The following is a 71349-nucleotide window of genomic DNA, read 5'->3' as shown; positions in this document are numbered from 1 at the left end:
GAAAGGAACTAAGCTAATTCAACCATGATCATCTGACGTTGCTATTCTCATGGTTTTGTTACAGTATCAGAGAGAAATTGTGTTGGAGATGATCATAGATGCCATCAATGATACAAAAGTTGGCAGCTAGAAGGAAGGTAGTGTCATCAAACACATAATACTCTTGCACACAAAGGTATCCACGATTAGATCCAATTGGGTTAGAAGGAACTAAATTCCTGATTTATTGGCCCAATGCGGCAGCCGCAAATTAAGTGATAAATTGGAGATATCAGTCTTGAAAATCATGGCCACTTTGATACTGTAAGTTGCTTTTAGTCAGTGAATGAACTAACAATTTTTCTAGGAATAAGAAGAAATATATACGCCTTGGGTGCATTACTAGAATGGAAGAGTTTCTCACAGAAAATGCTCTCATCTCAAATTCTGAATGTGAATACCACAATCTATTTCCCTTCCTACCCAAACAAATCAGTACCTACTTTGGTCCGTAGACAGTAAACAAGTCTAGCTACCGCAACCAAATGTGAAAACCAAGAGCTCATCAGCAGGCCCATAATAGTTATACTATTCTCCTTTCAATGTATTGCTACACAACTCATAAACTGTTTTGAATCCAGAGAGTTACCATGGTGACCAACAAATTGCAATAAAAAGTGAGGACAATGTCCAAGCTGACAAATCATTTGATGAACACTCCGTTTCGTCTCACGAATCCTGATTAACATATTAATCCCAACCTTTATGTAGTCAGTCTATCATACATTCCAAAGACAGAAGCACATAATTATACATTCAATAGCCAACCATAGTAATCCACTCCTCTTAACACACCAATACAACAGTGGGCAAATATTACTGTCGGTACATAGCAAATGACGATCTGTCCATGTATACCAATATAAGTACACAATAAGAACACCAAGCAGAGGTCATACTCATAGATTGGAGGAGCCCGCATTCTCGAGCGAAACATTGTTAAGCCGCTCGAGAGTCAGAATGAGTGCCTGAGTGCCCAAATTCCCCTCCCCGTGAGCCTTGAGCGACAAGTAAAGCTGCTGGGCGAGCGCCAAGCCCGGCAATGCGAGCCCCATCCTCTCACATTCCTTCAAGCATATCCCCAAATCCTTCACAAAGTGGTTCACATAGAACCCGGCCTCGAAATCCCTCTGCAGTATCCTGTTCCCATACAAATCCAGCGACTTGGAGCCCGCGGCCCCGGTCGATATCGCGCTTATGAACAACCCGACATCGAGCCCTGCCTTATGGGCATAAACCATGCCCTCCACCAGCCCCACCATCGTCGAAGCGATCGTGATTTGATTCCCCAATTTCGCGAATTGCCCCTTCCCGGGGCCTCCCATGTAATTGACCTTCCCCATCACGGCGAACAGGGGCTCCAGCCTGCGGACCGTCGCGGGGTCGCCGCCCGCGAAGATCGCGAGGGCGGCGTTGCGGGCGCCGCGGTCGCCGCCCGAGACGGGGGCGTCGACGGCGTGGCAGCCTTCGCGGAGGCGGCTGCGGAGATCTCCTCGGCGAGGGAGGGGTCGGAGGTGGTCATGTCCACGAGGACGCCGCCGGGGCGGAGGGAGGCGAGGGCGCCGGAGGAGGGATCGAGGAGGACGGAGCGGACGTCGGGGGGGTAGCCGACGATGGAGAAGACGACGTCGGAGAGGGCGGCGAGGGAGCGCGGGGAGTCGGCGAGGCGGGCGCCCATGTCGACGAGGGGCTGGGCCTTGGCGACGGTGCGGTTGAAGACGGTGAGGGCGTAGCCGGCGCGCATGAGGTGGCCGCACATGGAGCGGCCCATGACGCCGGTGCCGATCCAGCCCACGCGGGTGCCGGAGGGAGTGATGGGGTCGGCTGCGGCGGCGGCGGACGACATGGCGCGGCGGCGGAGGAGGAGGAGGGCGGCGGAAGAGGGAGGACAGGGTGAGGGGAGGAGCTTAGTGAGTGGCAGTGACGAAGAAGGCATTGGCATCCACCGTTTCGAGGGTTAGAGGAGGAGAATTTAGCCAAAAAGGAAAAGTTACAAAATGAAATCCCCTTTTTCTTTAAATTCACATAAAAATATATGACTAAATCCACCAACTTTTCACCAAAAAGATCAAAAAAAAATCATCCTCAATTATTCAATTGCAATTTAAAGTAATCACTTTCATTGGTTTTTAGTTTTTCTATATCTAGGTTTTGTTTCTTGTAAATTTCCCACGTGTATTAAAGGCATCATGTTTTTTTTCTATTATTAAATATTACTTCCATTAAACGTCGTTTCTTTCGAGAGATAAATTTTAAATTTATGGTCCCAAATTCATTTACTTTACTTATTTTTTTCTGGCTTTTCTTTAAATATGCAGGATTTACTTACCATACTAAAGAATATCACACAATTTGATTTTTGTTTCCGGTAGATTTCCCATGTACAGTAAAGGCACTATAATTTTTTTCTATTGTTAGATATTACTTCCATAAAATTTAGTTTCTTCGAAAAGATAATTTTCCAAGAAACCTAGTTTTTCGCAAATTTATGGCATTTGTGGCATTCATATTCTGCAGAATACTTGAGACAAGAAATGCTGACCAAACTTCTACAAGCATCTCAGGCTCGACACGATGAACACGAGAACTTGATTCCACCTATTTTTATTCGAGTTAGTCAATTGGCGACAAAGACATTTAATATTTGTGATAGTAGATCAAGCTTGAATACAAGAACATGTGAACTGAGTCAACCGAAATTCGAAAGTTGGCAACCTAACTCGTGTCGGTTTTGAACTCGGCCACATATAACCTTCGGTTCTATCTGCATTTGGATAAAAGAACGAAATTTGACCTGAAATTGCCATGAGAGGTTGGCTCAAGTACGACAGTCTGACCCTGACACCGAAGTTAAACACGACAACAATACACAGGCCACAGCTTTAGTTTCTCATTTTTTTTCGCTTCTGATACAAGGATTTTTGCGATACATGACTCTGATTTTTCACTCTACTCCTCACTTGTTTTGGTTGCAATGTTTTCTGATGTTCTTGTTTGATTTCTTTCCAGCCATCCGGAGGACATAAGATTGTTCCACTTCGAACACTAATAGAAAGCACGAAATATTACAACCAAAATAATCGCGAGCCGAGTACATTGAGCAAGAGCAATGCAATTTGAATGATCTCAAACTACTGAAATTTTTTGCCTGCGAAAACAACTACTATTGAACTGAGGCGCCGTTCAAAATGGTGATCAGATAGATTTCTAGTCGCTTTTGACAAAAACACGTTTTTTCCAGGCCATGGCCAACGATTGCGGACAAGTGTGGCAATTGTTAAGACAACCCAAGCATTAACAAGGACGAACAAAACTATGTCCCAGATCAGTACAATTCACTGTAAGTAAACCCAGTAACAGAGGAAAATAATACCCCACGACTTAACCAGCCAGATATGAAATGACTAGGACAAACCAAAGACAAACTTCATGAATTAAAACTCAAGGTATGGGAATATTACATTTCTCCCGCAATAAGAGAAGCGACATCTAGATTACTCAAGACATGATGAAGCAAGACCAGCAGAACCTTAGAAGAGAATCATACAGCACATGGCTTCAACTCGTTCTATCTGGACATCATTAAACCAGTAAGAACACACTCAGATGTGTGCCAAATAGTAGCATCACCATATCCAGACAGCAAGAAAAGTAAAGTAAAATGAGGTGGGGAAAATGGGAGCACAAAGAACCTCAACATCCCTCGATCGCCCTCCTCAGCAACTAGGACCTACTTAAACATAGTATGACGATATGAAGACGAAGAACGTGCAACACAACACATCCCACTTCAAAAAGAAAATCCAAAGGGAATACTGCTATAAATGATGCAACCTCAAGGCCTAGTCCCGTTGTTCCTAAGATAGCTTAATATGATGTGCTATAAGAATCCATAACAATTCAACCCTCTCGTTTCTACAACTTTGGACACATGAGGGAGACAACATCATAGGTGAACATCAAACGAGAAGGACACAGCAAACGAAAAATTTTAACTCACCAAATACGAAAATCCCATTGAGCCTGAAACCACATAACAGTGCCAACTGCTAAATTCATCCATAATATAGGTGAATAGCCTGCTGGACTTATGTTTGCATTAACTCCTTCCGAAATCAATATTTTCCCCCAGTCAAGTGGAGGCACCATCATAGGTGAACATCAAAAAGAAGAACACGGCAAAAGAAAAATATTAACTTACCAAATATGAAAATCCCATCAAGCCTGAAACCAGATAACTGAGTGAAGTTCTAAATTCGTCCTTTTAGCCTGCTTGGCTCACACAACACAAGTGACTAAGTGCATTAACTCCTTAAATCAACCTTTTCCCCAATCAAAAGGCAGATCACAGGAATGAGTGAGCACAATCGAATTAATAAATTATAGGGCCCCAATCACTAAAAGGACAAGCTGCAATGGCTGCATCTCGAGCAAATTCAAAAAATTAAAATCTGAAATGTATTTTGCACCACACTTGATGATGAATATAATATATATACTAGAAGCAACAACAAAACAGGAACTCCATAGCTTCGTATCAGTGGCATGTTCCGTGATTAAAAAAAGGAAAAGGATGAAATGTGCATATCAGTTGACCATTTTGCTATGCCGCTATGATCTGGAACAGTTTCAACCCAGGGCTCATGTTAGCATACTACAACAAGCAACTCCTTGCACACATGTGCCTGTAAGGACAGCAGGAGCGCCATACTTCATACATCTCATTCTTATGAGTGCCAATAGAACTTACCACTGCTTGCCTTGGCCGAAGAAGCGGTCAGATGCCAGAAGTCAGAGGCAAAGTGATCTAGCGCAGCAAAGAAACTTATACGGAACATGGAACCGCTTGCTCATAGTATCGATTCACACAATTACTTCTCATTTTAATTATATTTATTTGAATCGTAATACCAGAAAAACTAATCTTTTATATTCTCTTTGGCGAAATGAAATAAATAAATAAATAAAAGAACTTGTTAAACCCTGAAACCTGTGACATGATAAATTTTAGGTTTCAAATTCCGACGGGTAGGTTTCAGGTTCTAAAAAATAAGGAACCTGGAACCGCTCACACCCTAAACCTCATGATAAAAAAAATGACTAAATCTACCAAGTTTTCATCAAAAAGATTAAATCATCCTCAATTATACAATTGCAATTTAAAGTGATAGTCTCGAATCACTTTCATTGCTTTTTAGTTTTTCTATATCTAGTTTTTGTTTCTTGTAAATTTCCCACTTGTATTAAAGGCATTATGTGTTTTTTTCTATTGTTAAATATTACTTCCATTAAAGTTCGTTTCTTCCGAGAGATAAATTTTAAATTTATGGTCCCAAATTCATTTACTTTACTTATTTTTTTCTGGCTTTTCTTTAAATATGCAGGATTTACTTACCATACTGAAAAATATCACACGATTTGATTTTTGTTTCCGGTAGATTTCCCATGTATAGTAAAGGCACTATAATTTTTCTCTATTGTTAGATATTACTTCCATCAAATTTAGTTTCTTCAAAAAGATAATTTTCCAAGAAACCTAGTTTTTCGCAAATTTATGACATGTGTGGAGTTCATATTCTGCAGAATACTGGCGACAAGAAATGCCGACCAAACTTCTACAAGCATCTCAAGCTCGACACGATGAACACGAGAACATGATTCCACCTATTTTTATTCGAGTTAGTCAATTGGCGACAAAGACATTTAATATTTGTGATATTAGATCAAGCTTGAAAACAAGAACATTTGAATTGAGTCAAACGAAATTCGAAACTTGACATTCTAACTCGTCTCGGTTTTTGCTCAACAAAGCCTAGCTCATTCCACTTACTGTAGCCACGCCAGCTGTATCGGCCACGTTTGTTAAGTTACCGTCCCTACAGCAAAGTCGACCGCAAAGGACGCATGTTGTTCGACTCTATTGCCTCCGATTATCGACTTTTCACTTCTCATTCAAGAAGCCAAAACCACCACCATACTCGCCGCCGTCAAACGATCAACATATTGAAATCTCGTTGTCAACGGAAGCTTGGAGCCACCATAGGCATCTCGCATCCTCCATGCCCAACAAAAGATTTTGGGACAATGTTCGGATTAATTTTCAAACTCAAGTTGAATTGTTCCAACTAACCTTGGGGGAATGTTAGTGATATTATGATATTTACTAGACTCTGCATATTGATAGTGCATATACTTGATTGATTATATTTGATATTGTGTTTATCTTATCATCTTAAATAGTTATCTAATAAAGCCTATAAACTGGCTCTTCGTGTACTCTTTTCTACACGTCAAAATATACAAAAAAATTCCTCAATCCTCTTTTCCGCTTTATTCTTAACTGAAGCCAAAAAAAAAGCTCATTGAAGTTTTCATCTTTCTCAGTTTTCATCTTTGGGTTTTTACTAGTGCTAGTAAATGCTTTTGTTGCAGAGCATGTCTACTGTGGGACACTGATGATGAAAGAGGGAATTCGAACATGGAATAATTTTTAATGCTTGCTGAATCTCATCTAGAAAATGGTCTTTGCTTCAGTATGTGTTTGCCCTTTGGTCTATTAGAACACCCTTGAAGACGAAGTAATTAGCCCACTTTGCGTAAATCCATGGTTTCTGAACACTCATGTTGAAGACCAAACTGTAGGAATTAACACTGTTAAAAGTCCTTGCTGGAAACAAATGCTGCTTAAATCAATAAAAGCCGGCGAAACCAGATTTTCCAGATCAGTTTAACCGTAAGCCAGAAAACGACAAGTTTGTTCTTCCGCAGAAGGCAAAAATGTTACTAGGTTTACATGTTCCTCCTTTCAACATCAGCATAAGCAGAGCAAGTAGGTGAGGAGAAAATGCATGTTACGAATTAGGGCTATGATGGAAATTTGATGGACATTATTTGGTGGCAAACTCTCCTCCAACCCTTGATAGGGTTAGAGTTATACTTACCCGTATCGAATATATGTGTGTTCACATTTGTAGCTCATGAACTATATCAGCTCTCTTCTTTCATTTCAAGAAGGAAAAAGAAAGTATAGTTAGATAACAGTAACCATTACAACGAATGCTATCAGATCAACGACAATTATTTAGAGTCGCAGACAAATTGGAAAGTATAATATATATGATCCAGGTGAATTTCCACAGTATCACATCAAATATTTAAATTTATCAAGACACAAAAGAGAAACTCTGAGAACCCAACACCGAATCCCACTGAAAAACACAAGTCTCCATACAATCATTATGTCGTGATTGATTTTGACCGTCGCATCATCTATAAGTTATGTATGTGCAATATTCTCATGATAAATACCGATCTCTCATCTCACCCTAATCGTAATCCATGTGCTGTTGAGGTATGATTCATACTCCCCATCGATAGAAAGACACGGGGGTCACGCTCCCGAGCCACCTGAGCTTTTATAGTTTGAGTCCATATTTTATTGATAGTTTAGATTTGGGCTCATAAATAGCTATTGAGTATATAAAAGATGTAACAGAGTGGTGCGATATGTTAATAATAGTGAAATTCTCTATTGGACTCGACCCTAGTTTAAGGGTGACTCGAGATGAAAATATTGTGTCCTGAAATTTTTTTTTCGCTTTTACACTCTACTCTTTATGATTGTACGTCGAATTATATCACGTGCCGAAACCATTAGAAACGGAGAGGAGGTAATTACCTGACCTACACGCACCTTCGAGGAAATTCACGAAAACAACTAGCCCTCCAACGTTGAACGTTGACAGGAGACTTTTTGGTTTTTAAAGTAGGTTTTTTGTCGGCTTTTGCCTTGTCCCTTCTTTCTTTGGTTGGGACCAAAGAAATGGAGAATGCAAGCAAGCAAGATGGCTGAAGACTCTGACTTTGCTTGCCCGTCCCTTCACGCTATGATTTAGACTAGCTAACAACCATGATTTGTACTCTGTGCTCTTCCCAGACAAATGAACCGATCAGGATATATTCCAGTCTTAATTCAAGATAAGTGAGTCGGAATTATAAAATTTCGGAATGAAATATAGCAAGATGCACAATATGACATCACAATCGGATGAAGTAGTTTTTATCGAGAATTTTACAGACCGGTCCATTATTGGATAGTAGTATGGGCAAAAATTGAGAACTCTTCATTAGACTCGTTGAAGAGAGTTATATGTAACACGCGAAATCCCGTTCGTCCATGGAATTACAATTAGGTATTTGACAATCTTTCCATTTGTTGGTGGTGGAGGAAGTTAGAACATTGACACAACAACCAACATGTAAGTCGGTCTAACCAAATGTAGCTAATCTATCAGCGATCCCGTTATATGATGTAGCGAGAACTTTAATTAGGCATACACTCAACAAGTAGTAAAGACTTGATAATAGCTAACGATGTGCCACGTAGGATGGCCGCATCCACGCGTACGATTTCCGGCCGAAAGTTGGCCGGATGGACTCAATTGGTAAAACGTGAAAAGGTTTATGACTCAATTGATACAATTAAAAGGTCATGATTGAATTAGCAAAAGTGCAATAGATTTAGGACTTTTTGGACAATTTTCTCCTAAAAATTATGTAGTCAAGGGTGTCTAAAGTCCCCCGGGCAAATACAAATATCGTTTGGTAAATTTTTTGAAGAGCTTGGGAAGTTGCAATTGCATTTAGGCCTTTGGCCCAAGGTAGGTTTGAAAGTGTTTTGAGTTTTGAGCATTTCCAGAATGCAAATACAATTCTTTTCTCCCAACTTTGCCCTCGCTCAACTTTCATAATTTCGGAAATGTCCCCATCTCATGTGACGTCACCAGCGAGGATAGATTTGGCTATCGGCAAGCTAGTCTGGTGCCGGCCAGCCTCGCTTGAGGTCACGCAACCTCGAGCGGCGTTGCCTGGGTCGCGCGACCTTAGGCGACCTCAGGTAAAGCTGGCCAACGGCTGATTTGGCTCGTCGGTGGCTGAGTTCCACCGGTGCCAGCAAATGGTTTGAGCTTTTCTCTAAAAAAAAAAGTAAAAATCCTTTACAAAATATAGTTTTTTCCAAAGTCTTTCCCTCCAAAGTATTTCCAAATGCACCCGACATCCTCTCTCTCAAATTTTTTTTGGGTCAAACTCTCTCTCTCTCAATGAGTCAGTGGAATCTTATCTTTTCTGGTTAATGATTTGTTTTTACTCAGTCAATTCTTGCACGGACTCTATCTTCAGTGCAACCTCTCATAGGAGTTCATATTCAAATGTCAGGAAAGCACTCTCTTAGGGGAATTATTTATGGTTTCAACCTCCACTTGCGACTAAACTGTTTGTTAATTGCTGAATACCGATAGTTGGATACGTAACTGCTGTTAGTTGAGAGAGAGTATCCCGTCTCAGAATCCGGAATTAGGCCAGATACCGCTGGTAACTATAGCCAGAGATGGATTCTTTATAGGAATCGTGTCAGATTAACCAACAATAGTATGGTCAGCCAGCTTTAGACATGAATTTTTTGCTGCCGTGTTTGAAATGGGTAGTCCAACACTCCTGTTCTCTGTTTCACTGCGATTGGACAGTAGAATTCCAACAATCGTGACTAGTACAAGAGCATGATTGTTGAGGATCCATTATGCATGCTTGGATGTGAGCGCAATAGTTGATGCTGTGTGTAAGTGACTAGGTACTTTCTTTGATTTTCGCTGGGTTTCTCTAGATGCTCATTATCTGTTATATATTATTAACGGCTTGAAATGTATTTAAATGTGCTGTGTTGACAGGGGTAACACATTTACATATTTAACTAAGCATGTCTAAGCGTGTTGATGATAGTAACCTGTGTAATACGCGCTGGCAGATTACTAGAAGTGTTGGCAACTTTGTGCCGATCTCCTACTATTGAGTTAGTTAAGTTTTCAGAAACATAGAGGCTAAGCGTCTAATATGGTCCAAGATGAATTCCTTCCATGCGACGTTGGACTCATTAGGACCATCAATCACAGACTTTAGGATGTGCTGGAACTAGCAATGAGTATTGGTTCAGTTCAATCACGCGGGCTCGATGTAACCAAGTTTTATCTTCCTTACTCATCTAGAAGGCTCGACCGGTCATCACCGGATCACGCTGTGGAAAATTTGCACTTGCACTCAGCTCCACCAAAGACCAACTTGCTCATCATCCAGAAGGCGAACATCAGGAAACTAATCAAAAGCTTTGACAATGGAGAATAGGAGGGCATAGCGAAGATTCAAAGCTTGGCCATTTGACTCGTACATTACAAAGAATCGCCAGGACCAGCGGGGATCAATCAGAACCATTCAGGTCGTTGTCTTGCCGATCTAGGAGGGATCTCGAGCAAGAAACGTTAGTGGGTTGCAACAACCCCAAACATCAGTGGGTTGCAAGTTGCAACAAGTACAAGCACTATGAATACGTTTGGTACAGCATTTCCAAGGGGTTTTGGGGAAATGCATGACAGTTTAGCCTAAAAGACTTTGGGGAAATGAAAAGACTGTTTGGTAAATTCTGCTTTGAAAAGCAATTTTAAGTAAAAAGCTGTTTGGTGGAAACACATTTGAAAAGTGCCTTTGGATGATTAACTTAAGCTTTTTAATTTTTAATTGGTTTAAAATTGGAAAAAAAAATCTGCAAATTTAAATATTGACAACAATTTGTGTTAAAAAATTTATTAAAAAATAAAATTTCATTTTCTTGCTAGACAAATTCAAATGGAAAAAATTCACCTCAAAGTGGTCTCTTTCTCAAATTAAAAAAAAGAGAGAATACTTTCATTCCAATAAACGTGGTAAAATATGCTCCGACAAAAGAAATTCATTATCCTTAAAAATTACGAACCACCTTGTATATTTTTTAAACTTATAGTTATTTGATCACATAAATGTACCATGTAAAAAGTAGAGTCATCATTTGAAGCACTACCCTCCTCATTTACATCATCGATATATAAATTGAGATCCAAATAAGAACACTTTCGTTGCAATAAACGTGGTAACATATGTCCCTACGAAAGAAATTCATTATCCTTAAAAATTACAAACATCCCTAAATATTTCATAAACTTATAGCTATTTGATCACGTAAACATGTCATGTCAGAAGCAGAGTTATCATTTGAAACACTACCCTCCTCATTTACATCATCGGTATATAAATTGGGATCTAAATCTACTTCTGCAAAGTGTGATTCATTCACGGCATTTTTTTCATATATAATTGTGCAAAGTCATTATCGCTATCACAATTTTCACTTGCTTTTTGTATGGATAACTTGGCATACTCTTTAGAATCTTCCACTTCTTCTTCAATACGCCAAAGGCAAGCTCAATTTCTGATCATAGTGAGGAGTGGGCACGGTTGAACATTTCTTTATAGCCTGTAGGTACCGGACCTCGTTGAAACTCGGGCAAATGATACCTAACTTCTTTGTATGGACCCAAGTAACTCATGGGATTTGGATATCCAGAATCCCCTGAATAGTATTTACCTACACAAAAATATTGTAAATTTAATCAACATATACCACATGGACATATGAATGTATAAAAACCACAAATTAACGAACCTTTCGGATTTTAGGAAATTGTAAATCACGTCTCCTAATGGCTTCATAAAAGATACGAGTATCATGAGTTGTTCCCTCCCGACCGGCCCAAACATAAGTAAATTTCATGTTGAAATTGCATACGACCAATACATTTTGCGTCGATGTTCCTTTTCGACGGATAAAACGAAGTTGGTCACTCCTAGGTACCACGGCTGGGATATGTGTACCATCTATAATTCCAATGCAATCCTAAAACAAGTACGCAAATATTACTTGATTTATTTTTAGTTTATCTTTTCTATTGTATAATCGTAACTTACCTTAAAATATAGATAAAATATTTTATTGTTTCTTATCTTTCTTAGAACTTCTCCCAAATTGTCGATCGGATGGTTAGATCAAATCTGCTCCCATTTCAAATATTTTATCCAAAACTAAGCTAAATAGCTTGCACATGGTTTTCCCAGAGTGCTAAAAGTGCTCTTGTGCTAACCTGTTACTTATACAATGTTCTAAAATATGGAGAAACATTCCTAGCATTTCTACAACATCAATATTCCTAGATACTTAGAGAACATATCGTGTCACTAAATCATGCCTTAAATTATTAAATACAGTCATATCCATTCTAAACATTTGAAAATACCTTATTGGATTAGCATCAATGCCCATCAACTCTCTTAACTATGCATAGGCCTATGTATGATGAGGTCATGCTTGGTGTTTTGTGATGGTATGTTGCCTGATAAACACCTCTTGTATGTGCGGCTGCATAGAGTAGCCAATATTCCTCTTTATCTTTTTCATGGTTTTCCCTTTCAGGAGAATCATCCATAACCGGTTAAAGTAACAAAATAGAATTAGAATAAGAATGTAACAAATTATCTAGAACATCCATCGATAGAACACTTGTCAACCATCATATCTATGAAAACTCCACTTGATAAAGGGAATACCAATTAGAAACAGGTCTCACAATATAACATAAACATGTCTCACCAACTAATACAAATAAGTAGTGCAAATCGGTCTCACATTACACTAACGTAGCATATGAAATAATTCAAATAAGTAGCTACCATCCTAGTGATGACTACGTTGTGGGAACATATGTTTGAGCCACTTGACTTTTTCTTGATCGCCATCCATGTTTATGAAGATTTGCCTATTGTCTTTCTTTTCTGCAAAATGATCTAGTGCAAAAAGTATAACTCATTGTCTTGCTTAATCTCAGATATGGCTTTCAACGTCTCTATGATTTCCTTTTAAGGATCAAACTCTCTCGCATGGCTCATACTTTCAATAGCTGAACAAATTCTTTCCATTTGCGTTGCTAGCTTTGTAGTTGTGGTCATTTTCTTCTCATTCTTTCCTCGAGGTTGCCTCACTGAACTCTGCGGTGTTCTTTTATGACTTTGAGCTTGTTCAACAATCTTTTCACCTACATTAGACTCTGTATCATTTTCAGTAGATCCAGCACAATCATCAATAATAAGTTGTGTGGAAGAATATCCTCATCAATACATAAACCTTGTGTAGGATTTCACGTGACATTTCCGGTAGCAACTGTATCTCCAAACATTCTATCCAACAAAACTTGAAGATCCGGATGTATTCCTTTCGTTCTAAAAACTCTAAACTTAGGATTTTCCTGTTATGATAAACATGTTCGTGAATTGTATCATAAAAGATTAACTTTAAAGAAAGTAACAAAAGAATGGGAAAAAACCTGAATTTTTCTCTCCCACTAAGCATCACTTGCTTCAATGGTATTCTTTTTTGGATTCCCATCCTAATCCTATTTCCTTCAAAACCAATATCCTCCATCTTTTCCATTCTTTTTTAAGAATATCTCACTTACACTTCATTTGACTTTTATCATACTTTTTGCTCCTTAAGTCCTCAAACCTCTTAATTATGACTGTCCATCCATCCCTTTTATTGTTTGCAGGACGATTTCCATTATCAATTTGTTCAATGCACAACTTACAAAAGATTTCTACATCTTTTGGGCTCCAAAATGCCTTTTCTTTGGATGAACTTGCCATCTACTAGTAACACGAACTAAAATCAATATCGATACGAGTGCAATTGACATTATTAAAAGTGTTTATGAGTACACATGCCATCAATCATTATATGTGAAATTTCACAAGTAGAATCAATATCAATACGAGTGCATTTTACATTCACAACTAAAATCAATAAACATGATAGTATGCTACCAGTCTTATAATTATTAAAGTTGAAGATTATTGTAAAGATACTAAGATGTGAAGCAGACTCTAAAATTTCTTTGGTCCAAGAGATTTGTGGCATGAAAGAACAAATTAAGTTTCAGAGATGAACAAAGAAAATCAAGAATTTGACAAGAAAAGAAAACCTATTTTTTAGAATGAGCAAGGGCGAAGCAAGAACTTGAATCAAGTATAGCCTTAAGTCTTATCGTACATTTTTCTGGTCTAAAGGTACAGTGTGCTATTTTTTTAATGTTTTTGATGATTCACAATATGTGAATCATTTTTTTGGTCTAAAGGTACAGGGGAAGAAGACGTTGAAGCTACACACTCCGAGCTCTAACGGGTTCTATGGTGGTAAATATCGTCGAACATTATGTTCGTAATTGTCGAAGTTACCTTTAAATATGTTCAATTCTACTGTTAGAAGTGTGGAAAAGGGGCGACACTAAGTTCACAAAAACTTTTTAGTTCAATCGGACTAGTTAGGATAGAAGTATCATATAAATTGTGAATATAGAATTAGGTGGTCCAGTCCAAAAATAAGTACTTGCTATAGGAGAGGCCATCTAGTTAAGCTTCCGCGGTCGTGTTTCTTCCTTTTCCTTTTCCATTTTTGAAAACTCACAATCTTCCTAGAAATAAGATAAAATCTGAAGGCCTCCCTTGCCATTGTGCTTTCGACAAAATTGCTCAGGTTGGGAGGCCACAATTTTCTAGCATGCCGATCCTCTGTTTTCTAATTCAAGCAATTGACTAGGGAATTTCATTTCTTTTAATTAAGCTTGCTTTTGACTGTTGATATGGTTGTGCTTCCATTTTACAACAGCTCATAGATACCAGACAATAAAATTGTTTCTAAAAGACATCCTAATTTATTTATTTTTTTATAAAAGACTTCCTAATTGGTAAGCCTGTGTATTTATATATTTGGGCAATCGATTTATTTTATAGAGCCTTCATTGTCTAAAAGAGTTTCAGAGTGTTCTTCAAGCTCTTATAGAGCAACCAAACTAAGTTTCCAACTAATTCACCATTGTATGGTGTCATCTCTGAGGTAAAATGTCAAACAGGTGGTGAGCATGATGGGTGAGGTGTAATACAAACAGGAATTCCTATCAATCGGTGAGGAATAAAACATGAGAAACCCAACTAAAAATTGCTAGAGTCGAATCGACAAATCTGAGACCAAATAATAGACAACAATTGAAATAATAATTTGAAGCTTTAGCAAAAGGCAACACAGAACAATCATAAGATTGAGTCTCAATGAATCGACGTATCCTACCTTGGGGAGATCCAAATGGTTACCTGCTAATAAATGAAGACACTGAAAGACTTCGAGAATCTCATGAAGACGAAATTGCTCGACGAAGATATTCAGCTGCGACTGGCTTCGACCGCAGGCACAGACACTAGATTTAGTCCAGAGCGTGTGTTCTTGCTTCGCTTGGTTCCTCCGGCTCTCACGCGCGCACTTTCAGCGCAAGAGCGAAGTGCAGGAGCAGGATGAAAGAGCCAAAGAGCGAAGCGAAAGAACGAACTAGATCTGGGGTTTTACTTTTTAAAAGGGGTAAAATTGGATTTTTATTAAGGTTTTGAGAGCATAATAGGCAACTGACGAATTTTCATTAATTGAGGCCTTTAGCATTCCGAAAATACTGAAATCTCAAAGCTACTCCTTACTAGCCTTGAGCTTTCAGCCTTTCAATGCCAGCTTTCACCTCAAAGCCTCTTGGGAATGGTTGCCAAACACCCCAAATTTTCCTCAAGGAGCTTTCAAAATGCTGAACCAAACGCACCCTTTGAGCAGTTCCCAAACCGAGTCATCATAGACTAAGGAGAAGATTATCATAGATCTCAACAACAGACATAAACAATGCCTATGGCATGCTTCAAGCACCTGTGTACACACGAAACAGAGGGACTCTCGTTTACTACTCCTAATGCTTCTGTGGCAAAATTATTTTGACAAACCAAAGAATTATATCAAAAGACATCAAATAATTCATGTACATGAATCAAAGCACTTGCTTTGGAAGTCCACAAAAACTACTCACTTTCTGATTATTACTTAATAGGAATACATTATCTGTTCTGCATAGTCAACAAACTTTCTAGACCAGATTTACATAATCATTAAGCTTTTCATCAAAGAGATTAGGCACAGCAACATTTGCTTAAAAATATGAGCAGTTCAGGACTCTCTCTCTCTCTCTCTCTCTTCCTGAACTAAATCTGTAGAGGGTTTGGATCTCTCTCTCTCTTCCTGAACTAAATCTGTAGAGGGTTTGGACAAGCCCAACAGAAAGACAACATATATGAGCAGTTCAGGACCCTCCCTCCCTCCTATTAACATTATCTGTTCTGCATAGTCAACAAACTTTCTAGATCAGATTTACATAATCATTAAGCTTTTCATCAAAGAGATTAGGCACAGCAACATTTGGTTAAAACTCTCTCTCTCTCTCTCTCTCTGAACTAAATCTGTAGAGGGTTTGCACAAGCCCAAAAGAAAGACAACATTCTTAAAGAAAATTCCCTAAAGTATCTCTGAGAATGCACAAAAAAATGGACTGTTGACGAGAGTACAATATTCGGAACATTAGACAGTGAGAATTATTTCGGTGTCAATGGGCCTTATTAGATGCTCATATGTGCCCTTTGCCACACGATCGTGGTCACAATTGTGAGATCACATTAGTACCTGCTTATCCTGTAGCAGATTACATGTTATTCTAATTGGAGTCACCACTGAGCACTAATGCGACATGATTTGCTCACTTTCAAATCCTGTTCCTTGAGAACCATTGACACAAACTTGTACTGGCTTTTGTGGACAGAGATGATACAGGGAAGCTGTTGAAGAAAGGAACTAAGCTAATTCAACCATGATCACCTGACGTTGCTATTCTCATGGTTTTGTTACAGTATCAGAGAGAAATTGTGTTGGAGATGATCATAGATGCCATCAATGATACAAAAGTTGGCAGCTAGAAGGAAGGTAGTGTCATCAAACACATAAAACTCTTGCACACAAAGGTATCCACGATTAGATCCAATTGGGTTAGAAGGAACTAAATTCCTGATTTATTGGCCCAATGCGGCAGCCGCAAATTAAGTGATAAATTGGAGATATCAGTCCTGAAAATCATGGCCACTTTGATACTGTAAGTTGCTTTTAGTCAGTGAATGAACTAACAATTTTTCTAGGAATAAGAAGAAATATATAAACCATGGGTGCATTACTAGAATGGAAGAGTTTCTCACAGAAAATGCTCTCATCTCAAATTCTGAATGTGAATACCGCAATCTATTTCCCTTCCTACCCAAACAAATCAGTACCTACTTTGGTCCGTAGACAGTAAACAAGTCTAGCTACCGCAACCAAATGTGAAAACCAAGAGCTCATCAGCAGGCCCATAATAGTTATACTATTCTCCTTTCCATGTATTGCTACACAACTCATAAACTGTTTTGAATCCAGAGAGTTACCATGGTGACCATCAAATTGCAATAAAAAGTGAGGACAATGTCCAAGCTGACAAATCATTTGATAAACACTCCGTTTCGTCTCACGAATCCTGATTAACATATTAATCCCAACCTTTATGTAGTCAGTCTATCATACATTCCAAAGATAGAAGCACATAATTATACATTCAATAGCCAACCATAGTAATCCACTCCTCTTAAAACACCAATACAACAGAGGGCAAATGTTACTGTTGGTATATAGCAAATGATGATCCATCCATGTATACCAATATAACTACACAATAAGAACACTAAGCAGAGGTCATACTCATATATTGGAGGAGCCCGCATTCTCGAGCGAAACATTGTTAAGCCGCTCGAGAGTCAGAATGAGTGCCTGAGTGCCCAAATCCCCCTCCCCGTGAGCCTTGAGCGACAAGTAAAGCTGCTGAGCGAGCGCCAAGCCGGGCAATGCGAGCCCCATCCTCTCACATTCCTTCAAGCATATCCCCAAATCCTTCACAAAGTGGTTCACATAGAACCCCGCCTCGAAATCCCTCTGCAGTATCCTGTTCCCATGAACATCCAGCAACTTGGAGCCCGCAGCCCCACTCGATATCGCGCTTATGAACAACCCGACATCGAGCCCCGCCTTATGGGCATAAACCATGCCCTCCACCAGCCCCACCATCGTCGAAGCGATCGTGATTTGATTCCCCAATTTCGCGAATTGCCCCTTCCCGGGGCCTCCCATGTAATTGACCTTCCCCATCACGGCGAACTGGGGCTCCAGCCTGCGGACCGTCGCAGGGTCGCCGCCCACGAAGATCGCGAGGGCGGCATTGCGGGCACCGCGGTCGCCGCCTGAGACGGGGGCGTCGACGGCGTGGCAGCCCTTGGCGGAGGCGGCAGCGGAGATCTCCTCGGCGAGGGAGGGGTCGGAGGTGGTCATGTCCACGAGGACGCCGCCGGGGCGGAGGGAGGCGAGGGCGCCGGAGGAGGGGTCGAGAAGGACGGAGCGGACGTCGGAGGGGTAGCCGACGATGGAGAAGACGACGTCGGAGAGGGCGGTGAGGGAGCGCGGGGAGTCGGCGAGGCGGGCGCCCATGTCGACGAGGGGCTGGGCCTTGGCGACGGTGCGGTTGAAGACGGTGACGGCGTAGCCGGCGCGGATGAGGTGGCCGCACATGGAGTGGCCCATGACGCCGGTGCCGATCCAGCCCACTCGGGTGCTGGAGGGAGTGATGGGGTCGGCGGCGGCGGTGGACGACATGGCGCGGCGGAGGAGGAGGGAGAGGGCGGCGGAGGAGGGAGGAGAGGGTTAGCGGAGGAGTTCAGTGAGTGGCAGTGACGAAGAAGGCATTGGCATCCATCATTTCAGGGGGCAGAGGAGGAGCATTTAGCGAAAAAGGAAAAATTACCAAATGAAATTTCCTTTTTTTGGTTTTTTACACTATTTCCACACTTATATGACTATATCAACCTCATTAGGGATGGGCCTGGTTTCAGGTTCTACTCTGGAACCTGAGAACCTGACCCGTGAGAACCTATAGGTTATAGGTTTCAAGGTGTGCAGAATAGGTTCCAAATTTAAAAAATTGAGGAACATATTTCGACGGGTAAGTTCCAGGTTCTAGGTAAGTGAAACCTAGAACCTAGAACCTGAAACCTAAATAAATTTTTTATATTTTAACTTAGATGATAAGTATATAATTTGGAACCACTAATCCAAGCTTTCATTTTATAACTTGTTAATATTTCATATTCTTCGTGTGTCTAAATATAAGTTGTGATTAGTATATCATAACAGAAAGTGGTAGTCATTAAAAATGATGATTCACTACAATTGTTCAATTGATAATGCAAGTGGAACTTAGGTAGACATTGGAACCGACTCTCAAACTTGTGATAGGATAAGTTCCAAGTTCCATAAATGAGGAACTTATTATCATGGATGGAACTTATACGGAACATGGAACCGCTTGCTCATAGTATCGATTCACACAATTACTCCTCATTTTAATTATATTTATTTGAATCGTAATACCAGAAAAACTAATCTTTTATATTCTCTTTGGCGAAATGAAATAAATAAATAAATAAAAGAACTTGTTAGACATCGGAACCTGTGACAGGATAAATTTCAGGTTTCAAATTCCGACGAGTAGGTTTCAGGTTCCAAAAAATAAGGAACCTGTACCCGAGGATAGGTTCCAGGGCAAGTTCCACATGAAACCTGTAAGGAACCTGGAACCGCTTACTCCTAAACCTCATGATAAAAAAAAATGACTAAATCTACCAAGTTTTCATCAAAAAGATTAAATCATCCTTAATTGTTCAATTGCAATTCAAAGTGATGGTCTCGAATTACTTTCATTATTTTTTAGTTTTTCTATATCTAGTTTTTGTTTCTTGTAGATTTAACATGTGTATTAAAGGCAATAGATTTTTTTTTTGTTAGATATTACTTCCATAGAAGTTCGTTTCTTCCGAAAGATAAATTTCAAATTTATGGTCCCAAATTTATTTACTTTACTTATTTTTTTTGGCTTTTTCTTTTAATTATGTAGGATTTACTTGCCATAATTAAGAATTTCACGCCATTTGGTTTATGTTTTCGGTAGATTTCCCATGTATAGTAAAGGCACTATAGTTTTTCTCTATTGTTAGATATTACTTCCATAAAACTTCGTCTCTTCGCAAAGATAAATTTCCAAGAGACCTAATTTCTCGCAAATTTATGGCATTTGTGATTTTCTTATTCCGTGGAATACTCGAGAAAAGAAATGCCGACCCAACTTCTACCATGCATCTTAGGCTCGACTCGATGAACACGCGAAATTGATTCCACTTATTTTTATTCTGAGTTAGTCATTTGGACGTCGAGTCAAGTTTTAGATAACTTATGGTCGTGGTCGATAGATTTAAGAGCTTTATCAAGTACTCGACAAAGACTTTTAATACTTGTGATATTAGATCGAGCTTCGGTACAAGAATATGCGAATTAAGTTAACCTAACTCGTTTCAGTTTGAACTTGGCCATGTATATAATCTCCGGTTCCATCTGCATTGGGATAAAAGCAAGAAATTTGACCTGAAATTGCCATGAGAGATTAGCTCAATTACGATAGTCGCTAAATATGACCCTGAGACCAAAATTGAACACGACAACGATACACAGACCATAGTTTTAGTTTCTCATTTTTTTCACTTCTGATGTAAGGTCATAATTTGCACAAATGAGACTTCCTGATGTTGGATTTTTGCCAGACATAACTCTGATTTTTCGCAATCCTCCTCAATTGTTTTTCCACGTTCTTGGTTGATTTTTTCCAGCCATCCAGAGGACATAGATTGTTCCACTTCGAACACTAATAGAAAGCACCAAATAATACAACCAGAACTTTATACACCTGATAAAACACTCAAATACAGAGCTGGAATGACCCGGCTTGCTAAAGATCCAAAATAATCGCGAGCTGAGTACATTGAGCAAGAGCAGTGCAAATTGAATGATCTCTAACTACTGAAAATTTCTACCTGCGAAAAACAACTACTATTGAGCTGAGAAGCCATTCAAAATGGTGATCAGATTTCTAGTATCTTTTGACACGTAGTTTCCAGACTATGGTCGACGATTGCGGACAAGAGTGGCAATTGTTAAGACAACCCAAGCATTAACAAAGACGAAAAAACTATGTTCCAGATCAGTACAATTCACTGTAAGTAAACCCAGTAACAGAGAAAAATAATACTCCAAGGCTTAACCAGCCAGACATGAAATGACTAGAACAAACCAAAGACAAACTTCATGAATTAAAACTCAAGGTATGAGAATATTAAATTACTCCCGCAATAAGAGAAGCAACAGCTAGATTACTCAAGACATGCTGAAGCAAGACCAGCAGAACCTTAGAAGATAATCATATAGCACATGGCTTCAGCTCGTTCTATCGGGACATCATTAAACCAGTAAGAACGCACTCAGATGTGTGCCAATCAGTAGCATCACCATATCCAGACAGCAAGAAAAGAAAAGTAAAGTAGGGGGGTATTCATCCATAATATAGGTGATTAGCCTGCTGGACTTATGTTTGTATTAACTCCTTCCTAAATCAATATTTTCCCCCAATCAAGTGGAGGCACCATCATAGGTGAACATCAAAAAGAAGAACACAGCAAAAGAAAAATATTAACTTACCAAATATGAAAATCCCATCAAGGCTGAAACCAGATAACTGTGTGAAGTTCTAAATTCATCCTTTTAGCCTGCTTGACTCACACAACACAAGTGACTTAGTGCATTAACTCCTTAAATCAACCTTTCCCCCAATCAAAAGGCGGATCAAAGGAATGAGTGAGCACAATTGAATTAATAAGCTATTGGACCCCAATCACTAAAAGGACTAGCTGCAATGGCTGCATCTCGAGCAAAATCAAAAAATTAAAATCTGAAATGTATTTTGCACCACACTTGGTAAGGAATATAAAATAGTTACTAGAAGCAACAACAAAACAGGAACTCCATAGCTTTATATCAGCAGCATGTTCCGCGATTAAATAAAGGAAATCAATGACATGTGCCTGTCAGTTGACCATTTTGCTATGCCGCCAAGATCTAGAACAGATTTAACCCAGTGCCCATGTTAGCATACTACCACAAGCAAGTAACTCCTTGCACACAGGTGTCTAGAAGGACAGGAGGAACGCCATACTTCATACATCACATTCTTATGGGTGCCAATAGAACTTACCACCGCTTGCCTTGGCCGAAGAAGCGGTCAAATGCCAGAAGTCACAGGCAATGTCATTTAGCGCAGCAAAGAAACTTTCTTCCATAAGTACAGAGTGAAAACAAAAACCATCACAAGCTCGGGATGCCAATCGAGTCATATAGACAAATTCAAGCCAAAGAGCTAGATGTACTTTCGCCCATCATGATATATATATATATATATACACACACAATAGCTTTTACCATAAGAAGACCATTATGAATAATCGCCAATGCGTGGGCTCAAGTAAAATCGAGTTCACAAACAAATAAGCTCATATCACATAATCTACTTGTCAGTTTCCACTCATGGACAGCTCTCGAACATAGAAACGAATCAGTCTGACCAATTAATGTTTATTAGCCCTAAACTAATTTAGCCCGTCTTGCAAGCAAAATCCAGACAAAATTGCCATCGCATTATATTACAGTGATGCCCAAGACATCGAAATTTCATTGCGAAATGGAAATAAGAACCACACATATCACCTTCAATACATCGTTCAAACCAGAGCCCTCGGAAGCCCCATCTTACGATCATCCCTCCTGACAACGTCTAATTAAAAACTTAAGCTTCAATTTTTATGGAACCTAAAATGTTTACTTGTACTCAAATGAAGGCATCGGGGTATCGTAACTCTCCAAAATCTCCGTCTTCGCTCCGCCGCCGCCGCTGCTTGCCGCAGTCTCATGCTTGTTCCCTCCGAACCACCCTCCGAGCCAAGAGCCCGAATCCGATCCCGAGGTAGACGCTCCATCACCGGTGGACGCCATCTGCGCGGGGATCTGCCCGGGCAGCTGCCCCGGCATCCCGACCATGCCCGGGACGGGCTCGTCGATGATGATGGGGGGGCCGGGGGGCGCGCTGAGGAGCTTGTTGATCATGATCCCGGCGCCTTCGATGAGGGCCAGGAGGACGCCGCCGAAGACGGCGGAGCGGGCGGAGGCGGCGGCGCCCTGGCGCATCTGGAGGAACCCGCCGGTGGCGGCGCCGGCGATGATGGAGTTCCAGGGGTCCTCCTTCTGGCGGGCGTAGACCATGGTGCAGTCGAAGGCGGAGAAGAGGCCGCCCCAGACGGCGAAGCTGCCGCCGACGCGGGGGGCGTTCATGCGGACGGCCTGGGTGCCGCCGAGGACGCGGGCGCCGGCGGGGGAGTTGTAGAGGCCCTTGATGAAGTGGAAGGCGGAGCCCCCCACGGCGCCCATGCCGAAGGCGCCGCCGATGTCGTCGAGGATGCGGTCGGGGCAGGGCTCCCGCGAGGTCTCCGGCGTCCCCATGGGCGGCGGCGGCGGCGGCGATGCTGCTGCACCACCTGGTTCTAGAGAGAGAAAGAGGAGAGAGAGAGAGGGGCTTCTAGGGTTTGCTCAGCTTGTGGCGAGAGGAAGGGAGGGTGGGCTTCTCGCCAGCCGAGCTTATCGAAGAGAGAGAGAGGAGCAAGAAAGGGTTCAACTTTTCTTCTTAAGTTTTGCGTGCACAGTACACCACCGATCCTCCCCCCCCCCCTTTTTTTTTGGACGGAAAAGCCCTTCGCCACTCGAGGAAACTACGGATCTGACCCTCCGCTCCACGACGTTAGGAAATTAGTTTTCGGAACGTGTAAAACCTGTTTATCCGAATTTCGAAAGCCCTACGGAAATCAAACATGCGAATCCAAGTGCAATATCTGTACATCGTAAAGGTTTTCGGATGTTTTCCGAGTTAAGGGAAAATCGACTACGATCGCTGAAAGCTCTAAAACTTGTCATTAGAGTGTAATTGAGTTCTAAAGTTTTCGAAAAGTGCAATCAAGTTCTGAAATTTATCTAATTGATGCAATCAAATTTTAAAATTTGTCAAATTGATACAATCGAGTTCTGAAACTTATCGAATTGATATAATCAAGTCCTTCTATTTACGGTATATTTATTCCTATATTATATGTTCCCAAGATATCTTCGGTAATGTGCCAAAAAAAAAAGATATCTTCGGTAATTAACCTTCACTCTGGAGGGTGTTTTCGGCAACATGGGTCCATGTCGGTCCCCTTCCACGCGCCTTTCCCCCCATTTGCACGTGCGCGTGCAACGCCGTAACTCCATCAGGATTTTTCCGACCTCGCGGCGTCGTTTCGGCAGACCTCGCTCCTGCAAATCGAATCTCGCATATCGCAGCAGCTTGTAGCTCGCGCTCGCGGTGGAACGGAACGGAACGGCACGATAGGATAGGACCCAGAACACGGCTCGCTGATCGCTCGAACCTCGTCGCCGCGCCTGGTGATGACATTGGAGACGGCGAGCAATCGCTGAACAAAACGATTCCCAGGTTCAGTTCCTCCTGCTCACCGTGCAAATTTTGAGGTTCGTGTTCTTGGTGCTCCTGGGCATACGATGAACACTGGTTTTGCCAAGTGCCCGGCATTTTCTTTCACCGTCAGAGTTTGCCTGAGACGGACGTGCTTCAGTCAGTGTCGCCCGTCGAGTCCCCGAAACTTTTGGGGTTCTGGGTCCCTCCCAAAACCTCGCCAGAACGCCATTTCCACACGCATCGGTGGTGTCTCTGTTGGGTTTAGTCGGGGATCCCATGAGAAATCTGGCTTTTCGAAGAGGAACGGTGGATCTGCAGCTGGGTTTGCCGGACCAAAGAGTGTGTTGAGTGGGTCGAGAGTGGAGAGTTCCATTCGATGTTGTTCTTTGAGAGAAGGCAGAAACTTTTCGAGTGTGGACTCTCCAAGGGTCGGGGATGGGAGTGGTGCGATAGGAGCTGGGAAAGTGCTTCCCTGGTTGGCAACAAAGGAGACCGTGGAAGTGGAAAGGTCTGTGAAAGTGTATAACAGACGGGCTGGTCGTTCTTCGGGAGAATCCACGAGAAAGTTGCATAAGAGACCAGCTATTTTGAACTCTCGGAGGGTCGGTGACGCGAGTCGTGCAACAAGAGCTGGGAAAGCCATGCCCTGGTTAGCATCAAAGAAAACCAAGGAAGTGGTTGGGGAACAGACTAGTCATTCTTCTTGGGAAGAATCGGCAAGAAAGTTGCAGAAGGCAGCAGAGAGTAGTGGTTCTTCTTGGGTACAATCAACCAAACAGTTTGATGGGGAGAAACGTTCATTCAGGATGAATAGGGCGGATAAGATAGCGGGGACTGATTTATTGGTCGATAAACATACTGATCACACGTGGAGGCGTGATGATTTTGGTAAGTTAGAGGATGGAGAAGATGTAGAAGATGAAGTTGAAGAGGCAGAGACAATTGAAGATCCTAGGTGGGATGCAATTAAGACGCAAGTGAGAGGAGTAGTGGATGTGAAACCACGGACAGAGAATCCGAGACTCACAAGGTGGAATAAGCAGGAAGATTGGGGAAGAAAGATGTGGAATGAAGCAAGTGAATCGAGTCTGCCAAAGCTAGTCAGTGAAGGCGTCTATGGCGTTGGTCCAGTGTTGGCAGCACTGTCAGCAGGAAGGCGAGAATTTTACACATTGTATGTCCAAGAAGGGCTGGATTTGAGTAGTAACAACAGAAAGAAGAAGGATAAGAAGGGATTCGAGAAAGTCTTGAGAATGGCGGGGAAGATTGGGCTAAGCATTAAGGAAGCATCGAAGCACGATCTCAACATGGTTGTTGACAACCGTCCTCACCAGGGTCTAGTTTTAGATGCTTCTCCATTAGAAATGGTTAAGGTAATGGAACTTGATCCTGTATCCCTTGAGGATGAGGGTTCTCTGTGGGTAGCTTTGGATGAGGTCACAGATCCTCAGAACTTGGGGGCAATCATTAGGTCTGCCTATTTCTTTGGAGCTTCAGGGGTGGTCTTGTGTGCCAAAAATTCAGCTCCATTAAGTGGTGTGGTTAGCAAAGCAAGTGCTGGTTCTCTGGAGTTGATGGAGCTCAGATATTGCAAGAACATGATGCAATTCCTCACATCCTCAGCAGAAAATGGTTGGAGAGTCCTTGGAGGATCGGTTTCTTCTAAATCTGTCCCTCTGAATGACATTTCACCTGGTGTACCCACCATTCTTGTTCTTGGGAGTGAGGGCACTGGACTGAGGCCTTTGGTGGAGAGATCGTGTACTCAGTTGATCAGGATCCCAGGAAACATCTCTTCAGACGTAACTGCCGGAGAAGCCAATAATGCGGAAGAGGGCATGGAAACAAATGACTCGGCCGAGGAGTTCCGGTCCTTTTTGGCTGTTGAGAGCTTAAACGTCAGTGTTGCAGCTGGTGTGCTTCTCCATCACCTGATAGGCGCCAATTACAGTAAGGAACCTTGTGTAGCCAATGAATTGACTGGTTGATAGAATTGCATGGCAAGCGAGTTCAAGTTCGTTTTTCAAGTGTAAAATTGCTTATATGTGTATAAGCTAGAGAATCCATGTCAGCTGGTCACCCTTCCTCTCCTGCATTGGCTCTATGGGCCTCCTTTCCCTTTAGGCATTTTCTTGGGATTTTCTTTTCTTTTGAGAAGGCATGTCTTCCGGAATTGGGGTTTTGGTATTCATTTGGATGGAGGTAATGGCAAGAAAGACTACATAGAAGCATCTTGCATTCTTAAATGAAGTTGCCAGATTTTGGCCATATGTTGGAGAGTGAGGGTAATGCAGTTGATTTACAATAGGTTTTACGTTTTGCTCCTTTTTCAAATGTGAGATTTCTGTAGACATACTGTTGCATCTACAAACTCAGCAGAAAAGTGATACGGGTGAGCTATAGATGCAGATTTGCTTATGTTTTAGCAGTGGAAGAATGTGAGATCTTGTTTGTGTATTTTCGATACATACCCTTACTTAATTTTACTTAGTTGCTTGATTCTTATGGAATTTGAGGTTGAGCCAAATTCTTAAGTTTTAACCCCTCCCGTTTGATAAGTTATGCAATCAGCTGATGTCAAAGCTTGACGGAAATTCCAGTTTTTTCCTTGATGAAGTTGAAGAAAGTATGTGATGCTTTTCTTCCCTCCTGCCCGAGCTTCCTCATGCAACTTTTCTGCAGTGCATGTTCCAGGAAGTAAGTTATTGGGTCCTTTCGTAGGTTGTGTTACTCAATAAGGTGATGGAGAGTTTCCTCTGCAACCTCTCTCGAGCTGTTCGTTGTTTTTGGCAGTTGATATGTTGTCTTTTTATCGGGGAACTGAATTCCAGATTCGTTCTGTTCTTTTCCTAAAGAGAACATGCACATTTTGTCAAGCAGGTTGCAATTTTGTCCCGGTTGCTGGATTCCATGTCCCTAATGCTGCAGTAAACTAGCAATCGGAATTAATTTGGGATCATTGCTATATTTTCGGGTACTATAATGCAAATTCAGTGATGGGGACTACGCCTGGTTACGCTAATTACTTGAAAAGAGAGGACGAATCCATGAACAGAACACAGAACGGGCCCTGCGGCCTTTGCAGTTTCCGCAGTCATGTTCATAGATGATAACGCTGGGCACTCCTTGTACCCTTAATTTTTCCTATATTTCTGTCTTCCCCAAAGAGAGGAAATACCCTATGAAAGTTTTATATCTCGGTGATCCCGAGATCCGGACGAGAATCGAGATGAAGCCTTTTAAGGACTTTCTTAAGTCCGCTGAGGCATACATAGCCGCATGGTTTTTTTTTTCTCTCAAAGAGTATTCATTTTATGATCAGTCAACTCGAACGGGTATAGATCTTGAGCTTTGGGACCGTTTCAATATCCCAGATAAGGTGAAGTTGTCCGAGTCGTTGACGGATTTATGCGTACTCCATCCCGTGAATCAAATTTGAGGGTGGTGTGATCTAGGGCCTTCTCATCGCGGTCATCAACTACGGTCGATTCCACCAGGTGGATAAACCACGTAAAGATGTCGCCTAAGCGGGCGCTCGCAACTGCCCGGAAGAGAAAATCACCACAGAAGAGCTTTGTTCAAAAATTCAAGTGGATTGACAATGGCGTGTCTTGTGCAGACAATCGAACCAGGATGGCATCTCTTTTCATGCTAAGCGTGGAAAGTTCAAGCCCCGAAAAAGCTAGTGTCTTCCTTGTCCTTCGCAAAATTTAAGCTGGAAAGCAGATTTCTGTTTCCCACTGCCTCTGTAAATGTGTCCTCTTTCTCAAATTCGCGAAATGCTACCATTGCCAACATTATCTTAACACATGGAGAAATTACACGAACCTCAACATTAACGTGCAATATTTTTCTCGTCGAATTTCGTTTCATTTATCTCAGTTATGATTAACTCTATTCATCACGTCAACCATGAAAGGTGAAGTGAATTTTTGCATAATTTTTTGTTTTCCAATAGACCAAACCGATTTGTCATGCTCTTATTTATTTACTTCCACCGAAAGGCAGGTCATGTCATCTTTTCAACTTAAAAATCGCCCAACAGGGACGGAATAAAGCTAACTAAAAGCTGCGGAATCGATCACAGCACAACTTCCTCTGTACACCATTCCCTTTCAACTTCATTTCCCATCTCCATCTTCTTTCATGTCCCCGAACAATACCTATATTCTTCTTCTTCTTCTTCTTCTTCTTCTTCTTCCTTCCTCTTCAAAACAAAGCAACCAAGAAAACACCAGAGATGGGCTGCTTCAGGTGTGGAACCTCCAAAGCTTCCATGAGAACATCTTCATCGTCTGAACCTGCTCTTTCGTCAAACCGAGAGCACCCATATCCACAGCCACAAGCCAGAGCCCTGAGGCAAGAAGCCCTCCTCACAATCCCATCATGCACAGTCCACTTGATGGAAGAAGGGGAGGCCCTGGAGCTCCTTCCGAGCGGCGAGTTCACGCTCCTCCGGATCTCGGACGAGAACGTCCCGCTCGCCACGATAGTGAAAGTCGGGGATGATCTTCAGTGGCCTCTCACCAAGGACGAGCCCGTGGTGAAGCTGGACCCTCTGCACTACTTGTTCACTTTGCCTGTGAAAGATGGTGACCCTCTGAGCTACGGAGTGACTTTCGCGGAGACGTACGGTGGCGGTTTGAGCTCACTCGACGCGTTTCTTCAGGAGCATTCTTGCTTCTCTGCTTCCACGACTTCCTCGCGGAACAAGAACATTAATTGGAAGGAGTTCGCTCCTAAGGTTGGGGATTATAACAATGTGTTGGCCAGGGCAATTGCAGGAGGCACCGGTCAGATTGTTAAAGGGATATTCAAATGCAGTAATGCTTACACTAACCAGGTTGGACTTAACCCGCTCTTCTTTTAGATTGGTTGAAGCTAAATTCCTCTGCAATCACTGGGGATAGTTTAGTACTACTGATTTACATACTATGAGGATTTTGGTTTTGTCATAGTTTAAACCAATGATCAAGAACATATATGTTAGCTTCTGCAAAACTTTAGGTTCAGCAAGACTGGCATGAGCAGGACTTAAGTATCTAGCAGCACATACATTGTATTCTGCAAGGTTGAAACAAAAAATCATTGTCAGTTGTCACCTCAATGTATGGAAACAACACCATTTGGTCATGCATCAGGACTGCTATCAAATGAGGTTCTTGCCCTCGAACTTTGATTATGAGTTTGACCACTTCGTTCTCAACAACTTCGTTATAATTGGGTCAAATTCTTGTAATCTTTTGGCTATCTATCTTTGGTTAACACAGTGCTTTCTTTTGTTCCATTTGGCTTCGAATTATTACTTTCATTGCCAAAGCATGATTTGTTTTACTGCTATTTATGGTGATCTAAGAGATTATGGTGAAAAACCAGGTTCATCAGGGAGGCGAGATGATTATCACCCGTGCGGCGGAGAATAGTAACATCACTTATCCAGAGTACACTACCAACGGAAGTACGACCACCAAAAAGAAAAGCGCAATCAACAGAAACTTGAAACGGTATGTTTAACCCGAAAGCTATGATCATCAGTACATTCATTCATAAGAAGTCCATTTATATATAACGAGCAAAAGACATATTCCTTCCGTCATAGGCTTCTCATCTTTCTTTTCGCTCCCCACCCTTTTTTCCTTGGAAGCGTGAGAAAGGTGTCCAAGATGACGGAGAAGATGAGCAAAACAATGCTCGATGGGGTTCAATTTGCCAGTGGCTCAGTGATGGCGCCGGTAGTTAAGTCCCAAGCCGGGAAGGCATTTCTGGCAATGGTTCCAGGAGAAGTCCTATTAGCTTCACTCGATGCCGTCAGTGAGTATCATTTATCCACAGTACCGAGTAAAATGGAAGTGCATGTTCCAGCAAAAATCGATGGTGTGTCACTATGATAACTGATTACATTCTCCATTTTGTCGATCAATTACAGACAAAGTTCTAGATGCAGCCGAAGCTGCTGAAAAGCAAGCATTCTCTGCAACCTCCAAAGCAGCTACACGAATGGTCAGCCAGAGGTAAAAACATTTTCATGAAGCTTCAAATTGACTCTATCCTCAGCCCTTCGCCCATTCATCGTATTGCCTTTGATTGTTCAAATCCACATTGTCCCCGAAAGCTTAAATTTATAACAGATACGGGCCAGGGTTGTACCTGTTAGCAGATTTTCTTCAGATCCTTTGTTCTTTTGGCTTCTTTTTGGGTTTTACTTGGATTTTTTCCATTGAGCTTGTTAAGGTTCCTTAATGATCACGAGCTCAATTAAGCCAAATCGAAATATTTTTCTCACTTTTTAGGCCTATTGCGAGATGCCCAATTTGGCTCATAACCATAGCACAATGTTTTCTTGGAGATTGTCCGTCAAAAATATTCAGAATTTGAGAGACTGCCATTTCTTGATGACAACAGATTTGGAGAGAGCGCGGGAGAGGCGACAGAAGATGCGCTGGCGACTGCAGGCCACTGCGCTAGTACTGCTTGGAACATCTTCAAGATCAGAAAGACCATCAACCCGGCATCATCGGTCTCATCTGGAGTGCTGAGAAATGTCGCTAAGGTCAAGAGTGCCAAGTCTTCCAAGCTTTAAGAAGTGTAACTAGTCACTGAACAGATTGACTGGTCCCAGGCTTTGTTGAAAAAGTTGTATTAATGAACTAGTCATGATATTATATCCCCACGCTAACAATTCGTGCGCGGATGATTGTTGAGCCCGGCGAGGCTACCACTAGGGGCGATTGATTCCAAGGTGGATAGGTCCCAAATTTGAAACTTGGAACCTACCCTGTTATAACCGGTTTTCAGTTTTTGGAACTTGGAACCTACATTGTTTGCCTTGTAATCGATTCTGGAACCTATCCTGTTTTTCTGGTAGGGTCTATCCGAGAAGATGCTTTTTTTTTGTTCCTTTTTTTGTTTCATTTTTTAAAATAAAGTAATATGAGCAACAAAATAGTTCAAAGTAAAAGACAAACAACAAAAATCCCTTATCCGCCAAAAGTAACAATCCATAAAATAAACATGTAGTCACATACAATTATAAATGATAAAAGGTCCAAAAACCTCGAGAACGAGCAAGGGTTGCGAGGCTCGAACAAATGACGACGAGCTGCAACCGAGCAAGGAGGAGGAGGGTGAGTTGTGAGAGAGAAAGTCGTGAAGTGTTTGAGTGAGGTAGGAGTTTTGGAGAGAATTGAAAAAGAGAGATAGAGAAAAAGATGTCAAGAGAGAAATTAAATTTTTTAAGCTTTTCGAAACCAGTTCCAAAATCAGTCAAATCGGTCCGGTTCCTGGGTGGTTCTTCACTTGGAATCGCGAATCAAACTGGTCCCCACTAGTTCCAAAATTTTGAAACCAAGAATTGGATTGGTTCCGATGAGAACCTAGAACCGGACTAATTTTCAGGGCAGTCCGATCCGGTTGCACAACCCTACCTATCACGACCCAGTCCAAGAAGGGCTATAATCAGATTGGACTTATTTTGTGACGCTAGGCTGTGTTTGGCTGACGATATCGTATCTGTAGTTTGTTAACTGTTACACGATTGGACAAACGTAAATACAAAACATGTATCGGCCGGACTCGAAAGAAAATTTCCTGAGAAATCCTGTAGACTTTTGGCCTTCAAAAGTTATCTTCATCCTCAAAGTCCCACCTAAAAGTGTTTCCTTTCCTACGATCAAAAGATATAAACAACAATGCTGATTCCTATTCCATATGTCCTTACCTATAAGGCTACAACCAAAGGAATAAAAAAGCATTAACTTTGATTCCGGTTCTCATTCCATTTCCTTTAGCTCTGGCATTCCATTGAGAGCATTATTTATTCAGCTGTCAAGCCCATTTGCATTCCAGCTACTTCGGACTTCTTTCTACATATTAAATATCTCTTCAAATAAAAATAAAAAGACATAATATTTGATAATTAGAAAATTATGAAAAAATCATATGAGATCGCACCCGTCGATATTTTTTATATTAAAAAACGAATCAAATGTTTCGCGTTAAATAGAAGTTAAAGGGTGAGTTCCTAAATTTTGTGAAAATAAAAAAAAACACAATCGAAAAATCTCCTATACATTATAAGTTTTTCTCTATCATTTTCGCCTTCATCCTCCTCTCACAAGTTCTCACCCTCTCCTAAGCTCTCAAAAGTCCAACTTTCAAACAAATATACGATTCCCTCGCTATTTCGGTGGTGCAATGCACCTCAACCGCTATCCAACCCGCTTTCCAGTTGACGAGTCAATACCTTTAGACTAGTAGTGGCATTTCGATTCCTTCATTCTCGTATTTTATTAGTAAACGTATGTGCTTTATATATCGTGTATTCCCAATTTGTTTTTGATATTTGGAAATCTTATCGTGTGTTGATTTTGTGCGAGTCTCGTTGCAAAATTTTAATGAATTAGGTGTAAATCAGATTGGAATTCCCATTATTTTGCTTAATTGTTTGGATTTTAAAAGTTTGTTTTTTTGGATTTTAAAAGTTGAGAAAATAAAATAAAATAATAATTAAAAAAAAAAAAACGTGTCCGGGCCTGGCACGCACGTGGGCCGGCACGGCCTTCAGAAGGCGTAGGCAGCTCAGCCTGATAAGCAATCGCCGCCCTTCTCCCGTCCGAAAACCTGGCGCAATCCTACGCCGCCGCCGCCGCCGCCGCCGGAGATGGAGGACGACGGCGACACCGCGAGGCAGCTGAGGAAGCTGAGCATATACAGCGCGGCGAGGATCATCAAGCGGAGGGACAACAGCCTCTACAACGCCCTGAGGTCCATCTACGAGGACTCCATCTTCGTCGCCGAGATCGCCCAGCTCTGGCCGGCCCTCCCCCTGGTCGCCAACCTCCGGTGCGGCCTCTGGTACTCCGCCGCCTTTCACGCCGCCTGCTACTTCAAGTCCACCGACGGTCACACCAACAACCTGTCCTTCAACACTTCGCGGCTCAACCTCCACGTCGCCCTCCTCGCCGGTAATACTCTCTCTCTCTCTCGGAGAATTTGACCGTGGTTTTAATTATATTTGAGACGGTAGTTTTTACAGTTGTTGGTTGACTGAGATTGATCGAGCCCATCGCTTTTTGTTCTCTTGGGTTGATCAAGGGGCTCGAAAGTTCAAGTCTTGCCGAGTGAAAAGGAAGAAGTCATGTAGCTTGAGTATCAAGTTTGGTTTTACCATTCTTGTACTTGGGTGGCCCATGGGTTTTCTTTGATCTTCATCGTACGAGTTTTGTTTATGCTTCCTTGTTGGCGATACCGTTTTGATTCTGGTTTTCTGTCTGTCTGTTGTGTGATGGGTAGGACAGAAAGGAGGGTGTATCATCGTCGATTCAACTCGGAAAGGGAAGAGGTTTCCCGACAGCATGTCGAAGACGATACCCATTTGGACGTGCATCATGAATAGAGCTATCGTCAATTACAGGAGGAAAATGGGCAGTGATGGCCTAATTTCAAAAGGGGTAAGTGAGTATGAGTGCTAGTCTTGGTAGTTTTGAGCTTCAGATCAATCTGTAGCATTGTTTCTGCCTCTTGCTACAGATTTTTCCTATTGGTATTGTTTGTGTTCTGCCAGTGTATTTCATAACATGGTCAGTTGGAGGAAACTATGATTAGTTTATTATGGAACTTCTTCTCTGTTAGTGCTTACTCGGGCAACCTTAGGGTTCAGCAAGAACTGCAAAGTTTGTTTTCACTACTAGCTTTGTAGTGTATGCTTTCCCTTGTATTACTATCTTATAAAAATGTGCTTTTGCTTTAATCTATTGGAAATGCTGATGAGCATATTTCCTATAAGTAAACCATCTAAAATTTGCACCCATGCAGGGTGGAGATAAAACTAATCAACATGAAAGTAGTGAAGGACAGGCTCCACTGGATTGGGATTGTTCCTTGCATCTTCCATTGTGGGTTTCTGAGACAGAACGGGCAACTATAGAGAATCACTTGGAAAGTTGGACTCATCAGTTGGAAGCCAGTGGGGCTGATATTTGTTCAATTGCCTCATGCTTGAAGAAGCCCCTGCGTCCATTATGGATTTCACAGAGAACTGTCATTTGGTTGAATGAAGTGCCTGATCACGATTCTTGGGATTTTACACCAATCATACTTGTTTCTGCTTCTTGCTCAAGTGGAACTGTTCAACATAAGACTACTTCAGAGTTCAGCTGGAACTACATAGCAGGGGCTGGAGATGATGAGGAAAGCTGGGCAAGGGGTTTATCACCATCTCTTTTCTGGAAAAATGTATATGATATCATGGAAAGCGGTCCTGATTTATGCAATCGGAAGGTAGCTGATATAGTAGAGAAGCATAGAGTTTACCTAGCTCATAGGGGACATACTGTCCCTCAGGTCAAAGTCAAGGGTCCAAAATTGCCTGGGAGTGCATGCAATCTTTCTTGTGACGAATTACCCCTAGCTTCAGAGATGGCTAATGCTGAAGTTGATCCTAAGTCTTCCCATGAAAATTGCCCCATAACTTGGCTGGGTTTGACAAATCTTGCTGTGGGCTCAACACAATTCTGTATGTATTTTTGTGTTTCTCCATTAATCGATTAACTTTATTTGTTTGGTCAAGTGATAGACATGCAGCCCTCTCAGTAGTCTTCACATGCCAAAATTGAGTTGAGACTCTTCCTCTTTTTCCATGTCTTGGATCTAGAAATACTCACTTACTCCAAATTGGGCTATTAACTGTTTTGTCATTGCCCATTACACACAGGATTTCTGATTCTTTTTCCTTGATCCTGGAAGTGGGAATTTTGAAGTTTGAGGGTGGAGAGTTCTTCCAATTGTAGCACTATACTTTATCATTGCCTTGACACATAGGAACAGCATGGTGTCTTTTCATACCTCTCTTCAAGTAAAGTAGGTAACTGCCTTCAATTTTTAAAAAGTGAAAAGGGGTCATTCTCTATATAGATGGTCATAATAGTGCTTTTTCTATTAACATTACCGGCACCACTTTTTGTCCTGCTTTTTTCTTCTAGCTCACTGTTCTGCCTTGATTTTTCTTTTGGTGCAGCTGCAGAAGCATCTGGTGTTGATTGTGTGTTGAATTGTTCTCAGGAGTTTATTTCTGTCTCTTTACAAAGTACTGAGGCTTATCTCCATCTTCCAATGCTGGTGCGTACAAATGAAAGCTGAAGAACACTTATGAGGTGTAATTAATACGAAGATACATCTTGCTCATCTACTATAGCAATAGATTAAGAGAGATTTAACTTTTAGTGTCATGGATTTAGTAGTCGACCAGTCCACCAATGCTTCTCTAAAACCTTACTTTTGGTGTCCAGAACTCAAAACATGATCGGTTCTCTGTATTAAGCAATCTTCAGACTGCTGTAAACTTCGCAAGGTCGAATCTTAGCAAAGGGAAGACTCTTCTCATTTGTTGTCAGAATGGTAAGAATGTTTTTGAAGGATAAAGAACTACTTTCAATTTCTTATAGATATTAATTCATTCAATATCATATGTTGTATGCATGAAAGATCATTACTCGAATGTGTTTTTGAGGATTGACGTAGTCAGCATTCTTCAGTCGTTTTACTGATTGAGAGAGATCGCTTGTTTATTACTTCACAGGGGAGGACATCAGTATATGCACTTGTCTTGCAATTCTAATGTCATTATTTGATAACCAAGGTATATGTCCTTTTATTTTGGTCTGGACTCTAGATTTTTTTATTCCCCTTTTCTTTTATTTTCCTTATAATTTGGGCTGTTAATTAGGAACCTACGATGATGGAAAGTCCTTGAGCGAGACAACTGTTACTAAATGGGACATGCGGCGGCGACTCGTTTATATCTGCAAGTTTGCAACAAATGCACGACCTTCCAGAGGAAATCTAAAGCAGGTGTTCAATTTTCTTACTGGCGGAGGAAGAGCGAGTTCGGATTCTTAAGATTATGGACATTGCTGCTTCCGTGAATGCTAATCGGGTAGGGACAGATTCTGTCTTCCTTGATTTTATTCAACGAGGTTTCTACAAAGATCTGGGCAAATCTAGAGGTTAGATTCAACGCCTTGCAAGTCAGCTTCTACTGGTAGTTTGATAGATGATTAATTTAGATTAGCATTGATAATGAAGTTTTGTAAAGTTGTGTGGGAGACTACATTATATTGTTGAGTTGCTTTAAAAGGAGGATATCTGTTTGTCCAGCTTATATTGTACTCGTCATCAATTATCAGTATCATCGTAATCACTCACCATGTGGTTCCTTTTATATATGGGCAATTTGTGGGAAGCACAAATTATACCCCACAAATTATACAGGATGGTCCCCCAAACTCTGTTTCCCGATCTTCTTCTTAAGTGGTTTCAAGCGCATCGCTCTCGGTGCATCTAAGTCCTTGGATCAGTATGATTTAATAGGGCTTATCTTCGTATGTTTACCTTCATAAATCCAATGACTGAGATATAGGGGGAGTAGTACGGTCGGAGGATCTAAAAGTTCTTTGTTATTCACTTCAGATCACCCGAGTCCTTGACAAAAGATACAGACAGAATTTGAATGGGTTTGTATGAGCTATCTAATATATCTGGGCTTCACAATGGGTTGGTTCCACATGGAATGCGACTGCATGTCTTGAATGGCTGAAATGGCTTACAAGACCACCTTTAGCGACCACTGGGAGCCTGAACACACATTTGTGAGCATGCAAAAGCATTGTCGTGCACGTATTGGGATGCCATTCCACACCCTCGAAATCAGTCTGTCACCGTTCGATTAATGGGGTCTAGACGGATAAAATGAATTGGACATCGACCACGGCCCGGTAGTGCTGCGGGGTACCTAGAACCAGATCCGAGCAATTTTTTGACCTCATGTGTTGAACATTGATGCACCCTTCAGGTTAATTCCGGGCTGCTTCATTGAGGTAACGACCTAAATCTCAGTTCAAAGTCGAACGGCTCTTTAGCATACCTGACTTCTTAAATAAAGTCAAACGTATTTACATAGTTTCACATAAAACTACTTAGTTTTATGTTGAAGGCGCTTGTTTTACATCGAGATTGTTCGAATTTCATCACGGAGTTTGTGAATCGTGAAATAAAGGAAGCCTCTTAAGCAAGACTCGATGAATCGACTTATTTTGTCGAGGGCTAAAGTCATTGCCTTGCTTCAGTTTGTTAACCAAACTCGAGCCTTTTTGCATGAGATCTTTCGGATTTATTCCTTGAGATCATGACAACATCTTCATAGTTGGATGCATTTTTTTCAGATTCTGCGTGAAGATCACCAGGGATAGAATCAAGTCAAGTAAACGCAAAAGAGACCAATCAGGTGTAAAAGTTGAATGTTGGAAGATAAACTTTGCAATTTGCTTTATAGTAGAGAGATACTACAGGCGTGCCTCGAAACCCATTGCTCATACCCAGGACGCATGTTTCGAAAACGAAGGAGATAAGGGTCTTGAAAATGCATCTTTTATGTTCAGGTAACAATTTATCGACAATTGAGTGATGCCAGACTTGCTAAGATCGGTTTATCAAGTCGATTTTTAAAGTGATGTGTCAGACTGTTATTGATTCTTGAAGATGGCCCACTTATTCAAAAGGTGATTCACAGCCCGACACATCACTTCATAAACCGATTCTGCAAATCAATCTTCATAAGTCTAGCAATCCTCGAGTTCCGTGGTCTGGGTATGAATCACAAAGTAGATACTTTGGCAAATTGGCATCATGTCCTAGCAAATTAGCTTTATAGTGTGCTGTGCTTTTTTAATGGCCCCATAACATGCACGACCATACAAGATTTTCGGCTTTTTTCTCTGTCTGAAGCGACCCTTCACTTTCGTTAGCACATCGTTCGCGATAATTGCGAAACGGTCACAAGCAACTAAAAATAGTGGCTGGGGACAAAAGCAGCCATGGATTCATATCTGATCAAGTCCTAGTTTAGCTTGAACTAGAGTAGTGATCATGACCATCACCATCGAAGCAAATCTAGATCTTAGATTCGCACCAAGAGCAAAAAGACAGTTAAATTAAACAGTCTTAGTGAGCAGATGCATGCAGAGTTCTAAAAGACGAAGAAAAGCTTTGGCCCGTCCGATATGGTGACTACAATTGCGAGCTATGGTTTCAGCAATTCTTTAGATTTTACAATGAGGTTGAATTTTCTCATAATAGAAAGAAAAAAAAAAACTCCTCTATATGTGTGTGTGTTTTATAATAATGTGTCAATTTAAAGCAAGAATGGATCATAGGGTGAAGTATTTTGAACTCATTCATGACATTGGCTCATTGGTCACTCAAGGGATATATGTATTTTGAAAAAAAATTACATAATCCGTCATAAACCTATTGTACGAATACCGATTGAGTCCTAAACTTTTCAATTTTGCCAATTCAATCCTAAAATTTGTGTGAAATTCTAATGTACTTTTGCTTGAAATCGCTAACGTGGCAATGTGCCAGGTAGGATGGCTGTCAATATCTAAATTATCATGTCAGCAATTTTCGGCGAAAATTAACTGGAAGGACTACACTGGATTTTCACGCAAAATTTTGCTATTAAATTGATAAAATTGAAAAGTTTAGGATTGAATCGGCCATCGTACAATATATTTAAAAAAATTTCGACAATTTTTTCGTATTTTGAAAATCAACCATACAATGCAATTTCGACACCACCAAATACAAAGACGTCAATCTTTCGATAACCCACTCGAGTTTTGACTCGTGCGTTATCTTTTCTGCAAGGTCAATACATTATGAGCTCGAGATATGTTTCTCACTCAAAGCGGCTTTTTCTCATGAAAGAAATGATTCATACTTGATTAGATTCTAAAGAGAGATAGAGACACCCTAGTTCAAAAGCTCAATTGCATAGATCCTTGTCCCAAAGCCTTTGCTAACTTTAGGTTCCATTTAACGAGATAACACCATCATTTTGCAAACCACCCACTAATCTATAATTAACGAAACTGGCCCCCCTAAAAACTAAAGTAAACCTCATCATTATTGTGCTCTCACAAGCGCTGAAGATCGAGTTTCTTTAAAGTTTCCACAGTATAAAAACGTGATTTCACGTCTCCAAATCACCTAAAAAATATTCTTTTGTATCGTTTTATATATTCTAATCGAAACCCCACAATGTTTTTTATTTTCATTTTTCAAACTCTTTTTCAAAAATGTCCCCACATCCAATCACTTAATTACTCGAAGACCATACTTGGTTCTTCCAATCCCTCATCAAATGAATTTTCTCATCGTTGCTCATCATTGCCTTTCGTGCAACATTTGCTTTTATGAAACTTACACATCAGTTTGGTTTGATTTAGTCGATTTAACCGTAGCTTTTCATTGTGAATTGTACCTCTATAATATTCACAGTTGCGCACTTAAAATCCCACGTTATCATCCTGCGCATGTCATTTGTTTATGTTTCCATGTTCACCGAGGGGAACAGAAATTATTCCTTGATTCCAACAATTATGTATGCAACCACTAATAATTAAATGAAACCAACATATGCTTTGAATCTAACATGAATTCAACCAAGAAAAAAAATGTTGGTTCCATTCCCTATGCTCTATGGAGCAAGACAGAAATTTCTCAAAAAGATAAACGCTTTTGATTACGGGAAGCGATCGATGGGATTCTCTCGAAAAGCATCAGAACACGTGCGGAAGAGGGACGAGAGATGGCGAATGGCTAAGCGAGTTAGTCGGAGAATGCATGAAGAATGTCATAGCAAATGGAACTCCAAGCTAACTAGTTGTTACAACTTTAGGCAGAATGAAGTAAGCCAACTTGGCCTTTGATCCACCGACCATGCTTCCAAATTAATATCACCCAATTGTCCTAAATTAATACAAAAGCAACCCACAATCAAGAGGAAAGAAATTTGGAAATGGGATTTATGGAACCTTCGCAGTCGTTGAATCGGGCCTTTTTAACCAATCCCACTTCGTACCGAAGTTCCACTAGAGCAACACTTGCTATGGCCGATGGTCGGAGCTTTGTCCATTTATGCGACATTTTCTCGTGGCCCTTCCATTTTCTCCCTTTCTTTTTGTCCTTTTTTTTCTAAATCGTGGGTGAATTTCGATACTAGTACTAGGTTAGGTTTGTTGCCATCAATTGCTGAAATTTGGCACATGTTGCCTAAGAATACGAGAAGCCACCTTTTCACACCATTCAAACATATTCATATAAAACATATTAGTTATAAAACATATTCATATTCATTTACTCTGACCAAAAAAAAAAAAACATATTCATATATTTCGACCAAAAAAAATATATTCATATAATACGCCAACGTTAAAAATGTTAAACACGGCATGATGGGGTTTTTAGTTATATGGGTTAATCATGAAAAAATATTTTATGCATTCGAAATGCACAACGGATATGGCATAATAAACCACTGCGATGTTCGTAAAATAGGTGTCTTGACTGATTTTGCCTTCAAATCATCGTTTGCTTACTTCTCCATGTGTCCGTCTTGGCGCGATGAAATCATCAATGTGCCAAATTATTTTTCTTTTTTCTTTTTGAACACATGACTACTAAGTGCTTAGTAGATCAAGTAGAAACATTCCAAGCTGTCTCTGGCTCTGGCGCTCTTGCTAGGGCTTACCTTTGATTCTTGTGAGGTGATAATGTTTACCTATATGTCTAGGCTGCATCGAAGGCTGCATTATTCGGATCTTCCTGGCTTTGGGGCGTGAAAATCGGAGATCAAGCAATTACACGACATTAGAAAAACAAACAATGACGTGCCCTGATTGTTAAGTTCAACTTGCTGGTTGCATTTTATCAATATCTTGATCTTCTTTGCTCCAAAAAGAAAACGAAAACGAAAAGAAACAGCTAGTGCTCGCACTTTAAATCCTGAGATTGCCTAGCATCATGAAGGGGAAGAGTTCTCAAATCTTTTACATAAATAAAAGTTTTACACCTCGAGAATTCAAATGATTGCATGAACTCTAATCCTGTTAAATCAACTTCTTCTCGAAAAAAATCTTTTACATTTCAAGAGCATATAGCGTGCAAAGATTGATTATACAAACCTAGCGATTTATGACATGCGTGTAGGATAAGGACACCAAAAACATCATTATTTTTGTGCGGCTCTCGCTAGAGTGTTGTAACTTTTCAATCGATCACTTAACTGTAATAACTTGTAAAACATGTTCACCACAAGTGTCGAAAATTTGATGTAGCATGGCACTTGTTATGAACGTGTTTTTACAAGTTATGACACTCAGTTAATCGATCAAAAAATTATGGTATTTAAGGGAAAGTTTTTTGAAAGCCATAGTGCTCAACTAATCGATTGAAAAGTTACGGCACTCAAGTAAATATTGTACGAAAGTAATGGTATTTACTGCGTCTTTTTTTCATACGTGTGATGTGCAGCGGTTATCAATAGTAAAACATGCCCATTGCGAATGAATTCCTTTTTACTAAGCCCAATTCCAATGCAGTATTTTGAGCTACTCAAAGCAAAACACAGGTCTCTTATCTTATTCCAGCCGCCCATGAGGAGGAACTTTTGATAGATTTTGACGCTTCCAAAGGACCACAAAAAAAGTGATGGAAAAATAAGTATAAAGCATCATGTTAGCTATGGGCATTTAATTGTGCACTAAAGTAGAGTCTCATTATCATGTTCTCGAAGTTGAAGCCATCTTCCTTGTTCCTCCAACCAAATCTCTAAACGACGAGTTATGCCATACATAGACGTTGCTCGAGTTTTTTTCTTTTTTTTGGTTAGAACGTCGCTCCAGTTTATTTGCAATGTTTGCATGTGAGTAATTTCCATAATCAACCGTTCAAGAGACTGATCGAAGCCGGAAGTTTGCTCCAACTGGGGCTTTTCGTAGTTCTCTAATTTGTAATTTCCTTGTAACCCTCAACAAGCCCCTCCGATTTTAAAAAAAAAATCACGATTTTTCAGTACTCCGTGGTATGAAAAGATGCAAATAATTATTGATTTTTGGTTAGAGAGAGGTACAAACCATTTGGTGCTGCTAATATAATATAATAAAGGGCAACGACTATAGTCGTTTAGGAAATGCGGATGTACTATACCATCTGATGGCGCAATAGATAAGAGGATTGAGGAACAACGTGACCAAAATATTATTAATTAATTAATTGATTAATCAAGACCTTCATAATTGCCATAATCATTAGGGTTTCTTCCTGCAAATCCATGGGTGCCGAGTTGCTAGTCAAACTAAGCGTGTTGATCATCATCCGCACATTCTTCCAATTAATGGATGCATTGGATGTACTAAGTCATTCGTCACTTATGTGAAAAAAAAACATTAAAGTATAATCTCAGGGATCCTCTTGTCTTTGGAGATAAAAGATGGGAGTTGTTGGAAATGTTGTGGAATGATTGCCAATAATTACTCCCTTGTCGATGTCAACGCATCCATTGGCTATCCTCGATGTACAATTCAATCCCAAATTATTATTTCTTATTACCTGTTCAGTAGGTTTTGAATTCTGTTTCAAGTTTTCGGCCCAAATTGAATTTTGATATTCAGATAGAAATTTGTGGCGATCCGATTTAGAAAATACAAATAGAAGTTTTGTGTTGGTAGTGGAGGTCCATGCCCGTAGCCCAAAACTAATCCCCGGTGGGGATGCAGGGATACAACCCCTCAGTATGGAGCAGTATTAAAATTGTTTTTATCAAGTTATTTGATTGTAAGTTGAATTTCTTGCACATACGCAACACATGTACATTTGCTAATTTAACATTATATTCTCTTAGAACTTACTTTATGTGTATTGACAATTCTCTTCTATTCTCTTTTATGATTTTTTATGGATGTTATATATACGCTTTTGTACGTATGGTAATCTATCTTGTTTAGGTAGATTCTTAAACAATGACATATGTATGCATGTATATATATCTTCACATTTTTCAGTGTTTTGGATTAAGACTAATTTTCTTCAGTAAATCAATTTTGGATGATTGACATTTAAATTCCAATTTGAAATTTGAGATACTTAAGATATTGGCGTAAATGCTTGGTAATATGTTGAGCATGCTAGACAGCCCCTACACAAAAATCTCCATATGCTCTAATACATGGGCAAGACCTAAAAAATAGCACTTAAATGTTATGTTTCATGTACATAAGTTTCTCCTTCATATCCTATGTGGTATATCCTAACAAATGACAAATTGGTGCGTAAAGTTGATATGGTGTTTGGCATCAAGACTGTATATATACGTCTTGAGTCCCTTTACTTGAATTGGCTTAGTGAAAAAGAGACAGAGAAAATTCTTTTGACAACTATATGTGACCTCAATTTTCTTTCAAAGAAAAACTTCAGAAATGAAAACATACAAGTAGTGGAATGTACAAGGTTATGATCTCAGTCAATAAGGACTTGAAAATGGACTTAAGTAAGCCAAGCACGACCCCATACAAATTGCAGACTTGGAGAAAAAAGAGGGTTAAAACTGGGAAACAATATCCAAGTAGCGTTAATACTACGAAAAATCTCAAATCGGTATACTTGTAACAAATTTACCCCAAATTAATCTTTTGACCATCAAAAACTCCAAACTGGTCATTTGACAAATTTATCTCAAGCTAATTTTTTGACCACTAAAAACCCTCAAACTGGTACATTTTTGACAAATTTACCCTCCGTTAATTTCTATTAAATTGGATTAATAGCATGAAAAATCACTAACCGGTACTCCTGTAACAAACGGAGGTTAAAACCCCAAACTAATACACCCGTCAACTGCCATGTGTCATACAACTCAACAATTTGATAGTAAAATTTAACAGAAATTAACAGATGATACATTTATCACAGGTGTACCAGTTTGAGGTTTTTTTGTAGTCAAAAAATTAGTTTGTGGTAAATTTGTTACATGTATACTAGTTTTTGATTTTTTTTGGTATTAACCATCCAAGTACTTTCCATGTTAATTTAGGGTTTTTACTTGTGAATAAAAATATCGCACAAGAGTAAATTTGATAAAGGGGTCATCATCTTTTTGGGTGTCTAGTTGTGTGGTTGGGGAGCTTCCACACATGGTCCAACTGAGATTCTAATGAAAAGAGGTGATTAAGAAAAAAGTAGTAACATTTTGCATGGCCATAAATCCGTAACTAGGAAAAGCCACGAGACACTGAACGAGTTAGCAGGTTTGAACCGGACCTCATGATGGTTCTAGCAAACTCAATCCGAGTATTGTTGTTCTCTTGTTGCTTTGGGACAGGAAGTTGCCTGAACTATTCATGGAAAAAGAAGACAAGAGGGGTCGTAAATGCAAAAGAGACCAATCAGGTGTAAAAGTTTAATGTTGAAAGATAAACTTTACAATTTGCTTTGTGGTTGAGAGATAAAACAGGCGGGCCTCGAAACCCATTACTCATACCCAGTAGGCAGTTTCGAAACGACGGAGAAAAGGGCCTTGAAAATGTATCTTTATATTCGGGTAATTATATATCAAAGGTTGAGTAATGCCATACGTGCTAAAACCGGTTAAGAAAATTGATTTACAAAATAGTATGTTAGATTGTTATTGATTCTTGAAGATGACCCACTTATTCAAAAAGCCATTTACAATCCGACACATCACTTCATAAATCGATTATATAAATCAATCTTGATACGTCTAGCAATCCTTGAATTTCGTGGTCCTGGTCTGAATCACAAAGTAAGTACTTTGGCAAACCTCGGGCATGTCCTAGCAATCAGCTTTATTGTGTGTTGTGCTTTTAATGGCCCCATAACATGCACGACCATACAAGATTTTTGGCTTTTTCTCTTTGTCTGAAGCGACCCTTCACTTTCGTAGCACATCACTCACGATAATTGCGAAACGGTCACAAGCAACTAAAAATAGTGGCTGGGGACAAAAGCAGCCACGGATTCATATCTGATCGCGTCCTAGTTTAGCTTGAACTATAGAAGTGATGATGACCATCATCATCAAAGTAAATCTTGACCCAAGATTCGGTCCTTGGACAATAGATAGTTAAAAGTTAAATTAACAGTGTAGTGAGCAGAGGGTATGCTAGTTCACTAAAGGCGAAAGGAAGAGGTTTTGGCCTTTGCAATACAGATAAATTATTGAATCAGTCTTAAACTTAATATGTGAATATCAATTCGATCATAAACTTTTCAACTTTATCAATTTAGTCCTAAAATTTTATACGAAATTCCAATTTAACCCTTATGGTCAATTTTCAGTTGAAATTGCTAATCTGGCGATAGGCCACGGTGATAATGACCACCATCATCAAAGTAAATCTTGACCCGGGATTCAGTTTTTGGACAAAAGATAGTTAAAAGTTAAATAAATAGTGTAGTAAGTAGAATGTATGCATAGTTCACTAAAGGCAAAAGGAAAAGGCTTTGGCCTCTACGATACGGATAGATTGTTCAATCAGTCCTAAATCTATTGTGTGGATGCCAATTCGGTCATAAACATTTTAACTTTGCCAATTTAGCTCTAAAACTTTGTTTTGAAGTTCTAATGTAACCCTTCTAGTCAATTTTCGGTTGAAATTGCTGACCTGGCAATGGGCCACGTGGTGATGATGACCATCATCATCAAAGTAAATCTTGATCCGAGATTCGGTCCTTGGACAAAAGATAGTTACAAGTTAAAATAACAGTCTTAGTGAGCAGAATGTATGCAGTGTTCACTAAAGGCGAAAGGAAAAGGCTTTGGTCTTTGCGATATGGAGAAATTGTCCTGCCACTCATAAATTTATTGTGCGGATGCTAATTTAGTCATAAATTTTTCAGCTTTGCCAATTTAGTCGTAAATCTTTGTGCGAAATTCCGATGTAGCCTTTTCGATCAATATTTGTTGGAAATCACTAATTTGGCGATGCGACACATAAGACGACCAGCGATGATTGGACTGCAACAACAACAATTCCGACCGAAAATTGACCGGAAGGATTACATTAAAATTTCATGCAAAATTTTACGACTAAATTGACAAAATTAAAAATTTTAGAAGTGAATTAGCATATGTACAATAGGTTTAGGATCGATTGGGTAATTTTTCCATGCGATACTATGGCTACAATTGAGAGCTATAGTTTCACCGATTCTTTAGATTTCGTAATGAGGTTAATTTTTCTAAGGGAAAAAGCCACAAAATCCCTAAACTATGCCCACTTTAAGACATTTACCATTAAAAAAATTTGTGACATAAAAAACCCCAAACTATGCCCACTGTGACACATTTACCCTAAACTTTTTCATATGACACAAAAAACCCACAAACTTGTACCTATGTGGCACATTTACTCTTCGTCAAGGTTTTGTAAGATGATTTTTTTAGCCAAAACAACATCGTTTTTATTTTGCTTAAGTCACGTGGGTGCTATATGTCAACACTGTTTGCTTTCTGATGTTCATATAGGCAAATTTTTAACAGTTTTTATCGACAGAACTTTGACGGATGGTCAATGTGTTACACAGATACAAGTTTGAGATGTTTTGTATCACAGAAAAAAGTTTAAGATAAATATATCACGGTGAATATAGTTTAGGGTTTTTGGTAATTTTTGCCATTTTCCTAATAACAAAAGGAGAAAAAGCTCTTTTATATTTGTGTCACAATAATTACTTTATTTAATGCACGAATAGGTCATAGGGTGAACTATTTTCAATTCATCTGATTAATCAATTAACGTTAATGTGTATTATGTATGAGAAGCAGCCATATGACGTAGTTTCGATACCTCATACCACCAATTGCTAAGATGTCAATCTTTCGACATCCCACTCAAGTTTTGGTTCGTGGGTTATCTTTTCTACAAGGTCCTTTCCAGCATTATAATCTGTCCTTGAATCCTAGAGGCAAGGATTTAGAGCATTTTAGCTTTCGAGAGTCAAACTTCCAGATATTTATAACCAAGCAGACAAGCCCCAAGAGTCCTTTTACTTTGTTTTCTTCTACTGGGGAAAGATTCAACCAGTTACATCAGCAAAACGATATAAGAATTTCGACTTTTCTCTTGATCAGGCGACACCGAAATTTGAACTAGGGAAAAATGGATTTGCAGGCCCCGCATTACTGCTCGGCCATGCCGCCAAAATGTATGATACCATACAAAAAAGATGAAAAAAGTCTCCCTTTGTTTGTGTTAAATGGGCGATTACTAAACTTCTTTTTTTTGGACTTGCATCTTGAATTTTGTTTTCTTAAATTTGACCCTTGCCCGAATGCCCAAAAAGAAAAAAATAATAATTTATGAGCTCGATATATGTTCTAACTCAAAGCGGCTTTTTCATCAGAGAAAATGATTCAAACTAGATTAGATTCTAAAGAGAGATAAGAGACATCATGGTTCTAAGCTTCTAAGCTCAATTGCATTGATCCTTTTCCCAAAGCTTTTGCTAACTTTGGGTTCTATTTAATGATATAACACCATCCTTTCGCGACCACCCACTAATTCATTATCAACCAACTTTCCCCCAAAAGTAAAGTAAAGTAAACCTCATCATGATCGTGCTCCGACCAGTGTCTGAAATTCCAAACTATGATCTAAGCTCTCGAGATCATGTTTCCTTAAAGTTCCATCTCACCCGTTTATTCTATATTAGATTCCTAATCTCAACACTAAACATAATTAATCGGATTATGTCGAAAGAATGTCATAGCAAAAGGTACTCTAGCTAACTTAGTTGTCAAGCACACTTTAAGCAAAAATAAATCTGCCAACTCGGCATTAGATCCACCGACCATGGTACCGCAATGAATCACGTTTTTTGTTAACATAAGAACACCTATCGTACTAGATTTATATGATAGCAACTTACAATTAATAGAAATAATTCGAAGATAGGATTTATGGAACCTTTGCAATCGTCGAATTGTACCTTTTTAACCAATCCCACTTCGTATAGAAGTTCCACTTGGTCGGAGCTTTGTCCGTTTCTGCGACATCTTCTCGTGGCCCCTTCCATATTCTCATTTTACGTTTTTTCGTTTTTCCCAAAACGTGGGTGAATTTCGATATTGGTACTAGGCTAGGCTTGTTGCCATCGGCTGCTGAAATTTGGTACATGTTGCCTAAGAATATGAGAAGCCACCCGACACCATTCGAAAATGTTCATATAATAGGCCAACTTTAAATATAATTGTACTCTCAAACACAGCATGTTGGGGGGTTTAGCTTTATGGGTTAATCTAAATGCATTATCGGCCAATAATAGAAAAATTACATTACGTGTCGAATTATACGATTGACATGACATGATGAACCGTCAAGATGTTCGCAAAACATTTATCTCGACTAATTTCGCCTTTGAATTTCGAGAAATTCTCATTTTGATTTGCTTGCTTCTTCGTTTATCTGTCTTGATGTGATAAAAAAAAAACCATTAATGTGCCAAATTATTCTTTCTTGAACATATGACTATGGCTAGTAGAATAAAGGATAAATTCTCAGTTCTCTCTCTTGCGCTATTGCTAGGGTTTACCTTGATTCTTGTGAGGGGGTAGTTACCTATATATCTAGCCTACACCTAGAGGTTTCTTTATAGATGCTAATATAATTAAAGTTGGGCGCAATTCATGGTTTTAGTTAGCGCAAAAGTCAAAATACTCTAAACATGTCAATTGTGATACATTTATCATGAAATTTTTTCGTGACACAAAAAATCACAAATCTGTATAACACATTTACTATCCTTCAAAGTTTCACTAATGAAAACCGTTAAAAATCTATCTATATAGATGCTAGAAAGCAAATAATATTGACAAGGCACTCACGTGGTTTAAGTGAAATAAAAACGACGTTGTCTTGATTGAAAAATCATCTGACGGAACCTTGATGGAGGGTAAATGTGTCGTATCAAGAAAAAGTTTAGGGTAAATGTGTTATAATTTGAGGTTTTTGATATCACAAAAAAGGGGTTAATTCCAAAAAAAAAAAGCACTAACTTTAGGTCGAAGGACAATTCTGGCCTGAACTTTTTTTATCCCGTAAAAAGCACCAACTTTAGATTGAGGGACAATTCTGGCCCGAACTTTTTTTTGTCCCGTAAAAAAGCACCAACTTTAGGTCCAGTGACAATTCTGACCCCAACTTTTTTTTTGTCTCGTAAAAAAGCACTAACTTTCACTTAAATCCCAAATCTGACCCCCATTGAGTTAGAACCATTGATTATCTAACTTGACTATTTCACCTTAGCAATAAATTCACGTGGCTTGCTGACTGCATTTAAAGCAATATTCATTATCTTATTCTCTGAGCCACAATTTGAAGAATAACGGTGAAACTGTTCGTCTCTTTCACTTTACCGGCAAGTCAAAAATATCTCCAGATTGAATCTCTTTGACCAGACGTAATCTGAAGCTGACCACCGCCTGTCAACAGACGCCATAGACGAGATTCGCTAAGCTCACCACCATAACCTTTTTTCTCAAATAATGGTGACTTCAGACAGAAAGTCAATGGGGGGCCAGATTTGGGATCAGGGTGAAAGTTTGTGATTTTTTATGAGACAAAAAAAATTGGGGCGATAATTGTCACTCGACCTAAAGTTTGTGCTTTTTTACGGGACAAAAAAAAGTTCGGGCCAGAATTGTCCCTCAACCTAAAGTTTGTGCTTTTTTATGGGACAAAAAAAAGTTCAGGCCAGAATTGCCCCTTGACCTAAAGTTTGTGTTTTTTTTTTAATTAGGCCACAAAAAAGTATTGGGTAAATGTGTCAAAGTAGACATAATTTGGAATTTTTCGTGATTTTTTCCCTTTTAGTTATGCGTAAAGGCTGCATTATTCGAATCGTGATAACTTTGAGGGGAGAGAATCGGAGTTCAAACAATTACACGACATAAGCAAATAAAGGACCTGAATGAGAAGGTTTACTTGCTGGTTGCATTCTATCAATATCTGAATTTTCTCTGCTCCAAGGGGCGCCAAAATTAAGGGATTTATTTAGTGATTTAAGATCAACCATTGCTCTTAGCCAAAAAAAGAAACAGCTTGTGTTGGCACATTAAATTCTCAGATTCCCTACCATCATGAACATGAAGGTGACAAGAAGGTCTCTCAAATCTTTCATATAACAATAATTTTGCATGTCGAAAATTCAAATGGTTGCATGAATTCTAATCCTGTTAAATGAACTTCTTGAAAAACTTTTTTCGCATTTCAAGAGCATATAGCGTGCAAAAGTCGATTACACAAACCTAGCGATTTATGACATGCGTGTGGGGATAAGGACACAAAAAGTGTCATAACTTTCTTACAGCGTTCTTTAGATTGCTGTGACTTTTCAATCGATCAATTGAGTGTCATAATTTTCGTATTGCTTTCACTTGAGTGTCATAATTTTTCAATCAATCACTTAATTGTCATAACTTATAAAAACATGTTCAGCACAAGTGTCGAAAATCTGAACATGTTTTACAAGTTATGACACTCAATTAATCAATTGGAAAATTATGGTCTTTAAGTGAACGTTTTTTAAAAGTCATGACATTTAAGTCATTAATTAAAAGGTCATGGCACTCGAGTAAACGTCATACGAAAATTATAATATCCTTTTTCTATGCGTGTGATTTGCAACAATTATCAATTGTAAAACATGCCCATGCCCATTGTGAATGAACTCTTTTACTAAGCCAAATTCCAATGCAAATGTTTTGAGCCACTCAAAGCAAAACACAGGTCTCTCATCTTATTCCAGCTGCCCATGAGGAGGAACTTTCGATAGATTTTGACGCTTCCAAAGGACCACAAAAAAAGTTTATGGAAAATAAGTACAAAGAATCATGTTGGCTTTGTGCATTTAATCATGTAATAAAGTAGAATCTGATTATCATGTTCTCGAAGTTGAAGCCATCTTTCTTGTTCATCCAACCAAATCTCTGAACGATGAGTTAGACCATACACCAACGTTGCTCGAGTTTATTTGTAATGTTTGCATGTGAGTAATTTTCATAATCAACTGATCAATAGATTGATCAGAGCCGGAAGTTTGCTCCAACCGGGGCTTTTCCGAATTCTCTAATTTAGAATTTCCTCGTGACCCTCAACAAGCCCCTCCGGTTTTAAAAAGAAAAGAATCGAGATTTTTCAACACTCGTGGTATGAAAAGATGCAAATATTTATTAATTTTTAGTTAGAGAGAGGTACAAACCATTTGGTGCTGCTAATATAGTATAATAAAGGGCGACGACTATAGTCGTTTAGCGGATGCGGATGTACTATACCATATGATGGTGAGATAGATAAAAGGATTAAGGAACAACGTGACCAAAAGATTATTAATGAATGAATTAATTAATCAAGACCTTCATAATTGCCAAAATCATTTGGGATTCTTCCTGCGAATCCATGAATGCCGAGTTGCTGGTCAAACTAAGCGTCTTGATCGTCATCCGCACATGCTTCCGATTAATGTATGCATTGGATGCACTAAGTCATTCGTGCTTCCATCACTTATTTAAAGTAACATAAAAATATAATCCGAAGGAGTCCTTGTCTTTGGAGATAAAATGATGGGGAGTTTATGGTAACATTGTGGACTAATTGCCCGGATTGGCCGTGAATTATTTGTCCTTTTAACATATCCAAGGAGATGAACTAGTCGAGATGAAGTTGGGTCGGATAGCAGCCAATAGCTACTTGCTCATGGATGTCAACTCATCTATTGGTTCTTTTCAATGGATAATACTCAACCGCAGAATATTACTTTTACTATTAAAGAAAAATTTAAACCTTCTCTCTCTCTCTCTCATTCTCATATCACCACCATAAGCTCAAGAAAAAGGTTCTAAACATGACCGTGGACGGTGGAGAGAGAGAGAGAGAGAGAGAGAGAGAGAGAGAGAGAGAGAGAGAGAGAAGGTATTGGTGACGATAGATGGTGGTCATGACCATGGACGATAGTGCCATGTGCATACATGAGAGAAGCTTTTGAGAAAGAAGTGATTGGTATAAAGAAGCGGCTGAGTGATCGAGAGGGAAGTGAGAGTATTTGTAAGGACATCTTAAGTTTTCTTTGGTGCCAATAAGTAAATAATCACTTGTACTTTAGGTAAAAAATTTTAGGGCCTAATACCCTAAAAAACTCCCAACTTTAGTTCCAGTCTCATTTCTATCCTCAACTTTTTGTTTTGTTTCATAAAAATCCCCCAACATTTGGTCAAATTCAAATTCTACTCTAATTTTTTTTTTGTTTCATAAAAAACCACCAACTTTAGGTTCTATCCCAATTCTACCCTGAACTTTTTTTATTTCATAAAAATTACAAAACTTTTACTTGAGTCCCATATATGTCTCCAACCCTCCATCCAAAATCACCCTTAGTGATTTGGCATTTCCACATCATTGTTCTAGTTTTTTTTTTTTTTTCCAAATTTCATATTCAAGAAGATGTCTTTTGGAGATGAATTTCCATGTAAGCGCAAACGACGTCTTATTGGATTTGAAATTTGAGTAAAAACTAAACCAATTAGGGTTGGCTTTCTTCAATTGCTCTCTCTTAAGAGAATCATCTTTCCATCTCGCTCGGGGATCTTTGATTTTGTGCTTAGTCTTCAATCTCTCATGCTCGGGAATCTTCCATCTCTCGCGGTCGGAGAGCTTGCGCTTTAGACACACAACTTGGGACGCTCAAACAGCTCTCGCTTGGGACTTTTATTTCTCTTAGTTGTCAAGAGAAATTTTGGATGGAAAATTAATGGGGGCAGATATGAGACTCAAGTAAAAGTTAGTGATTTTTTATGAGACAAAAAAAAGTTTAAGGTAGAATTGGGACTAAACCTAAAGTTTGGGCTTTTTTATGGGACAAAAAAAAGTTTAGGGTCGAATTGGGAATGAACCTAAACTTGGGGGTTCTTTAGGGTATTAGGCCAAAAATTTGGTCTTATCGAATCAATCAATAAGAGATTGTTTCAAAAAATTACCCTGTCAATCCTAAACCTATTATACGAAAGCCAATTCAGTCCTAAACTTTTCAATTTTACTAATTTAGTCCTAACCAATTGCGTGAAATTCCAACGTAGTCCTTTCGGTCAATTTTTTTCGGAAATCGTTGACGTGGCGGTCCAGTCGTCGCCGGCCGTCTTATGTGGCACGCCGCCATGTTAGCAATATTTTCGGCGAAAATTAGCCGGAAGACTACGTTGGAATTTTGCGCCAAAATTTAGGACTAAATTGGTAAAATTAAAAAATTTAGGACTGAATTGACATCTCAATAATATGCTTAGAACTGATCGAATAATTTTCCCGATTGTTACCCTGTCTCTAGTCACACTCAGTCCATTTGTAAAATGTTTTTGCACATTTATCATTACTCTTGAAGGCTACTGATACCTTGAATTTTACTAAAAGAATATGTCAAAATCGGAAAAATAATAGATCGACTTGTTCTATTGATGATGTGGTAAATAAAGTCAATTAAATCCCTGAGAAAAAAATTTATGCCTTTTAGTGAGGTCTAATGTGACTTTCATTATTTCTCAATATGTGATTGGGTTAATCCAATAGATTAATTAAGCTGCAAAAATCTATTCACATTAAATTCATATTGAGAGTTTAAACTAGTCAACCATTAAATTCATGGATCCATTTGTTTATACACTTAACAAAGATAAACCCTTCTTGTTTTTTTTTGGAAATACAGATTGCTAAAAGTTCTTTGCACCTCTACTATTATTCTAAGACTATAGACGTGAACGATCCAACTTCTGGCAGAAAAGGCCAAAAAGAAAAAAGATAAAGCCAAGGATTCAACTTGAGCGATGTCTAGCAATGCATCATGCAATCTATACCAGCATTACGTCGAAGCAGAAATGAAAAACAACAAACAAGTTGGAATATTTTAAAGTGGTCGGTTGCTTCTGAAGTTAGTTCAAAACTATACTCTCTCGCGTAAAAGGTCTTTATATAATATTTTTTCTATATTGCATTTGGCCATGACATGTATTTTTAAATTTAATAAAATAAGGTTACATGCCTTTCACGTCCAACCGAAATAAATATTTAAAGAAAGGTAGTACATACGACAATCAAATTAAAGGAGAAAGAGTAGAGTACACGGTTTTTGAGCATTTCAAGCATATTTTCCACTAAATAGATGCACAGGTTCTTTTATTTCATTATTGAACAATTATTATTATGTTAAACTTATATAGGAATTTATCAGCAACGACAAAACATTTTTGTTTTAATTTAAAAGATGAAAATCAAATAATAAATTCTAATTGTAATCATTTGTACTATCTATATAAAACAAAGAGAATTTCCTATTTTTGAGAGACGTCAACTGTTTTTTTTTTCCCTAAATACTATTAGTTACTTATTTTACAAAAAAAATCTCGTCCATGGGTGAATAGGTAAATTCATGATTTTATATTATCTCTCATGTTCTTCAATATTATAATTGGGATGTCTATTGCCCTGCAAAAACCTTCTTAAAATGATTAATCTCGAAATTTTTTCTCTTTCCATGAGTACAATATTCTTTGAATAGTGTATTTTCATCAATAGTTTATTTCATTATTTAACGATTCAAATGTTTCCTAACAAACTTAGAATTTTAAATATCAATTTCTTTCACACACGCAACACATGTACATTTGCTAATTTAACATTATATTCTCTTAGATCTTACTCTGTATGTATTGACAATTCCCCACCATTATCCTTTCTGATTTTTTTATGAATTTATATAAATGGCAATCTATCTTGTTTAGGTAGATTCTCAAACAATGACATATGTATGCATGTATATATGTCTTCACATTTTCAGTGTTTTGGATTAAGATTAATTTTCTTTAGTAAATCAATTTAGGATGATTGACATTTAAATTCTAATTTGGAATTTGAGAGACTTAAGATATTGGCGTAAATGCTTGGCAATACGTGGAGCATGCTACATAGCCTCTGCACAAAAATCTCCATATGCTCTAATACATGGGCAAGACCCTAAAAAATAGTAAGTGTTATATTTCATGTACATCAGTTTCTCCTTCATATCCTATGTGTATATATATATACACACACGTCTTGACTGCCTTTACTTGTATTGTGTAAGCGAAAAAGAGACAAAGGGAAAATTCTTCTGACAACTATATGTGACCTCAATTTTCTTTCAAAGAAGAACTTGAGAATTGATGAAAACAATCGAGTAGTGGAATGTACAATGATATGTCACTCATTAAGGACTTGAGAATGGAATTAAGTTAGCCAAACATTATCCCATAGGAATTTGCAAACTTGGAGAAGAAACGGGTTATAACTTGAAAACATTACACAAGTGCTTTATATTCTAATTGAGGGCTATCCCTTGTGAACAGGTAAGGGTCATCATCTTTTGGGTGTCTACATACGTGGTTGGCGAGCTTCCACACATGGTCAAACTTAGATTCTAACAGAAAAGAGGTGATCAAGAAAAAAACAAGAGAAAATTAGTTTACAAAGAAAAAGAGCAGAGAAAGAGACAAAGCCTGAGTAAGAGGTCCAGAGAGGTTGAGGGTCCAAATCGAACAGCTAAGGGTCTAGTGGGATGTAGCAATAGCACCAGGAGATGCAGGTGACCAAACCAAGATTTGAAGGAATATGCCCCAAAAGAGAAAAGGGTCCCCATCTTTCATCACCTTTTTTTCTTTGATTAGTTTTCGTTCTTCATTTCTCCTTTACATGCGCTGTTCTTCCATTTCTTTCTCGGGGTTGATTAATATGCAGCTGTGCTTTGGGCAAAATCACCCCAAAAACTCAAAATTATGTCCACTGCGACACATTTACCCTAAAGCTTTTTCTGTGACACAAAAAATCCTAAACTTGTACCTTTGACACATATACCCTCTATCAAAACTCCATCAATAAGAACCGCTAAAAATCTACCTATATTGTGACGCTGGAAAGTAAATGTTGCTGACATGACACTCATGTGACTTGAGTTCAATAAAAACAACGTTGTTTTGATTGAAAAATCATCTGACGGAACATTGATGGAGAGTCAATGTCACATAGGTACGAGTTTGGGATTTTTCATATCGCAGGAAAAAGTTTAGGGTAAATGTATTACAGTGAGCGTAGTTTGAGGTTTATTGTGGCCTTTTCCCTTGTGCTTTTCAAGGAATCTTCAAGTTCTGTATAGTAAGCCTGTTCATATGTTAAATCATTGGAATATTATGAGCCAACACGTAACACGTGACAGTCATTCATGAGTATCCTTTGTCTTAAAATGTGACTTTACCTAAAACATGCATTATACAAAAATTGGTGGGTCTAAGGCTAGCAAATGATTGGGCTCAGCTACGAGATGATAGAGTGATAAGGATCTCCTCATAGTGAGCTAAAATAATCTAAACATGTAATCATGGTGGGAGGGAGTTGCCCCCTCTGACCTGGTTTGAAGAAAACATGGCCCCTTACAAGTTTTATACCTATTTAGCTGGCCGGTATTGGATTCACTTGGAGTGAATTTTCTTGACACTTTAAAAGAAAAGGCAACATCAGTTCTAGAAAAGGTTAATTCCTTGATTCACTCAAAAACCTTCTTGGGGCCCGATGATAATTACATCATTATCTTTGTTGTCGATCGTTTCTGGGAAAATGGATGCAAACATTTGATCCTTAGTCATCTTCCTCATACTATCATGAAAGATCCAACGTTTCACAAAACTTGTAATTTCCACATTTTCTCGGGGCTTGCGTGAGACAATGCATATGTGTGCAGCCACGGCCAATCAGACCAGAGCACCATGACATATTATAATGCGAAACCAATCCTCCTTTCCATATAATAACAAAAGGCAAAGAGGGAGACTTTAAGCAACATGCTCTTAAAGCAAACCCTCATCGTATCAACTAAACTCGCCCAAAAAGCAAAAGGAAATGGGACAAGGACAAGAAGGAAAACATTATATTTTCCCAATACCACACACGGTGGTCTCAGTCATCTTTCTTTGACGCTCTACCAAAATGAGGGTGGCCAAGTCCTTCCTATGTGGCAACCAAAAAAAAAAAGGTCCTTCCTTTGACAGACCAAAAAAAAAGTCACTTCCTCTGATGCTGCCTGAAAGTAACAACCACCAAACACACATGATTGTGCATTATTATTCCTTTTTTTTTCCTTATAAACTCATTCATCAATGAGATTATGGTGAGGCTGCTTCATGGAAAAATCCACCTAATAATCATTCTGATGCCTCACGACTCCCTCTCTATATAGAGGTGAGCAGCTCAGGTGTTTACTTTTATGCGTACCCTTCTTTCTTCTCTCTCTCTCTCTCTCTCTCTCTCTCTCTCTCTCTCTCTCTCTCTCTCTCTCTCTCTCTCTCTAATTTCTTAAAGGGTTACATCAAACGGTCTTCAGTTGCTGAAGGCCAAATGGGTTCTCCAGGAGAGGATGAGATAGAGAAAGGAGATCAAATGAGAAACAGAAATAAGGGCACAAAAAAGTCAGTGGCAATAATCTTCAGATATGCTGATTGGATTGATGTTGTGCTCATGCTGTTGGGAACATTTGGAGCTGTTGGAGATGGCATGTCCACCAACTGCTTGCTGCTTTTTGCAAGCCGTCTCATGAATAGCTTAGGGTTTGGTCAGACCCAACAAAACAGTGGCCACTTCATGGATGAAGTAGAACAGGTAAATACAGTCACCATATATAGAGACACACACCAGTCTCTCTCTCTCTCTCTCTCTCTCTCTCTCTCTCTCTCTCTCTCTCTCCCCGAGTCACTCACAGATTTCTATTTTTGGGTTTTGTGTTCACAGTGCAGCTTAAACTTTGTGTACTTGGGATTAGCAGTCATGCTCGTGGCTTTTTTGGGTAAATTTTCTAACCTTTCCTTTTACTTTGCTTTCCAAGGACACAAGGAGTTTTGATTCAAAGTGTGCCTGGAGAATTATTCTCCTAAGACTACACAATCTAGAAGTTCATCAAAGTTTTGCACTCAAATTGGGAGACACCATGGTCACCAGAGTGGACACGCAAGTATAATTTAAAGAAAAGAAAGAGACTACTTTGGAGGCAGTCTTTGGTGGGTTTTCTTGGGAAACCCTAGAAGGCCTAAAAATTTTCTAGAACTCAAGTTACACATTCAGTAAAATTTACACATGCTTCGAAGAATCTTGAAAAAAGGATCAATCTAACTGATGAGAAGTTGCAGAAGGATATTGTTGGAGTAAAACGAGCGAGCGACAGGTACTAAAGATCCGGTACAAGTATTTGGAGGCCATTCTCAGACAAGAGGTTGGCTTCTTTGATTCACAAGAGGCCACTACATCGGAAATTATCAATAGCATTTCAAAGGATACTTGTCTGATTGGTGAAGTCCTTAGTGAAAAGGTACTATATCGATTGACCTAACATAAGGAAAAGATGGGTGCGTTTGCTTTTATAAAAGTTTTCCTCTTTTGATCACTACAATGCCTCATGACTATTTTCTGATTCTACATTTTACCCTTTCTAGAAAACGTCTTGGTAGATAGATAATTTCAGTCTTATAGTTCATATTTCTTTGCATCGAGTTTCAATTCTCTTTTGTTGTAGTCATAAAATGATTACATTTCTATGAAATTTCACTCTTCTTGAATTATATCTAGTTAGGAATCAAGGGAACGTTTTCTCGGTTTAGGAGAATCGCCTTTCGCGTTGTGTGAAGAAACCGAACAACAAAAATAGAACAAAAACTGAAAAGAATTCATGAAAGCTTAAACTTCTGATTCTTTAGTTACAAGGAAATATTTTACAAAAAAATTACATCATCAATAGAAGCAGCTCATTTATTTTATTTCTTTTACCATTTTTCTTCAGATGATAATCTGTCAAATCTTATTGTGCTTTTGTACCAAGAACATACCAACCTTCTTGGCGTGTTTCATGTTGATCCTTTGTTTCAATTTTCTTCAGGTTCCGATATTTCTGATGCATGCGTCGGTTTTCTTCTCGGGCCTCGCATTTTCCACTTACTTCTCTTGGAGGCTGTCCCTGGTGGCCTTCCCGCTGTTGCTTCTCTTGATAATACCGGGAATGATATACGGCAAGTACCTTCTCTTTCTGTCGAAGAAGTGTCAAAAGGAGTACGGTAAAGCCAACACTATCATAGAGCAGGCCTTGAGCTCCATCAAAACAGTGTATTCCTTCACTGCCGAGAGACGTATTCTTGAGAGGTACTCTTCCATTTTGGAGAGAACAACAAAGCTAGGAATCAAACAAGGCATAGCCAAAGGTCTGGCTGTGGGAAGTACCGGCCTTTCTTTTGCCATTTGGGCTTTCTTGGCTTGGTACGGAAGCCGCCTGGTCATGTACAAAGGCGAGAGTGGTGGCAGGATTTACGCAGCAGGCATTTCCTTCGTACTTAGTGGATTGTAAGTTAATTTCCTCAATTACTTACCCAAAATACATTTGCCCAATATATGCATACACTCCCAAGTAAAAAATAAAGTAATTGCATGTATGCTTATATCTGTCAGTATATGTCTATAATTGATAGTTGTTACATAATCTAGAATCTAGTAGAAAATGGTATCTTTAATTTGTACAGATTGTACCCCAAATAGAATGGAATAGCAAACACATGAATACCTAGATTGTGATAATAAATGAGTTAGAGAATATTCTCTCCATTTTCTCATCTATGACTTTACTGAAATATCATCTCCATAAAACTGATAATTACATAAAAAAAAACCACTTTTCATTTGATCAATGCTTCCAGCAATTTTTTTTTACTTCACTATGCTGCTTGCTTCTTTATCTCAGCATAGGCCCGACCACCTTTTAAATTTCACTGAATTGTAAAATGCATGAGCCAGTTTAAGTGAAATTTGATCTTGACAAAGCAAAGGATATACATGTACCACTTATCAGATTATAATCTTTTTGTTCTGACCAAAAAAAAAAAAGGTTATAATCTTTTTGTTCATTTTTTACAGTATCTCAGAATGTTCTCCACTTCAGCCTGCTTTTATCGCACTTAAAAGCTTTTTCTTGATGAGGTTAGCTAAAGATGAGCATAGAATAATCGTTTGCAAGAGCTTTGTAAATGTAGACTAATACAGAATCATGAATAATAAGAACTTTTCGACCAAAAAAGAAAGAATAATATGTATTTTAATTATAACGAAACTCTGTTAATGTTCGCCTTTCATCCTTCATATGGTGAAGCTCCCAAATCTAATATTGCATTAGAAAGCTTAAGCACTTTTAATTTCTTAAAAGGAGTTACTACATCTACAACTTAAAGGAAATTAAACATATATTACAACATATGTAGAGCCAAATGTGACGTGCCTGTCCTTAACCTGCTTGCCATTAGCTATGCTTTTCAAGTTAAGTCATGAACGACAAAATTTCTGCATTTCAGTTTTGATTTTATTGCTAGAGAATCTTTATCTTACATCGTCAATTGCCAGAATTGTCGAGTTCAAAAGTATTCCAACTAATGTTTCGGCATCGATGATTTTTCATGAAAGGGGACCCAATGCTTGGCTAATAATGGCAAGCAATATTCTCTCCTTTTAGGGCCGCTTGTTGACAAACTCACTTTAAAGGTCACTCTTTGGAAAAGGCATATATATATAAAGACGCTCTAGATGAAACCCTATTTAATGTTTGGACTACAAATCATGCACAATTTGGAAAAAATGATAAAATTTATATCATATCAACTAACGGTTCAAATTTGGATGTTTCTGATCCTTATGATTCAGTACATAGTATTTCCGAGTACCTATTGCTTTGCCTCCGTAAAGGCTAAAGATGATATCATTTTAAGTTTTTACTTGGTTGGATCGATGTAAGCTGTATTGTGCACTCTGGAGTCCTAAATTTTGGCTAAACTAGTAGCAATAATTATTGACTACTGATTTGTTCACGCTCGAGAATATCGACGCACGCATAATTTGCAGAACCCTTGTATGCATATCTGCCTATATTGGTTACAAATCTGAAATGGTCGATCTTGATGTAGATCCCTCGGGATGGCGCTTCCTGACGTGAAGTACTTCACCGAAGCATCAGTTGCGGCAGCACGAATATTTGAAAGAATAGATCGGGTTCCAGAGATAGACAGTGAAAGTCCTCAAGGATGTGTCTTAGACAACATGTCAGGGGAAATAGTCTTTGACCATGTGAAGTTCACATATCCTTCTAGGCCAGACTCGGTCGTCCTTAAGGATTTCAACCTGAAAGTTGAAGCGGGAAAAACCGTCGCTCTCGTCGGAGCGAGCGGGAGTGGCAAGTCCACCGCGATTGCGTTGCTGCAGCGGTTCTACGATCCTGATGGAGGAGTTGTGCGCATAGATGGAGCCGATATAAAGACGCTACAGCTAAAATGTATAAGACAGAAGATGGGACTGGTTAGCCAGGAACACGCTTTGTTCGGGGCATCGATAAAGGAGAATATAATGTTTGGGAAGCTGGATGCTACGATGGAAGAAGTCACTACCGCGGCAATCGCTGCGAATGCTCATGACTTCATAAGGCAGCTTCCGGATGGATATGAGACCAAGGTAACTTGAGTGCGTTTTCCAAATAATGCATCATTTTGGTATGCAGTGTAATCATACGAATAGACTAAATCGCATTGAGAATCTACCGTGTTTAAGTTGGTTAGTTCTAGATTTAGCCTACGCAATCAAGAGAGTTTTTTCACGGGGATTAAACTTACAGGTTGGTGAAAGAGGAGCATTCTTATCAGGTGGACAAAAGCAGAGAATTGCCATTGCGAGGGCCATCATAAAGAACCCAGTGATTCTCCTACTAGACGAAGCAACTAGTGCACTCGACTTGGAATCAGAAGGGCTTGTTCAAAATGCCCTTGATCAAGCCTCTTTGGGAAGAACCACACTGGTACTATTTTGTTTTTTGTTTTTGGTTCTTGGCTCAATAGGGAATGAATTCGAATCCAGATCATACTGTAGTTGTTTTTATATCTAGATTCACATTTCTAAAGATTATATCTCTGTTAATCTTAACACATGGATAAATCATACATGATAACTCTCACTCACTTTATAATTAAGTTAATCATGCTGTTCACGACATGATGTGATTCACAATTGGAGTTTCAAATGAAAACGATGAGTCAAAATCGGGTTTGTTTCTATGTCACAAATGAGCCCTGATCAGCTGCCAATTTGGCATCCTCAGGTGGTTGCACACAAGCTGTCGACTGTGAAAAATGCGGACCTCATTGCCGTGGTCAATGGCGGTCGTATCGTTGAGATAGGCTCCCACAACGATCTGATCGAGAAAAAAGATGGCCACTACGCAAAACTGGCGGAACTACAGAGCCAGTTCAACTGTGATGAACCAGAGCAAGGATCCGATATTCGCATATCCTCTGTCGTGAGAAGCAGCGCGGGCAGGCTGAGCACTTCGAAGTCGAGCCCGGGTATATTTGCTTCGCCTATACCAGTGTTGGATAGCCCGCAGCCAGTCTCTCATCCTCCACCGTCCTTTTCTCGGCTTTTATCGTATAGTGGTCCAGAATGGAAGCAAAGCCTTATAGGAAGTCTTTCAGCCATGGCCTTTGGGGCAGTCCAACCTGTCTATGCCTTAACAATTGGTGGCATGATATCCGCTTTCTTTGTACAAGATCACGGCGAAATGCGAGAGAGAATCCGAACCTACACCTTGATTTTCTCCTCTCTTTCCTTAATTTCGATCTCTGTCAATCTCTTGCAGCACTACAATTTCGCCTACATGGGAGAGCACCTCACAAGGAGAATCAGGTTGCGAATGCTCGAGAAAATCTTGACTTTTGAGCCCGCTTGGTTCGATGAGGAGGAGAACTCGAGCGGAGCATTGTGCTCTAGGCTGAGCAATGAAGCTTCCACGGTCAAGTCTCTCGTAGCCGACAGAGTCTCTCTCCTGGTCCAAACCACTTCCGCAGTCACGATCGCAATGATCATGGGTCTTGTGGTGGCTTGGAAGCTCGCGCTTGTCATGATCGCAGTGCAGCCCCTCACGATCCTATGTTTCTACACCCGCAAAGTCCTGTTATCAAGCTTTTCAGCTAAGTTCGTTAAGGCTCAAAACCAAAGTACTCAAATAGCCGTGGAGGCAGTTTACAATCACAAGATAGTAACTTCCTTTGGGAGCATCCAGAAAGTTCTTGAACTGTTTGATAAAGCTCAAGACGAGCCCAGGAAGGAAGCCAGGAAGAAGTCGTGGCTGGCCGGGATAGGCATGGGGTCGGCACAGTGCCTAACATTCATGTCGTGGGCTTTAGATTTTTGGTACGGTGGTACATTAGTAGAGAAGGGACAGATATCAGCAGGGGATGTATTCAAGACATTCTTTGTGTTGGTCAGCACTGGCAAAGTCATCGCCGAAGCTGGAAGCATGACATCCGATTTAGCCAAAGGGTCTGCTGCGGTTGCATCAGTGTTCCAAATTCTTGATCGCCAATCGCTTATCCCATGGTCCCGCCAAGTGAGTACATGTTTATCATATCATATGACCCATACTTTCAAATTTAGGCATTGAGAAAACACCAAACATTTGACAATGTTTTGATGAAAAAACTTCGTTGTCTTTTGTTGGCTGAAACATGATCAGGCAGAGGACGGTGGCAGTGGAACCATACTGCAGCAAGTAACTGGAAAGATAGACCTGAGGAGTGTTGATTTTGCATATCCAAGCAGGCCCAAGAGTCTGATACTGAGGCAATTCTCACTGGAAGTGAAACCGGGCACAAGTGTTGGGCTTGTGGGCAAAAGCGGGTGTGGGAAATCGACCGTGATCGGCTTGATTCAGAGGTTTTACGACGTTGAGAGGGGGTCAGTGAGAGTCGATGGCGTGGACATAAGAGAGGTCGACATCCACTGGTACAGGAAGTACACGGCACTTGTCAGCCAAGAACCGGTCATTTACTCGGGCAGTATACGCGACAACATCGTCTTTGGCAAGCTCGATGCCACCGAAAACGAAGTGGTGGAGGCTGCAAGGGCAGCCAACGCTCACGGATTCATCTCGTGAGCTTTCCCTTCTTCTGTCATGCCGTATTGATAATGACCAAAGACACGGCACTCAATTTGAGCACGTCCAAACCTAATGAAATTAAGATGCTAACAGCTAGATTACATAGGTCAAGCCACTAATTTGACATGCATGCTAATTTGTGGATTAACCGTACCTATCATGCTGGCAATTGTGCAAATTTTGACTAAGTTGGTAATCTAATTGTTCAGGTCTTTGAAGGATGGATATGAGACAGAATGTGGCGAGAGAGGGGTGCAACTATCAGGAGGCCAAAAGCAGAGAATAGCAATTGCAAGGGCCATCATACGGAACCCGACCGTGCTGTTGCTCGATGAGGCGACCAGCGCGCTCGACGTGCAGTCGGAGCAAGTGGTGCAAGAGGCGCTGGACCGGATCATGGTTGGGCGGAGCACGATCGTGGTGGCCCACAGGATCAACACGATCAAGGATCTCGACTCGATCGCACTCGTCGCCGATGGCAAGGTGGTTGAGCGGGGGACCTACGCGCAGCTCGTGAACAAGCGAGGCGCTTTCTTCAATCTTGCCAACCGTCAGATTTAGGCATTTGGGTCGTGCTAAAGATGGGGTATATGCAATAACCTAGTGTCTGAGGTTAGTGCCCAGACATATTTTGTATTGCGTAAGAGGTGGTGTGTACTAGGCCTTCTGCATGTGAGGAATCTTCAGGCCTTGTGGCAAGTAAGGAAGGGCTGGTGTAGAGGTTACATCGACGACTACAACATAGTCGGATCAGGATAAAAAAGACCGGACTCATCGCAAATAACCGTTGTAATGACGCTTTTAGCGACTGTAATTGAATGATGTGCATATATATGTGTGTGTGAAAGCCAGTATAAGCAAGATTTTGAGGTTAGGCATGTGAAGATCCGTGCATTTCGACTGCTAATCTAACCTACCGACGCAGTAAACTGTTGGATTTGTAACATAATAATGTGATATGCGATCTTGGTCGAGGACAAGCTGATGTAAGAAATGGTTACCATGCTAACTTTGTAACTTGTCTTCCTTGCAAAAGATAAGAGAGCAACACCGGGACAAAAGCATATGTCAATGACCCTGAACGAATTGGCGATCTTTGTGGGCAGTGCTTCTCACTCTTGCGAGATTTCTTCTCAGATTCGATGTTCTTGACGTCAAATGAATGCATCCGAAACAGTGATTTTGGAAAGACCAGTGATCTCTAAAATACCTACGGAATTTAAACTGAAAAGGTTCTCACTCGGGAAGGAAGTGATATACAAGGAAAGAGTGGCCTTTTCAGTGATCAAAGAAAACAGAGAGAACATGATCTTGTGTTCATAGAGAAGATTACTAATTGTAGCTACGCAGAATTCTGTCATTCCGTGTCAAAAGGACATGATGTTTTGCGGTGCTGGTGAATGTCAATAAGTATCGTTTTATATTGGTCGAAGGAAAATTTCATTCCTTTATCATAATTAAATATAAGAGGAATATAAAAACCTTTTAAGCAAAGCAAATCCCCAAAAAAATGCAAAATAAAACAAAATCCAAAAAACAAAAGAGTACAACTAGGGATGAGAATGTCCGGGTTGGGCCCGTCCAACACCTAACCCAAGAACCAATCCGCACAGTAGTGTTGGTTCCCAATTTTTGGGACTAAGGACCAACCTTGATGAGCCTGAGACCGAGGACCGGATCAACCCTATGGGTCCGGTCCGATTCCAAGGTCAACCCGAGACCAATCTATTATTTTTTTATCATATTTTGTATTCCTTGAAAATGCAAACATACTATTTCAAATTATATATCCGTAAACAATGTGACATTTAGCAACCAAACTGTGAACACCTGTACATATCAAACATAAATATAAGACAATGTAACAACATAAAATTCACACTTGCTAAAAGCAACAGACCAATTAAACCATAAGAAGTTCAAAATACGTAATATAAACCATGAATTATACAACTTCATATCTTATTCATTCTTAAATGATCGCTTCAACTTCCGAACACCTAAAAACAAAATAAACAACACACATAATTAATACTTAACAAAGTATATTTGTGCATTTGAGCTAAGCTGCGCTCGCGAGGCAAGCGAGGTGAGCGGCGAGGCGAGTGAGGCAAGCAAAGAGAGGCGAGCAAACATAAGCAAGCCAGGCGAGGTGAGAGGCCAAGGCGAGCAAGCGAGGCATAGATGAGAGAAAAGGGTTTCTATTTTTTTTTTGTCGAAGTAGGGCTGGGTTTCTTTATACTTTCTATTTACACGGCAAACTGAACTACTTAAAAAAGAAGAGAACAGAAGAAGAGGCGCTAGGGTTTAGAGTAGACAAAAGCATATAATATATATTATATATAATTATATAATTATATAATATATACAGGGTTTGTCCGGGTTGGACCAACCTTGAACTCCCAAGACCGAGGACCAACCCGTTTGGTGCAGGGTCCAGGGATTCTAGCACCAAGGACAAACCCAGACCCCTTGGGAAACAAACCTAGACCAGCCGGGTTGGGCCGGTCTAGAGTCGGTCCAGGGTTGACCCTGAACCAATGCTCACCTCTAAGTACAACTTGCAGTTATAAGCATACTCTCATCCCAAAAGACCATGTCTATCACAGTATCAAAAAATGATTGGCGGCTCATCACCGGAATTGTCAGTGATGGGCACACGCTAAGATCTTTTCCTCCAAAAACTCATTACAAGCATGATATGTTTTTCTTTACGATGTGTTTTCTTAAGGTAAATTTTTATTGTCGAAAGCATGAGTTATTATAAACATCATAAAGAAAAAGAGTTGTTATGAATGTGGAACTAGGTAGTGGTAATCGATTCCCGGTCTGATCCAATGGAATAGGTAACTTTTTTTTTTTTCGAATGGCAGTGTATTAGTTCTTATAAAACCTAATGCTTTTGTTTTAGAAAAGAAGCCGGCATGACATTTCCATGGTTTCATGAGGTGGCGTCCCATCTGTATATTTAAAGTGTTCCCATAATTTGTTGGGAGGTGGTCGACGTTACTGCTTCAATTTTGAAGGGAGAGAAACTTCAACATGTGCCGGAATGCTTCCCTGAAGATTTTGGAGGGATTTAGTTCATATTTTACTAATTTTTTTAAAGAAATATATATAATCGGTCCGGTCCAGTCCGGTTCCTCCTTGGAATCGAGAACCGGACCACTCGGACACCAATTTGGTCCGGTCCGAGCGGTTTCCAGTTTAAGTGGTCCGATTTGCACACTACTAGCTAGAAATGGGAGCTTCTTCAAGGTTCCATTTATTTCACGGAAAATAAATAATTTGAAAAATATTTTCCTAAAACTAATCGCCTATATTGCTTAAAATAACGAGTCAACAAAAGATGTTTTCAATACTAATAGCAATCTATATCTAAATATTTTTATGGACAATAAAAATATTTTTTGCCCATTCATTTTTATAAGCAACACAAGATATTACTTTTAGGAAAATATTTTCCAAGTCATTTATTTTTCACGAAACAAACACACCATTTCTTTCCCTTTTTTTTTTATATTTTTTTGTGCTTTTTCCTTTTTCGGAACTTGCCTATATGGATTGTCTGGCCCTAGCATTCTCTTTCTCACTCTCCTGCTTCGATAGGGATTTTTGTGCTGCTATTAAAGGATACAAATTCAATGGCAATTTCAGCTAAATAATAAGATGAGTGGAAGAGAATATGAGATATTTTTAACAATCTAAGTTAACAAGTTTCGTAATTTTTAGGGCTAATATCACCAAAAATATCAAATTGATATATCCGTGCCACATTTATCCTAAATTAATTTTTGTATAACAAAAAATCTCAAACCGGTATATCCGTGATCAAAATCTTAAGGTCAAACTAGGGCAAATGTGGCACAAGTGATGAGTGTACCAATTTGAGATTTTTTGTAACACAAAAATTAATTTTGGATAAATATCAATTTGTGTTGATGATATGAATCTCTAATCGCGTCGAACTTGGTTAATATTATATTTGTATGCATTTATTATGACATATTCTCGCCGGAGTGGCACTTAATTGTCACATCGACAATTCTATTTAGAATATTTTTACAAGAAAAACCAATTTAAATAAATAAAATACAATTTAATGGCACGATCGTGTAAAATAAAACCCAAAAATGACGTTGAACAAGTGCAAAAAATTCAAGGACCTCCATGCCATTGTCCCAAATATGAATCTACATTTGAATCATCTCTTGCAAATGATTACGTTGCAAGAGTTGCATTTTCATAATGGCATTCCAAAAATTAGAAGTATCTTTTCAGAAACTTTATAAATGAATTCCCAACCATATCACGGGGCTCCAAAAAATTAAAGAATTCTTAATTATCCCCATAATATTGACGGATACAAAGAAATAAAAGAAAATACGTCTAATGATGATTCAGGATTGAGAACTAGTTGCCGTCCAAACATTTATATCTAAAATAGGGAAAAAAAAAAAGTAGAACTATGGCACGTGGCAAAATTCGTGACACGTGGCATGTCTACTGTCCAATTTTTTTAAGGGACAACAGCAAGAAACTCTCTCGACTTTACTCTCCATATCAAATGGAGCAATGCTAGGGTGACTGCTCCGTCATTCTTTACCGTAGTGACGGTGCTCTCTTGATCACAGATATTTCATGGAACTGGACTACTTACCGAGCCGATTTTTCAGAGAAAATTAAGAGAAATTTCACTTGTTTTATATTGTTTTGACGCAACAATAAAGAGAAAAAGAAAGAAACGATACAGGTGCCACCAATACTTTAATTCTTGTAATATTGAGGATGTATTTTCCAACGTAGAAAGAATGATATTTCTTACATTTAGCTTTTCTTTTATTGTTGCATCAGCATCAGAACCATCAATGGCAGGTAAAAGATCTTACTTTTCTCATGAAAACCGGTGGAGCAAAGTAGGCCTCAACTCTCTTTTCTTGTCATTTTTCTCTCCTCACGCACAGTAGCATAGCACGATAAGAGCGAGAGCCACCCGAATGACCGAGCCATCGTTCAACGCCACAGCCCGACCCGACGCCGATGCCGACACCCTCGCCCTCGCTTCACCACCGTGCCCCCTTCCCCGCGTCCCTATCTCTACTTGTGTTGAGATCGTTTGTGACTCGCGGTTGGCGGAGGCTGTGTGAGGTCGGCCTCGAGCCCCTCGAGCTCACAATGGCCATGGCGGATCCGCAAGCTGCCAAGCTCTGCCACGGAGCTTGGACATGGCCACATCGAGCTCTCGATTTGCCCTTTGACCCGGCACGGCGATTGCCGCCGGCCTCGGATCTGAGGTCAACGACGGCCTTAGAAGGAGTAACAGCTGCTAGCCTGGCGGAAAGGGGGGAAACGTGGTGGGGGGTACGTCGGACTAAGCAAGTCTCGCATGTTGGGCGATGATGGAATTTTTAAAATGAGGATAGTTTGGTAAATAAAACGACAATTTGGTCAATTACGTGTGGATTGATAAATCTAGGTTTTATAATGCGACTAAAGTATTTGATATGGAGAGCAAATGCGAAATTTTTTAATTTTGGAAATCTTTTATTTTTTTAAAAATTGTACGAATGAAATGTCAACTAGCCCTAGTTGAGTAAGATAATGCACAACCAAACAATTCTGGCAACTGTATGTGCATCGTCAACGTCGTTTCTATATTACATAAATCATGTTGGCCTCTCTGTGGCCGAAGACCAAGAACTCGTCGTCGACCTTCAGGTCATATAGTATTCAGGGAGCTTAGGCAGAAAATATTAGACTTTGCGTATATATACACAAAAGTTTAATATTTTACTCTTTTGTTCCCCCTTATCTTGGGGCTCTTGCGATTATTGAAATTATTTTTCATTATTCAAATCGCTCGCGACCTCTCTGGCGTTCTAATTATATTCTGAATCCTTTTTTCAAAGAACATAAAATCTCGAGTATCTTTCACGATTTTGTAGTGATCTTCTAAGAGTCGTTTTCACTCAATGAATTACATACGTTTTGACCTTGTCTTTTCGTCCGTATTGCATTTTACCTTATGCTAGTCTTAATGAAGAATTAGTTGACCCCCAACGTTTTTTCACCTGTCCAACTTGTTATATATAATATTTAGCACAAATGAAATGGTCATGAAGAATTAGTTGACCGCCCACGTTTTCGCACGTATCCAACTTGTTATATATAATGGGGAAAATGACACAAATGATCCTTGAACTTTTGTCTAATGTGCAATGTGATCCCTGAACTTTTAGTATATGTTCAAATTAGTTATCGGAGTATATAAAAATGTTCAATGTTATTTTTCTTAGGGACAATATGGATCATTTTCATATAGTTCAGGGATTAGTTTGAACATGTACCAAAAGTTGAGAGACCACATTGAACAAATTAAAAGTTCAGGGACCACATTGTGCATTTGGGCTAAAGTTCAGGGACTACATTGCTCATTTTTTTAATATTTTACTCTTTTTTTCCCGTTATCTTGGGGCTCTCGTAATTACTGAAATTATTTTTCTCTATTTTAATCGCTCACAACCTCTCTCACGTTCTAATTATATTCTAAATCCTTTTGTGAAAGAACATAAAATCTCAAGTATCTTTCATGAATTTGTAGTGATCTTGTAAAAGTCATTTTCACTCGATAAATTACATACGTTTTGTCCTTTTTTTTTAGTCTGTATTGCATTTTATCTTATGCTAGTCTTAATGAAGAATTAGTTTTTTTAAGGGTTAGTACCACAAAAAATTTCAACATGCGATAAATTTACCAAAAACTAATTTTTTGACCATAAAAAACTACAAATTGATACACCATTTACACTCCGTTAAATTTTACCATCAAATTGATGAGTTGGATGATGTGTGGCAATTGACGGGTGTACCAGCTTAAGGTTTTACCCCTCTATTTGTCACCGATTAACCAATTTATGCTTTTTCGTGGTATTAATCAAATTTAACAAATGATAAATTTGTCACAAGTGTACTAATTTAGGATTTTTTGTGGTCAAAAAATTATTTTAGGGTAAATTTGTTACACGTGTACCGGTTTGAAGTTTTTCAACAAATTTACCCAAAACTATTTTTTTGACCACAAAAAACCCCAAACTGGTACACATGT

At 39.5% G+C, this 71349-nt stretch overlaps 5 protein-coding genes and 3 pseudogenes across 8 annotated transcripts; 4 read left to right on the top strand and 4 right to left on the bottom strand.

The window, feature by feature from the left end:
• Window positions 1-778: 778 nt before the first annotated feature.
• LOC115662515 (probable 3-hydroxyisobutyrate dehydrogenase-like 1, mitochondrial) lies at window positions 779-1990 on the bottom strand (annotated as a pseudogene).
• A 10641-nt stretch (window positions 1991-12631) lies between these two features.
• LOC130136048 (L10-interacting MYB domain-containing protein-like) lies at window positions 12632-14570 on the bottom strand (annotated as a pseudogene).
• A 2876-nt stretch (window positions 14571-17446) lies between these two features.
• Window positions 17447-18631, bottom strand: LOC130136019 (probable 3-hydroxyisobutyrate dehydrogenase-like 1, mitochondrial; annotated as a pseudogene).
• Window positions 18632-22363: 3732 nt separating this feature from the next.
• LOC130136090 (mitochondrial import inner membrane translocase subunit TIM17-2-like) lies at window positions 22364-23366 on the bottom strand. Its single transcript, XM_056306135.1, has one exon. The coding sequence runs from the start codon at window positions 23312-23314 to the stop codon at window positions 22637-22639; it is 678 nt and encodes a 225-aa protein (XP_056162110.1). The 5' UTR covers window positions 23315-23366; the 3' UTR covers window positions 22364-22636.
• Window positions 23367-24226: 860 nt separating this feature from the next.
• On the top strand, window positions 24227-26830 carry LOC115671209 (uncharacterized). The gene has a single exon (XM_030592704.2). It carries the CDS (start codon window positions 24404-24406, stop codon window positions 26306-26308), a length of 1905 nt encoding a protein of 634 aa, XP_030448564.2. The 5' UTR covers window positions 24227-24403; the 3' UTR covers window positions 26309-26830.
• Window positions 26831-28416: 1586 nt separating this feature from the next.
• Window positions 28417-31046, top strand: LOC130136073 (senescence/dehydration-associated protein At4g35985, chloroplastic-like). Its single transcript, XM_056306098.1, has 5 exons — window positions 28417-29163; window positions 29697-29824; window positions 29965-30131; window positions 30247-30331; window positions 30723-31046. The coding sequence occupies exons 1-5, from the start codon at window positions 28561-28563 to the stop codon at window positions 30898-30900; spliced, it is 1161 nt and encodes a 386-aa protein (XP_056162073.1). The 5' UTR covers window positions 28417-28560; the 3' UTR covers window positions 30901-31046.
• A 1879-nt stretch (window positions 31047-32925) lies between these two features.
• LOC115671093 (tRNA A64-2'-O-ribosylphosphate transferase) lies at window positions 32926-38086 on the top strand. Of its 4 annotated transcripts, XR_008815139.1 has the most exons (9): window positions 32926-33283; window positions 33612-33769; window positions 34134-34833; window positions 35335-35435; window positions 35606-35714; window positions 35896-35955; window positions 36043-36252; window positions 36786-37192; window positions 37538-38086. XR_008815139.1 is itself a non-coding variant. In XM_056306097.1 (8 exons), exons 1-7 carry the CDS (start codon window positions 32980-32982, stop codon window positions 36213-36215), a joined length of 1605 nt encoding a protein of 534 aa, XP_056162072.1. In that variant the 5' UTR covers window positions 32926-32979; the 3' UTR covers window positions 36216-36252; window positions 37538-38086. The 4 variants fall into 4 exon arrangements, 3 of the variants coding, with proteins under 3 accessions (XP_056162072.1, XP_030448431.2, XP_030448432.2); XM_056306097.1 differs by lacking the exon at window positions 36786-37192; XM_030592571.2 differs by lacking the exons at window positions 36786-37192; window positions 37538-38086 and having other exon boundaries at window positions 36043-36541.
• Window positions 38087-57558: 19472 nt separating this feature from the next.
• On the top strand, window positions 57559-65072 carry LOC130136079 (putative ABC transporter B family member 8). Its single transcript, XM_056306114.1, has 9 exons — window positions 57559-57898; window positions 58028-58082; window positions 58423-58601; window positions 59166-59623; window positions 61228-61768; window positions 61929-62108; window positions 62409-63695; window positions 63822-64237; window positions 64454-65072. The coding sequence occupies exons 1-9, from the start codon at window positions 57638-57640 to the stop codon at window positions 64803-64805; spliced, it is 3729 nt and encodes a 1242-aa protein (XP_056162089.1). The 5' UTR covers window positions 57559-57637; the 3' UTR covers window positions 64806-65072.
• The last annotated feature ends 6277 nt before the right edge of the window (window positions 65073-71349 follow it).

This window comes from Syzygium oleosum, unplaced genomic scaffold (genome assembly GCF_021117445.2).
Source record: "Syzygium oleosum isolate NSW1041296 unplaced genomic scaffold, Sole_v2.1 Sole_v2.41, whole genome shotgun sequence".
NCBI lineage: Eukaryota > Viridiplantae > Streptophyta > Magnoliopsida > Myrtales > Myrtaceae > Syzygium > Syzygium oleosum.
The sequence above is the reverse complement of the archived record's forward strand: the minus strand, read 5'-3'. Positions and strand labels throughout refer to the sequence as shown.

Excerpts from the sequence above, each read along its gene's own strand:
- LOC130136090 (XM_056306135.1), bottom strand. The coding sequence starts at position 23,314 with ATGGGGACGCCGGAGACCTCGCGGGAGCCCTGCCCCGACCGCATCCTC.
- LOC115671209 (XM_030592704.2), top strand. The coding sequence starts at position 24,404 with ATGAACACTGGTTTTGCCAAGTGCCCGGCATTTTCTTTCACCGTCAGA.
- LOC130136073 (XM_056306098.1), top strand. The coding sequence starts at position 28,561 with ATGGGCTGCTTCAGGTGTGGAACCTCCAAAGCTTCCATGAGAACATCT. Across the intron at positions 29,825-29,964 it reads ATCAACAGAAACTTGAAACG|CGTGAGAAAGGTGTCCAAGA; the intron begins GTATGTTTAACC and ends TTTCCTTGGAAG. Across the intron at positions 30,332-30,722 it reads ACACGAATGGTCAGCCAGAG|ATTTGGAGAGAGCGCGGGAG; the intron begins GTAAAAACATTT and ends TGATGACAACAG.
- LOC115671093 (XM_056306097.1), top strand. The coding sequence starts at position 32,980 with ATGGAGGACGACGGCGACACCGCGAGGCAGCTGAGGAAGCTGAGCATA. Across the intron at positions 33,770-34,133 it reads ATGGCCTAATTTCAAAAGGG|GGTGGAGATAAAACTAATCA; the intron begins GTAAGTGAGTAT and ends GCACCCATGCAG. Across the intron at positions 35,956-36,042 it reads GTCATTATTTGATAACCAAG|GAACCTACGATGATGGAAAG; the intron begins GTATATGTCCTT and ends GCTGTTAATTAG.
- LOC130136079 (XM_056306114.1), top strand. The coding sequence starts at position 57,638 with ATGGGTTCTCCAGGAGAGGATGAGATAGAGAAAGGAGATCAAATGAGA. Across the intron at positions 58,083-58,422 it reads CATGCTCGTGGCTTTTTTGG|AAGGATATTGTTGGAGTAAA; the intron begins GTAAATTTTCTA and ends GAGAAGTTGCAG. Across the intron at positions 58,602-59,165 it reads GTGAAGTCCTTAGTGAAAAG|GTTCCGATATTTCTGATGCA; the intron begins GTACTATATCGA and ends AATTTTCTTCAG.